At 36.3% G+C, this 72089-nt stretch overlaps 1 non-coding gene across 1 annotated transcript; it reads left to right on the top strand.

Moving 5' to 3' along the window:
- The first annotated feature begins 32988 nt into the window (after positions 1-32988).
- On the top strand, positions 32989-33091 carry LOC149217374 (U6 spliceosomal RNA). The gene has a single exon (XR_016251407.1). It is a non-coding gene; the product is annotated as a U6 spliceosomal RNA (small nuclear RNA).
- The last annotated feature ends 38998 nt before the right edge of the window (positions 33092-72089 follow it).

Raw genomic sequence — 72089 nt, 5'->3', positions numbered from 1 at the left:
AAATGTCTAGTGTGTTCCAGGTGGTCTAAGTCAAGTTTCTAATTCAAGTTTGAATTTTTAGCATTGTCATTATGTCAAATATGAATATGGAAAGTTACAGAAAGTTCTGAGCAATGGTCTAGAGGCTAGCCTGGAAAAGTGGCTTAGATATCGGGACTGGAGAAACTGAACTAAGGAAATTAGGCCATAAATGCATGGAAGAAGGCCTATGTGTGCAGTTAGAGATCTGTAACCAGACTCTTGAATTTTTGTGCATGTGTTTGGGGTGTTACATCAGTGAAAAGGGGGTCCAGCTCAGGGATTCACCACTTGGGGTGGTTTGCAGCCTTCTAAGTGGTCTGTGGTCTTTGAGGTGTGTCGATGACATTGTCGGTTTATCGGCCCCACTTCCATAATTGGAACTTGGAGGTAGGGTCATGTTATAGTAATACTTTGCTTCACATTTACCTAGAGGGCTTGTAAAAGGAGATAAATGTGAGGAGGGGAAGTTACGAATTTTCCAACTATGGAGGCATGTTGTAAATGGCAGATGATTCATCACTCGACACAACAAACTTTACCATTTTTTATTGCTTGGGGTATATGGATTGGCAGGAATAAGCTCATTTTTTAGGGTCACCCACTTAATATAGCTCACATTTGTGATAATATAGTTTCCTTACAGAGTGAATATGACTGGAAAATCAGAAAGTTAAAGCCTCACAAATCTTTAACAGGTGTTCCAAACCATATGTTTCTGACACAATTTTTTGATGGGGTTGCACAAGTTGGATGTTGTGGATGTGAGGTAGTTATTGTGACTTCACAAACTCACCAATATCAATTTCATTGGAGTTGTTGTTTTTACCAGCTAGAAAGAATAAAATCCCTTTAAAAATTCCCCAAAAGAGAAGTCTGAAGCATGTGATTTGAATTTCATTACACTAGGGACAAACTTTATGGCCACATTAGCTAGTGTTATGCAGTATAATATACATCTATGATTAAGCAATGATCCTGGATGGTGGAATATAAAGGTGATACTTTCAGATTCATATGTTGCTGGGGAAGGAAAACTTTTGCATAAATTGAATGAAGGTAAAAGTGTTGATTGTGCATATTCACATGCAATCAATGTCTCCAAGGATTTTTCTAAAGGATGGAGAGGAAGATCTCTCACAATAGATGGTGGCAACATTGTTTTTTTTTCCAAGGAAAAAAACCGAGCTTTTCTATTATAAAAATAAAAGAGCTACAAACCGATGAGTTAACATCCAGCAGTTTGGAGAACTGCCTGAACCTGGGAGGTAGAGAAACCGTCCTCTCCCATGCTGTCATCTAAGATGACTGAAATAACCAAAAGATACAAAACACACCAAGTTCAAAATAAACTCGGCCTGAACGCAGCCGCCCCAAAAAATATCAGAGGCTGTCAAAATCCCACCGGGCCTCCATAAAGGAAAACGACCCACGACATAAGCAGTATGAAAATCATAGAATTTTACCCAAGTTTCTCCAATACAGGAGCTATTAATGAAAAAAGTTTTAAAGATCATATACCAGAACCGCCAAAAACAATTTAAGACACAATTGTTTCTGACGCCTTCCCAGCTTGCTGCAAAAACATTAAGTATATGGGGCCAAATCCGTCTCACGGATCTGGTCCTGAATCTGTTCCTTTATCCTCCACGTACCCAAAGCCTGTTGTAAACCTGTCTTAGAATATTCGTCTGCTTCAACATTCCTGTCCCTGTATATGTGAGCAAGAGAGAAAACAGAGAAAGAAGATTTTAGATTTTGTATTTCTTCTAGCAGAGGCATCAATAAATAATTCCTGCATCTAAATTTCCCATTGACCCAATTCACAACATTAGATGAATCTCCAAAAATCTGAACTGTGAGGACTTGTCTATGGATAAGCCAACAGAGGAGCAGTTTTAAAGCTGATAATTCGGCAAAATTGTTTGTGCCCGTCCCTAACCCCACTGAGGCTTTTAGAGAGTGAGAAGCGCTAAGATGGATAATAATTCCTGCCCCAGTAATATTATTTTGTGCTGCCCCGTCGAAAAAAGCCCAGGGGATGCCATCTTTGATCTGAATTTCTGCCCTCTGGAGTGAGACTGATGGGGGCTCGGGTTCGGGGATGCTGGATAAGATAGCTGAGCTCTGTATTGCTATTGCTTCCGCTGGGATTGATTTTTCATTGAATATGCTGCGGTTTCTGGCTAACCAAATGCCCCAACAGAGGATAGGAGGAAGGTTCCTCAGATTCTTCTCTGGGTGATTGGACCACCAACCCTCCCATGCCGCATTGAGATCATCCCCTTCCCATCTGGCATTGATCTGTAGTAGCCTTTTCGTTGCGTCCCATACTTGAATTGTGAATGAGCATTCCACGAATAGATGATTAATGGTTTCTGAGGCTACTTTACATAAAGCACATCGGCTCGGTCCCTCCTTATAGCGAGCTATCAGGACATCCCAAGTAGGTATCTTCCTTTTGAGCGCACACCATAGGAAAAGTCTGGCTTTTTTGGGGCATTTCAGCTTGAAAAGGGGTTTGGCCCACCAAATAGGGGGATCCCAGCCCTTTCTGTTCATCAGGAAGTTATAGCCAGCCTTTGGGGAATATAAGCCTGTCTCCGCATGTGCCCAAACAAGTGTATCTGGACGGTCCTTTATTCTGACACTAGATCGCTTGAGCTCGTGGATGAAACTCTGCCATTCATTTCTCCATAAGTTGTCAATACCGAGCTCCTCTACAGATTTCCATTCCTGACCCCAAATGGACTGCAGCTCCATGTTTGCTATCTGGCTTAAACTGTGAATCCCCCTTGAATCTAAATGTGCAAGGAGACCCGGGGGAAGAGCATAAAGGTCACTGCATCCTACCCACGGATCCCTGCCTATCCGAATGCTTTCTCCATTCCCCACTTGCCAAGCAAGACCTTGTTCTATAATGTAGAAAGCCTCTGTAGTAGCCTTCCAGACTACTGAGCAGTTTCTTCCTTTTTTGTTTGGGCTCCGGATCCAATCATCAAGAGGAACTGGGTCAATATACTTCCTTTTTACCACTCTGGTCCACAGGTTTTCTGCTTCAATAATTCTCCATCCTGATTTTGCTGCCAGGGACTGACTAAATTCGACGAGTTGTTTGATGCCCCATCCCCCCCAGTCCTTTGGTCTGGCTATCTTGTCCCAAGCTACCCACGGAAGGACTGTGTCTTCTTTTGCACCCGACCACAGGAATCTGCTACAAATTTGCTTAATTTTATGAAGAACACCTTTTGGGATCCAGGTCAGAGCAGCCCAAAATACCGGGATGGCCTGAAGGACGGAGTTTATCAGAGTTAATCTGCCAGCCCTTGATAACCATTTGAAACTCCAATGAGATATCCTTTGTTCAATTTTTGCCACCAGCCAGTTCCAATCCTGCTTCCTATATGAAGTGGGTTTTAGCCAGAACCCCAGGTACTTGAAAGGCTGATCCAAACTGCATGTTTCAAAGGGCAAATAAGAAGTGATCAGGATCTCCTCCTGTCTGGAGAAAGCTTCCATTATAAGCTGCGACTTCCTGGGATTTATTTGCAACCCTGTAGCTTTCAGAAATATGTCAAGAATGTCTTTGAGCACTTTTAGTTCATTCCTATTTCCATTTGTAAATAACAGGATATCATCAACAAATAGGAGATGAGTAATGTAAAGATTTACAGCTACTTCCAAACCTGTTATCAAACCTGCTCTCTTTGCTTTTGAAATTAGTCGGCTGAGGCCTTCAGCAGCCAGAAGAAATAAGAGTGGAGAGAGAGGGCATCCTTGTCTCAGGCCTCGCTGGCTTTTGAAAAATTGAGAGGCAGCCCCATTTATCAATACAGCAAAACATACATTTGAAATACACCCCATTATCCAATTTATGAATTCCACCTTAAAGCCGAGGTGTGTCAATAGAAGCCTGAGGTATGACCAATTAATTCGGTCGTAAGCTTTGGATAGATCTAATTTCAGCACTGCCCCTTTCTTTTTTGCTTGTCTAATACTGTGGATGGTTTCCTGGGCCACCCCAATGGCCTCATGAATTTGACGACCATCCAGGAACCCAAATTGCTCATTTGAAATACAAACAGAAAGAATGGGCTTCAAACGCACCGCTATGACTTTTGCTATGATCTTGTAAATAGTATTGCATAAAGATATAGGTCTGAAGTCCTCAAAGGATTCCGGATCCTCCTTTTTCGGTATGAGCGCTATGAAGGTTGCATTGAAGGGCCCATAGATTTCTCCTTTCTTCCTTGACTCCTCCACCACATCTGTCAATTCATCGCCAATCTGCTCAAAAAAATGGAGAAACAATTCTATGGTCCAGCCGTCCGGGCCTGGGCTTTTATCTTTTGGCATTGATTTTATGACATGTTCCACCTCCTCCTTAGTCACTTCTCTGAATAGATTTTCTGCCTCCTCCTCCTCCACAAAACGTGGGAAAGCTTGAGCAGTACGAATGATTTCAGCTATTGATATCCCTCCTGGATCGGCAAAGAGAGATTGAAAATGGCTCTTCCCCAGGTTTGAGACTGCCTCAAATGAGGAGTGCTCCCTGCCTTCTGCATCCTTCAGTTTCCATATTGTATTAGCATTTTTCCTTCCCTTTGCATAATTGTGAAAGAATTTTGTGTTCTCATCCCCGGCTTTCAACCAAATTGCCCGACTTTTTAACCTCCATTCCTCTTCTCTGTCAAGAAGGATCTTTGCTCTTCTTTTTTCTAACTCCAAAATTCTTTCCTTCGACTCCTGAGTTATGTATGCATTAGCTTCAGGGTCTTCTAAAGCGCTTAGGGCTTCGTTGATACTGGCCATTTCCTCATATGACTTCCTCCTTCTCTCCGTGGCCCATTCAATGGTTTCCTTCTTTAACCTTTTTAGATTCTCCATGAAATGGGCTCCTTTGTTTTCTGGGATGGAAGTGCCCGGGTGCCTCCAAGTATTTCTGAACAGCTGAATATAAGACTCCTCCTGAAGCCAGGAAGAGTTGAACTTAAAAGGAGAAGCCGGTTTGGGAGGGGTCTTGGAGAATTCTAGGAATATAGGAAAATGATCCGAGTTCCCTCCTTCCCCCACCCATTGCCTGAAGAGGGGAATGTGGGAGGCCAGCGAGTCGTTTATGAGGAAACGATCCAGTCTTTTTGCAACTCTCTCCTCCCCTGTTCTTCTATTTCTCCAAGTCGGTTTTGCCTTAATTATATTGACATCAAGCAGATTGTGGTTCTGAAGAGTTGATAAGAAGAAATCAGCCAGAGGGTCTTCCCTTGCATTTGGACCCCAAGCTTCAGCAATCCCCAAGGAAAAATTTAGGTCCCCTCCAATTAAAAGTTTTTTGTTTTGGAGCAGGTCTTTCGAGAGGAGATCATTCCAATAGGATACTCGACCCTGACAAGGGCCATACACATTGATGACCAGAAAAGACTGCTCAAAATCCGGGGACTGAATCTCCAATCCAAGTGCATGGGATAAGCCCCAAGAATTTAGCACTTTTAACCTTCCCTTCTTGAAACCGATTGCAAGACCACCTGAATGTCCGGAGGCATCCAGAGCAGTGAAAACCCAGCCCGGAAACAGTGAGCAAAGGGTGTCTTCAACATCAGTGCTGTTTCCCAAAGTTTCCTGTAGAAAGACCAAATCTGGGTTGTGGCATGTAACTAAATCCTTCAACGCTAGTTTTTTGGGTTTACTAGCCAACCCCCTACAATTCCAAGAAAGGCAGATCATTTGATAACCATCTCAGGGGGTTTTGCTGCTCTAAGCGCCCCAGGGATTGACATTTGTTTACCATCCTCAACATCAAATTTTGCCTTAACTTGTGCTTTGGAAAAAAGAGATTTTCTTCCTCTGTTTTTTTTTTTGAGACTTTTCGACGACTCAGGACAGAGGCCTCCTACTGAGTCTAAAACAGGTTGATGACTTGCCGGTCTTTTGCCATGAGACCTGAGATTGTAATGACGAACAGGGGATGTAATAGTAGGGATCTGTACTGGATTGGAAGGGTCCTCACAGTTCAGATTTAGGGAGGGAAGGGCTTCAGAGAGAGATTCAATATTTTGAATGGGGTCTTCATGATTTTTAAGCATATTACAATCTGGAGACATTACATCTTTTACAGATTCAGAAAGAGAAGAGAGTTTTAGAGGAGAAGCCTGCATACCAGATGGATCATCCGCAGAGGGGTTGGCTGGACCATCCGGAAGTGGTTCCTTTGGAGACTGGACTTTATTATTGTGCGGAGGGATCTCTTCCTCCCGATGTATGTCCTCTTCTGCCGGGGCCTCCTGATTTGCTCTCTGATGTTCTGCTTCCGGTACTATATCCTCCATCGGCTCCACATTTTTCCTCCGTATGCCCTCCTTGTCCTCTTCTCTGCTTTTAAGCTTTCTTCTCCTCTTCCCCGTGGGGCAATCCCTTGCCAGGTGACCGTATTCTTGGCACCGAAAGCACCTGAAGGGAAAGAGTTCGTAATCCAACTTCTGTTCATACACAAATTCCTTATATTGTAATGTGACTGTTTTTGCAAGTCCTTCCAATGGATTTAACCTGACGAGAATCCTCGCCACCGCTCTTTCATATGTTTGCAAAAAAGATCTATCTGCGTCCAGGTAAGTTCCCAAGTGGTCTCCAATGGACTTAAAGACTGAGTCGACCCAGAGATAAGGAGGTAAATTAGGAGCTCTTACCCAGACGGGTTGATCGGTTACCTTCTCCTTTGATGCGTCAAACATGGGCGACCATCGTTTGAAGAAGACAGGTCGGTCTCCGAAAGCCCATAGACGTTCCTCGACCCATTCCATAGCCTTTTTGCAGTCGAATTTCACCATAAACCAGCCGTTCATCAGCGTAGCAGTCGAGAAATTGCTCGCTGGAGAATGAGACCACTGGCTCGCGGCCCACTGCTTTAGGAAATTGCCAGAAATATATCGACCCCTCACTCTGCCCACTAGAGTGCTCTCCGCCACATCCAGCGCCTCCTCGGCCTGAACGTCCATGCCTAAGACCAAATTTGTGACCTTTTTGGATTTCCACGATTTTGTTTTCTTCCGTTTTTCCCCTACCTTCGCTGCCTCTCTAGATGAAACTCGTTCCTCTGAGGAAGGGTTTGGAAATCTTGCATCCCCGAAATTTCCGCATCCATCTTTCTCAGCTCGTTGGTCCTGCTCAATTAGGGTTTCGACCAAACCCTCCACCGGGCTCCCGGCTTCATTCGAATACGGATGGATTCCTTCAGTTACCTTCCCTAAATCGGGATGGGAGTCCGAAACCCTCGGAGGGTTAGTATCCCCGATACCAGCCAAACCCTCTACTTCCTTTGACTGCAGCGGTTCGCTTGGAAACAAGGTTTTTTGAACCGCCGGCTGATTGCTTCCTTCCCCCAACTCTTTCCCTGCGCTCTGGACTCCTCCAACAGTCCTCCATACCCCTTTTAAAGTTGGAAAGTTTATAATGTCCTCCAAGCCTCCCGACGACGAGAAATTTTTTGACGGGGATATCGACTTATAGCTATGCACTTCGTCATTCTTGAATTTGGGCAGACCTGGCCATGCATGAAGGTTTGTCGTCTCCCAACCCCTTCCTCCGGCCCTGTTTGCTTCTATCGTGCCTCTGCCTCCAACTCCAATCCCACCTAGGAGCTCCAAGCTTTCATCCAACAATCCTGTTGCCGCGTTTGTATGCCAAATGCCTCCTCCCGTGAGCAGGGCGTTCGCCGGACTGGCCGAGTGACCAAAAAAATGTTCTATGTTTTCCGATGAAGCCTCCTTTCCCCAGACGGAAAGAATGTCTGCCGGGGTAGGGTCCAGATCAACCGACTCTCTAGGGTTTACCATAGTAAAAAACGGCGCCGTTTACCTTAATGTTCTCCTCAACCGTCACCGGATATGCACAGCGTAAAGAGCCTGATCTTTGAAACCTCCGAAAGCACAGGTAATGGTAACAATGCCGAAGAGGTTTCACCATATTGTAATCACCTTTTACGGAATGGTTCCAAAACCCGTTCCGCTAGAAACCCCAACACCGTTTGCAGGTTCCAGCTGGCGGCTTGCACGTCTGTCCTTCTCCCGCTGCTTTGTTGACTCTGCCAGCTACAACCCAAAGCCTGTACTTCTACTGCCATGTCTGCGACACCTGCATCACCTAGGCCTAGGGCCTAGGGTTTCCAGGTCGAGCCCTATTCCTTCCATCCGAGCCAGCCATCCTTATTCGGATTATGGTGGCAACATTGTTGACCTTAATAGATGGAGTGAATAAAAATCATCTCATTCTTATGAGAGCAGCAACAATGTGTGGGAATGGGGAATTTCTCTGATCCAATGGCGCCTTGCACATTTTTATAGCATGTGTTGTTTATGGTGAGTGTCTGTGCTATCATTTTGAGGTGAGCCACAAACTTCTAAAACTGGCATTAAAGAATTCTCAATTTTTCATTTCATCATTGGAAAAAACTGAAGCTATGGAGTGTGAGGTACAATTAGTTGATTCAGAGTTTGATAAAAAAAATTGAAATGATAGTTTTTGTCTTCAGTAACATCAATTTCATGTTGTCGATCCACAACATCCATTTAAAGTATTTGTATCGGGCAACAAAACAATGTTCGATAGAAACAATGTCAAAAGACATCGATATGCGAGTGAAATCTCGAATTTCTACACAAGATACTACCTTGTTGGACACATAAAATTTGTTATAATTGCTGGTGAGTCATTGAGCACCATGGAGGAATGGGTTTTGGAACGGTTTATAAATGTTAAAAAAGGGGCAACCAATCTATCCGAGGTAGTGAGCCTGTTTCATTGAGATAGCAGAGGGCGATCAATATGCAATGGAGTTACAAAAACAATTGCAATAGAATATTTTGTAGTACCCAGAAATCAATGGTTCACATGCTCGTATTTCAAATCAACAAAGACCCGACAGCACAAGCCACACGAGATTTAAGTTAAGGAGTTCCCCTGTGAATGGTTTGGCTAAATCCGCTCACTTACAAATCAATGAACCAGATTTATTATGAAGGAACTCTCCTCATCTCAAGAAACTGCCAGAGGTGGTCCCGTAGGTGGTTTTGGGTTTTAAGAAACCATGGACCTTTGCCATTATGAATTAAAAACGAAGCTGGGACCCACCTGTTACAGATCCATTTGGGCACATCAAATCCCAACATCCAGATCAGTGTTTTAGGGTTCATCAAACCCTAAATTCAGTTGCTTCATGCCCTAAACAATTCACCCCTTTGGATGCCTCCTTCCCAGACAGTTTCATGACTTGGAGACATCCAGAAATAGCCTCTACAGGGACCAATGTAGGTAAGCCCTTATGAAGGTGCACTGCAGAGCAATTAAGTCTAGTGCTAGGGTGCTCTGCAAAGCACTAAGGCTTCCTTTCACCTGCGTTGGGCTAGAATGAGCGAAATTCACATAGGGTTTGGGGAATATTCTTATCTTTTGGAGTCATCTAGAAGTTTCCCTCACTTATCAACTCCTATGAGATAGAAAATGGATGAGGAATGAGTTAAGGCGCATCCTATCCTCTCATCCCTTCCTCCATGGAACTAATTCTAAGTATGGAAAGCAATTCAATGCCACCATTAATAACAAAACCTCATTCATATTCCTATAAATTAACCACTCAGCTAAGAGATCAGGGGCTGGATTATGTTGAATTGTAAGGAGATAATGCTTCTATGAGATTTGGCTTTGAAGCAACTATTGTGATGCTACAAGTTTGTCATGCTTTTGATGTGATGTGGATGGGATCCAAGCTGGAGGAATGGATTTGAATCAGACACCAATGGTTGTAATTCATTATTCTATCTAATAAAGTGTTTGAACCTTTTTCCCATATGTTTGTATTGTTTCATAATGCTTATGTGTGTGAATTGTATCTGATTCCTTTCACTTATATTCAATAGATCATATGCTTTGATCAATTTTTTGTCTTCTGTTGTGTTTACAGGGTACTTCTCAAGTGGATTAAGTATAGGAAGGAGCGACAAAATCGATACAAAGGAGATGAGAGGAAAGCAGAACTACAGGTAGGCCTTTTATCTTCTCATCTTATCTATTGCTTATAGGAAAATTCTAAAACACTTTAAACTATTGTTCTAGATACAACTACTTATCTAGGGAATTAGTATTTATCTGTAGATGTTAAATTCTCCAAAACAAATTGGCGACTCCACTGGGGAACTATCACCTTTCCTAGTAACTTATTCACCTCCTAAGACATTCTTGTAGACCCTACTTGTGTTCATTGACTATATTTCAGCTCTTTTGCACTGAATTTTCATCAAAACTTGAGGTTAGATGACTCTTGAGTGGCCTCTCAGAAATCAGCATAGGCTTGGTCAGCGAACAATGCTCTGTAGAGCACCCTTGAGTGAGAGACAGTGCTTTTCAATGCAGTTAGGCCCTCTTTGACCTATGCTGATCAACCTTAGGTCAATTTCCCACCTTTGGAAAGTGTTTTTGCCAAATTTTCTCTGCTTGTTTGTTTGTTGATTGATTAATGAATGTTATGTCTCAGAGAACAAGTTTTTATCTCCTTTGCCAGCCCTACTTTGATTTGATTGATTAATGTTTCTTTAATGTTTTCTTTGTCATTATTAGTCTATATTCAAATTTAGAATATAGTTGATTAATCTTCGTTCGAAAGAAAGTCTCATAAAGTCTTATCTTCCTTCGAATTAGAACTGTCGTAAAAGTCTTCGTTCTTATGAAAGATTGGTTGATTGTATGTGCATATTTTCTTTTGTTCATATTCACGTTAAGGAAATCGAAAAGAAAAACTTGCATCGTTCATATTGTAGTTTGTGAATGATTGAAAGGAATATCTAGGGAAATTGCATCAGTTGTGCTCTTTTCTCTTTGTCAAAGATCTGATTGCTCTATCCCTACTAGATAAGGTTTTCATTGTTCAATTGAATAAGAATAATGCTTATCATATTAGTTGCATTTTAGGAATTGCAAACATACATCATGTGGTGAACCTTGAAAGGCAAATTCTAAAGAAGATCAACTTAAAATTTATCTCAATTTACCTAATGGAGCATTATCACCTAACGAAAAACATTTAGAGGTCTAGGCTAGAGATGTGTTCTGGTGTCGTAAAACAAAGCAAATGTCACTAACTTGTTGCAATACATCTTGAGTGTGATACCTCATTCCACGTATGTGAGTATATTGTAGCTCTTCCATGTACATTTGGGTATATAGGGTAGTGTTATAGTACGTAAAGTATATGGGAATGCTCTCACTGTGCGGTTTTGCATTAGACAACGTTTATACGGATTGAGCCTCCACGTACTTTCAGGTATATATGGGAGGAAAACACTAGGTTTCTATCCATCCTTATGTAACCGAGTCGGCCGCCTTGTACACTGTGATACACCGAACACAACATTCGGTGAGATTGCCTACCCGTACTTCTCGGTTCGCCCGGAGATGTTCTGCAGTTCACAGTTGCTTGGTAAACCTTTTGCCTAGATTATCCCTTTTTTGTTTTGTTATATTATTTTGATTAAAATAAAATTAATTTACCTTGAGTAACATCCTCCACGCTCACTCCTTAGTTGATCTTAGGTTGAAACATATGCCGACAAATCCGGAGTCCACCGATCAAGGAATTCCTTTTGATGGGAATCCTAGTCCTTTTCCTCCTTTTGGAAGTATTGGTGATCCTTATATGGATATATTGTCCCTTCCGGGATTTACCATTGGCTTGCCAGTATGGTTGTTTTCAACCTCCTTGGTTCAAAATTTCGTAATTTCTCTGTAATCGAGTAGTCCTCCAACTAGACAAAATCAACCTCCAGTTGATCTTAAAGTTGACCCTTTGCCTTCTTCCTCAGTTGTTTCTTCCTCCCCTTCTTCCTCTTCGCCTGGTGAAAGTATTGGTACTAGTAACCAGGTGGCTAAGAAGAAGAAGAAAGGGAAGAAGAACAAGAAGATGCAAATTCAACAAAGGGGCAAATGAGCAACCATTTCTTTGAATGCAACATCTGATGAGAAACCATCCATCAAGCCTCACAAAGTTCGATATCCATGAAAAATTTGTGCAGGAGACCATCTTCTTCGAAATTGTCCTGATATTCCTTAGATCTTAGAAGAATTGTCTTCTCGTTCACATCATCCTGTGTCATCAACTTCTAGAGATCATGTTGTTGACACACCATCAACTAGTGGTAGTAAAGTTCATGGAAAAAAGGGTAAAGTTAAGTTTCCCTGTAGGTTATGTGAAGGGAATCACCCCATTCACCTTTGTCCCTATCTGGATGAAGCCCAAAAAGTGTTGGATAACTGTTCTGCTTCACCGCAGCGACTTCCATCTGGTTACAGGAAAATCTCCCTTAATCCTTCAATAGTTGATGAATTAACTGACCAAAATAAACGATCGGTCAAACCCACTATCTCTGAAAGTGAATCCTATGAGTCTATACCCGGCCCAAATCAACAGGTTAAGGAAATAGTTGACTCGATTTCACCTTCAGCTAATCGTACTGTTCCTGTAGAGAGTGAGTATGATACCACTCAGGTTCTTTTTGTTTCTTCAGATTCTAATGAGCTTGGGGGTAGTCCTCCTATTCCATCAAGAAAAGAGGTTCCAATTCTCGTAACTCAAGGGGTTAATTCTCCGTTTCTACAGTACCCCCTCCAAGTAGTCTAGTCACTTCCTTTGATTGGAATTGACTGGCAGGATTCTGTCTTCCTTCTCATGTGCATTTCTAGATCATAGTACAATTTTTTAATATGATTGTATCTGGAACTATTATAGATGAAGGTGCATCTATGCGTATCCTTTCCTAAACTACTTGGAAAGTGCTCGGTTCGCCGCCGCTTGTGCCTATTACCCAAAATCTGTTAGCTTTTAACAAAGAAACCAGTCAACCATTAGGGATCCTCCCTCAATTACCTATTACTTTGGGAGGAAAAATCATTTATCTGAATGTGATGGTAGTCCAAGCCCCTTTAGATTACAATTTACTTCTAGGGTGCGATTATGTTTATGACATGGGAGATATTGTTTGCACACTCTTTCGAGTGATTTGTTTCCAGCATGAAGGCGGAATTGTCACCATTGACCAGATTTCATTTCCTGGTCCAAATATGGCTTCCAGTCAACTATCTTCCCTAGATGGTCCTTTTGTACCAATGGTATCATCCCCACCATGGGTTAATTATGTGGCAACCCGTTCCATACCTACATCAACTGACGATCAATTTAGTGATGTTGTACATCATGTACTGGGGGCATTGGAACTAGATCTCTCCTTCATAGCCTCTTATGAGTTGTGATCCAAAGACATGAGGATAGTTCTTTGACTGTGTCAACCTCATTAAAAATGAAATAGCTCCCATGAGGATAGTTCCTTGTCTTGTGTCAACCTCGTTAAAAAATGAAACAATGTGTAAGAGGACAATTCTTTATCTTGTGTCAACCTCTTTTAAAAAATGAAACCAAGGAGAATTCACGAGTTCATGGACAGGAGAATTCACGAGTTCACGGCGTAGGAGAACAGGAATCCATGACTATCAAAGGAAGAGTGGTTAGACTACTACCTGTACACAGAGATCCATGAAATCTCTGCACCGTGAACTCATGAATTCTGGAGTGAAAGTGTCATGTTCAAGAGTGACCTGCTACCATAAAGTGGGTTTCCCCTTTTCCCATTTTCCCCAATCATTGTTGACCAGTACCTCTTTATTTTTATCAAGCTTGAGGAGGATAACATATGCTTGTTGTATAATTTCACCCTTCGGGCGAATCCATCCCTATTTGATGTTTTAACCAGTCTAGCGAAGGTGAAACTCGATCTTGTCTAGATGGACAATTTTGTCGCTATTTGATGTTTTAATGAGTTTAACAACAAATATAACTCTGTCCTTTTCATGTTTAGAGAGTTTGAAAAGGGAAAAAAAGAAAATTCCACAAGTTCTTTTTCGTAAATTAATCTCTCAAGCCCAAAAAAGCGTAAAATAATAGAAGAGAGATATCGTTTCCAATCCGTTAACGAGCTGGAAAGGACAAGTGCTTGGCAATCTTTTCATGCTTAGAGAGTCTGAAAAGAGCTTAAATAGGACTCCACTTTGAGGAATGAGTGGTGTCTAGGATAGCAACTGGTTCTGGTGATGTTGGAACTTCTCAAAACATGTTGATTTATGTGAAGAGGCTGGCTAATAAGACCACTCATTGCAACTGTTCCTCAAAAAGGGTAAAACAACCAAGTGAAAGCGTATGATCGACCAAAGGGATGGTGGCGATGGGATGAAAACAACCAAGGATCATCTGATGAAAGAGGCTGATAGAATGGAAATCACGAGGGTTAAAAATGGAAATGGGTTCATTTTTACACAAGCTTGAACCATAGGGAACTATGCTTGGATTCAGTTTCATGTTTACACAAGCTTGAAATGAAAAAATATGCTTGGATTCAGTTTCATTTTTACACAAGCTTAAAACAAAAAACTATGCTTGAATTTAGTTTCATTTTTACACAAGCTTAAAATGAAAAACTATGCTTGAGATTGGTTTACATGCCCCCAACATGATGAAAGGGAGAGTCTCCTATAACCAGATGGAAGTCACTGTGGTGAAGCAGGATGGTTATCCAACACCTTTTTGGCTTCGTCTAGATAGGGACAAAGGTGAATGGGGTGATTCCCTTCACATAACCTACAAGGAGACTTAACTTTACCACTAGGTGCATGGCCCCCAAGCTTCATTACATTCACCTAAGTAGACTACTCGTGGCTATTAGGTGGATGGAATGAAGGTTCTTTTACGAGATCAAGTGAAAGACTTGACTGGGATTTTACGAGATCTAATCAAAGAATCGAATTGGAACTTTGCTCCAGGGGACCTTGTTTCATTTTTTAACAAGCTTGACACAACACAAGGAATTATGCTCATGGACCTGTTTCATTTTTTAACCAGTTTGACATAGTAAAAGAACTATCCTCATATTCCTTGTTTCATTTTTTAACGAGCTTGACACAAGACAAGAAACTATGCTCATACTCCTTGGTTTCATTTTTTAAAAGAGGTTGACACAAGACAAGGAACTATCTTCATACTCCTTGGTTTCATTTCTTTAAAGAGGTTGACACAAGATAAAGAACTATCCTCTTACACTTTGTTTCATTTTTTAACGAGGTTGACACAAGACAAGGAACTATCCTCATGGGAGCTGTTTCATTTTTTAATGAGGTTGACACAGTCAAAGAACTATCCTCATGTCTTTGGATCACAACTCATAAGAGGTCATGAAGGAGAGATCTAGTTTCAATGCCCCCAGTACATGATGTACAACATCACTGAATTGATCGTTAGTTGATGTAGGTATGGAACGGGTTGCCACATAATTAACCCATGGTGGGGACGATACCATTGGTACAAAAGGACCATCTAGGGAATATAGTTGGCTGGAAGCCATATTTGGACCGGGAAATGAAATCTGCTCAATGGTGACAATTCTGCCTTCATGCGAGAAACAAATCACTCGAAAGAGTGTGGAAACAATAGCTCCCATGTCATAAATATAGTCGTGCCCTAGAAGTAAATTGTAATCTAAAGGGGAAACACCATCAAATAGTGGTAGTAAAGTTCATGGAAAAAATGGTAAAGTTAAGTTTCCCTCTAGGTTATGTGAAGGGAATCACCCCATTCACCTTTGTCCCTCTCTGGATGAAGCCAAAAAAGTGTTGGACTTCCATCTGGTTACAGGAAAATCTCCTTAATCCTTCAATAGTTGGTGAATTAACTAACCAAAATCAATGATCGGTCAAACCCACTATCTCTAAAAGTGAATCCTATGAGTCTATACCTGGCCCAAATCAATAGGTCAAGCAAATAGTTGACTCGATTTCACCTTCAACTAATCGTACCATTCCTGTAGAGAGTGAGTATGATACCACTCGGGTTCTTTTTGTTTCTTCAGATTATAATGAGCTTGGTGGTAGTCCTCCTATTCCATCAAGAAAAGAGGCTCCAGTTCTCATAACTCAAGGGATTAATTCTCCCGTTTCTACAGTACCCCCTCCAAGTAGTCTAGTCACTTCCTTTGATTGGAATCGACTGGCAGGATTCCGTCTTCCTTCTTATGTGCATTTCCAGATCATAGTACAATTTTTTAATATGATTGTATCTGGCACTATTATAGATGAAGGTGCATCTATGCATATTCGTTCCTCAACTGCTTGGCAAGTGCTTGGTTCACCGCCGCTTGTACCTATTACCCAGAATCTGTTGGCTTTTAACAAAGGAGCCAGTTAACCATTAGGGATCCTCCCTGAGTTACCTATTACTTTGGGAGGAAAAATAATTTATCTGAATGTGATGGTAGTCCAAGCCCCTTTAGATTACAATTTACTTCTAGGGCATGACTATGTTTATGACATGGGAGCTATTGTTTCCACACTCTTTCAAGTGATTTGTTTCCTGCATGAAGGCGGAATTGTCACCATTGACCAGATTTCATTTCCCGGTCCAAATATGGCTTCCAGTCAACTATCTTCCCTAGATGGTCCTTTTTTACCAATGGTATCATCCCCACCATGGGTTAATTATGTGGCAACCCATTCCATACCTACATCAACTGACGATCAATTCAGTGATGTTGTACATCATGTAATTGGGGCATTGGAACTAGATCTCTCCTTCATGACCTCTTATGAGTTGTGATCCAAAGACATGAGGATAGTTCTTTGACTGTGTCAACCTCATTAAAAAATGAAATGACTCCCATGAGGATAGTTCCTTGTCTTGTGTCAACCTTGTTAAAAAATGAAACAAAGTGTAAGAGGATAGTTAATATCTTGTGTCAACCTCTTTTATAAAGTGAAACTAAGGAGAATTCACGAGTTCACAGACAGGATAATTCACGAGTTCACGACGTAGGAGAACAGGAATCCATGACTATCAAAGGAAGAGTGGTTAGACTACTACCTGTACATAGAGATCCATGGAATCTTATTCGCATATTTCCCTACTAAGCTGTATGAGTGGATCGCGAAGCTAGCAGATAGCCAAGGAAGATGGAAACTCGACAATCCTATTGTGTGGACCCCAGAGTTGGTGTGCAGGTTGGAAGCATCAGAGGATAAGATCACGCGCGCTGTTGATCACTGGCTCAATCAGATTATAGGAGGATTCATTACTGAGTTCACAGTAGATATTTCAGTCAGCTATAGCGAGGAAGAGTGACGCTTTCTCAAAGGACCACGAGGTAAGTACGTAAAGTCTCTGAATACTTGGATTAAAATGATATTATGTGAAAAGGGGGTTATGCAATTACCTTGATGTTTGGAGCTACGTGAAGTGGAAAAACCTATAGAAATGAAGGAAGCAAGGGACCAAACTATAGCCCTTTGATTTCACCTCCATGAGGGGACGAGGAAGAGCTCGCAAAGGTCTCACTGTGAAGTGCGATCCATTTGATAAGGCAAAGGATTCTGCGCATACCACCCCCACCCACACTACCACTAGTTTCACCCCTTTCAACTCCATCTTCACCCGTACCAGCTTCGCCACCACCGCGAGTCAATATGGAAATCGCAATAAAATTTCCTGTGTTCAAGGGAGTAGGAAATGAAGATCCATACCATTTTTGGTTCGTGATAAGATCCATATGGGAAGCGCAAGGAGTTACAGATGATAATATAAAGAAAGTGACGCTGGTTAGTTCTCTGCAAGATCATTGGATTCAAAGAGATCACAATGCTACCAGGCGAGACCCCTTGGGAGCTGGATCAAATACTGAAGTGTACGATTTGTGAAGCTAATATGACTTTGACGGATGGAAAACACCACGAATGGTTTGTAGCATTGTTAACGCCACATTTGAGGAACGCGCTGTCGCAACAGAGGTTAACAACTCAGGCAGAGCCTTGGAAATTGCGATGAGGCTGCATGAAACCCCGATGTGGGATCTTAACTTGGGAGTTCAACAGATCCACGCGCAAGTTGAAAAACTTATGCCTTGAGATGCAGAATCTAAAACAGGACAGGACAACCCGACCAGAAGTGCGCGAAGAGGTATGGTGCGTAAAATGCAAGGGTTAGGGTCATGATAAGGACCACTGTCCTGTGCTCACGAATTACCTCACGGGAGGAGGACTAATTCCGTTAAGGCTGGAAGCACAAGTAGGACCTAGCGCGACACCTAATTTGTGGTGCGCGATTTGTCAAATAGGAGGAAAGCATGTTACAGACAACTACCATTTGTTATAGAAGCACACAAAGAATTCGCAACAGTTGTTCTGTAATTTTTGTAGATCGGTTGGACACGATGAGCGCACTTGTAGAAGCTATGAGATGATGATGGATAGAACTCCCACCTATAGAGTTCAAGCTGAAATGTGGCCCCTAGACCAGAACACAGGAGTGGCGCAAACAAGATTTCAGGGGCGCGGACGAGGCTAAGGTGGAGGAGGACCTGGAAGAGGTCACAAACAACTGATATGCTACAATTGCAGAGGGCCAAGACATTATGCTCGTGATTGTATGAATCCAATGCACCCATCATGTCTGTATTGTACCTTGTTTGATCATGAGACAAAGGATTGTCCTACACTGATAACTAGGATATGTGACAAGGGAGTGCTACTGCCTCCCCCGACTCAGAACCTGCAGATGATGAGGTCTGAGCCACGCGAGGAAGATCCAAATGTGAAAATTGTGCTCTGAAGTGGAATTGTGATGGAAGAGGATAAAGGAAAACAACCTAAAGATAGTACTTGGGTTCGCAAGGCTCCGAAAAAAGAAGCAGAGTTTGATTTGGAGCGCGCTAAGGAAACCTTCATGGAAGCTAAGAAGAGCTTCGCTGATGCCTCCACTTCAGGAAGCAAAGATAGATCGGAGCTGGAAATGGACCCATCTATGCTTACGACATTCCTGGAAACATGCATGAAGCTACTGTGTGACAGTAAGGCTGTAAAAGGATTGCAGGAACTCATTAACAGATGTGTTGGGACTGCGCCAAGAGAACAGCATGTAGTTTGGAAGATTGAAAAACACAAGACTAGGACAGGGAGAGAAATGAGGCTAACTACGCAGATTGGAGAATATGAGATGGGCCAAGTAATTCTGGATTTAAGATCGGACGCAAACGTTCTACCGAAGTAGACATGGGAGCTCATGGGGAGCCCTACGCTGCAGTGGTCTCCTATTCAGCTACGAATGGCAAACCAACAGAAGATATTACCCATGGGGCGATTGCAGGGAATCATTGTGGATATTGAGGGAGTGAGCGTGCTAGCAGTGTTTGAAGTGATATAGATTTTTGATGAAAAAAATCCCTATCCCGCACTCTAGGAATTGATTGGGCCACTAACATGAATGGGCTGATTAATCTGAAGAAGCAAAAGATGATTTTTGAGAAGAAGTCTTTGCCCATAGTTATACCCTTGGACCCTACTAAGGGATTGCACTACACAGAGCCAGTGTGCGACTATGAAAGTGACAATGATTTGGACTGCATCTACAAGATAACTACACGAGAGAAATACTAGGTAAATCCCACCACAGATGGACGCATCTCATGGGAGCGCAAAAGCTCCTAGACGTCAGATTCTGATGAGGAGATAGAGCAATGGAAAAACCATTACACAAGGTAACCATGCTGAACTGTAATATGATGACAAGATCACTATGCTGCGTATCGACAGAAGTGAGGGATCTACCTACTTATGATGGGTTAAGTGATACTTTCCTAGATAGGTTTGAAAGGGAGGTGCCGGAAAAGCAACGTTTCCAGGCCTTGAATTGGGTACTGCGTGCTATGCCCACAAGGTGGTGGGGTGCGCACAGAGGGAGCTTTGAGGACTGGCGCGAATACAGGAGGATGATGCGCACATGGTTTGAGAAACCTATAATGTGATTGGCAGATAAATACAATGGACGGGATGGTCTGCGCATGCATCTGTTCAGGTGGGTACAGGCATATGGTAGACAACCTGCGCAGATACACATGGATTGTGCGTTGGGAAATACGGTCAATAAGCATGTGTTGAGGGGGAAAATGTGTGAACGATTCCTCAAGTTAGAATGAAAGACTGTGGAAATAACGAGCACGCAGAAGGTTATCCATGTGGAAGCATTTAACGAGGTGTGTGAAGCACTGAACAAGGTATGTAGTGCGCAGCGAAGTGATTGGGACCTGTGCGTACCAGCAATTTTATGGGCTTATAGGACAATGTGCAAGAAACTAATGGGATAAGCACCTTCTAGGCTTGCCTATGGAACAAACACTGTAATTCCGATGGAGTATATCATGCCTAGTCCACGCATAGCAGCGCTCGTGGATATGACGGATCACGGAACCTTGGAAGAAGGAATCGCGTAGTTGGAAGAACTCGAAGAAGAACGATTGGGACCTCATGAAGAGATTCAGCAGGGTGATCTTGGACTCCAAGCACTCATGAATGAAAGAGTTCGATTGAGGGAGAAAAGCACCATGGCAGAAGAAGAAGTCAAGAAGCTTCAGGAAGAAATAAGGAAGGACTTTCTTGATAAGAAAATTATGGTGATAAAACAGGATGCGCACGATTCTGTTGACAAATTTAGGAGCTACCACTGAGAATTGATCAGTGTGATGCCTTGGATCAATACGTATGTTACTAAAGGGATCACTGATGGTGGCACGATGCTGATGGTAAAGTGCGAAATGCAGATAGTAAAGTTAAAAGGCTGACTTTTCCTAGGAAAAGTAAGTGATGGTTGGTTGAAGCCATACACGAGTGGCCTGGCTATCTGACTAGCCCATCGAAGCACAGTGTTAGTGCTCCAGGTAGCTGAAAGGAGGCATGGGACTACAAACAGATGCAGGGAATGCAGGAGAAGATACAAGGAAGTAGTTCAGATACAACAATCTTTGAACAACGCGTGTAGGAGATACAACAGACAGCTGCTCAGTGCGCTGCCGATCTTACAGCAGTTTGGGCAGAGTTGGGAGGTCTCCGCGTGAAGATCTCCACCTCGACAGAGTGACTCAAGGGCGAGTCATGATGTTTGTGTTGAGGGCGTATTGGGCATGGGATCCCCCAAGGCAAGTTTTGGGGCTTAAAGCCCATATTTTAACCAAATCTGATGTAAAGACTCTGCGTTTTGTGGGCACGGAGTGCAAAGATTGTAAATGAGTCATAGGGTTGTCCGCCCTCATTTTTGTAATGTAATGTCAACTTTAGAAACCTACCCATGGTCTGCGAACAATGGGATTGTATAAATAGAGCGAAGCTCTAAGTTGTAAAGAAGAGAATCAATGGAGAAAATAGATGGAGAATTGAGTCTTATCTAAGTGTAGAGTCGAGTCTTTGGGTCATAGAGTAGGAGAAGGCTCTACAGCTGAGTGTGCAGAGGCCTAGTAGTCCTCAGCTGAGTGCAGCTGAGTGTGCAGAGGCCTAGTAGTCCTCAGCTGAGTGCGTGGACCCTTGTAGCTGAGTGCGCAGAGTGAGTGGAGTCTGTAACATTTGGAGAAGTAAGAAAGAGAAGTTTTACATCATTTTTGTTTATCTTTTTCCTGTTTTTTGCATTGAATGTATCGGATATAAATTGAATTTCTATTGTTTATATGATGCATGAACTTATATGAATGTGTTGATAAAGTGAATATAAGATTAAGTATCTGTTTACGTGAAGATAACTAACTGTTATAAGAAGATAAGTAAGATCCGCGATATAACTTGGGGAAGTAGCGCAGATCACTGCTAGGGCAACGCAAAATTACCTCAGCCCTTAGTTAGGGCTGCGCGAAGGCGATTATAATAGATCGTGAAGGTCTAGCAGGTCAAAACATCATGCGAAGTGACCTGCGCGAAGGTATTCATAGTTGGACTAAACTGACCCCCCAGAAATCTCAAGGGTGCGAAAACTTGGTTCCAGCATCCCCCCATACTACTTCAGGTGAGACCTCAGTCCACGCTTTGTGGGCTGTTGCCAAAAGGGCCAGTAGTTCAGGGATTTTTTTGGCTAATTAACTTCGAACCTGGGTCAGGCCCCATCAAGCCAACATGGATGCAGCGCAGCACAAGGAAGCAATGCTGAAGGCGCCACTGAAGCCCTAACTGGATGAGGCTTATGTGGTTACAGTTTCTATTGAAGGAAAGCTTGCGACTATAAAAGCAACTCAGCAAAAGCTTCAGACCGACAGTTTAGGAGCAGTGACCAAGCAGATGGTTGAAGAAGCAAAGCAGGCGGCCGCACAGTGCATTGCCGAGGTTGCGGTCATACAGGTTGAGCTAGGAGGTCTTCGCGCTAAGATCTCCACACCCACAGAGTGACTCGAGGGCGAGTCACGATGTTTGTGTTAGGGGCCTATTGGGAATGGGATCCCCCAAGGACAGTTTTGGGGCTAAAAGCCCATGTTTTGGGTCAAATTTTGTAATAAAGTTGTAAAGTCTCTACATTTTGTGGTCGTGGAGCGCAAAGGTGTCATGAGTCATAAAGGGTTGTCCGCCCTTATTTTGTAAAGTGTAAAGTCAGCTGTAAATATCTACCCATGGTCTGCGTACCATGGGATTGTATAAAAAGAGCTAAGTAAGTAAGCTCTAAGTAGCTTTAGAATTAATAAGTCTTAAGCGATAAGGAGGAAGTCTTTAGAGAAGTCTAATTTTCGGGTCGTAGCATAGGTAGAGGCTCTGCAGCTGAGTGCGCAGAGACCTAGGGTGGAAGTCTGCAGCTGAGTGCACAAACCCTTGCAGCCGTGTGCGCAAGGCAGATAGAGTCTGTAATCATCTGAAGATATCAATAAAGAGAAACATTCTACAAATTTTGTGTTTTTGTTTTCTGTTAATGCATCTTGTCATATTGTGTATGAATTTCATTTACAATGCTTATGTGATACGTGAATGTATGTAATTACGTTGGTTAATTAAACGCAAGGATATTTGTTTATGTGGCGCTAACCATGATCGTTTAATAAGTAAGACACTTAAGGTAATTTGGGAATCTACATAATACACTGCCCTAGCAATGCGAAATAACTTGAACCGAAGGTTAGGGCTGCGCAAAGGTCAATCGTAGCCCTTCGCGGAGGTACCTAAGGGCAGAATAAAGGGATAGACAGACAGAGCCTTAGAACTTAACGACCTGCGCGGAAGCAAGAACAGAAGGAATAAACCAACATCATGACCATCTCAGGGTGCGGAAACTTGGTTCTATCATCCCCCCATACTGCTTCGGGTGAGAATTCGGTCTACGCTCCGCGGGCTGATGCTGAAAGGGCCAGTATTGTAGGGATTTGTTTGGCTAACTAACGTTGATTCTGGGTCAGGCCCCACGCAACCAACAAAGCCCGACCACATGTAATAGAACCCCTCACACTACGATGGCCTATAGTTGGGGCACATATATGGGATGCCTCAGCATATTCCATATAATACATATAAACTAATCGAAGAAAAAAAAGTTGACAAAAAAACCATTTCTAAACTCAAGCAAAATAATCTAGCCTGAAGTCCTAAACTTTAGAGTCCAATTTTTTATAATTTATCAACCAAAGTATTGAGTTCCCTGTAAACAAAATTGAAAGAAGTGATCAAACATACCTTCACACTTTTCTCATTTCTAAATAATGAATTTTATTCATAGCACATAAATATGTAAATATTATGTAAAAAATCGAAATAAACCTATTTACAAAACTAATAAAATTTCATGCCAACCAAATACTTCAATAGACTTTAACTTCTTAATGTTTGACTTTCACACATGACATGTACTAGGTGAAAGCACATGAAGACAATGTTTCTTGCACAACACACTATATAGTGAAACAATATGGTACATTTTTTTTTAACGGTAAAGAGTGGAAGGATTATATTAATCCATGCCCGTACGCGGCCAAAAACAAGGAGAGTTACAAATTGTTTACAATGCCATCCTTGGGAAGCAATATTTTTACACTGTTCATCCAAACCCAATTCTTTTCCAAAATTACAAAAAACCACATATCTAATTTATTATAACTATATACCCTACATAACTTATTCAAAAGAAAAATACATTTATGTTTCTTCATCAAAAAAAAAACACAGAGGGGTGACTAGTCCTCCATTGCAGTTGGATAATTGAGGATAGAGAGTTATTTTCTTCCAGTTTGATTTAGAGTTCTTCAATTTGCATTCTCAGAGCATCAACTTCATCCTCTAATTGACGAATCTTTAGGTTATTTTCCATATGCCTCTCCTGCATTTCATATGCCTCCTTCTGCTGCGTATGAAGAATTTTTTTCATAACTGCCAACCCCTCCCTAAGTTCAACATGTTCCTTGACATAGAGACCACAATGTGGAGATGGGAAATCAAGTTGTGGAGGGCTCCTCTCCCGTTCCTTCACCGAGCACTCTATCATTCTACCCAAACGAGGGTGACGAGGGCCCCAAGAACCCGAAAATGAGGCCATCTCATGGGAATGAATAATTACCTCCATGAAAATAATTGATGTACACTGATAGGAATGATTACCGTAACAGAAAGGATAAACACAGATCCCAACGTAGACCAAAAAAAAAGGATGAACATAGAGCCTCTCAATTTCCTCACTCTTATCAAATGTACCAATGCCCCCCTCTGCAAACACTAGCTCACACTCCCGAGAGTGACTTCCCTCAAATCTCACTACTATGACAAACCCCTAGATACCCAGAATTCCCAGACCCTACCATAGGGTCCTTGAGCTAATTACCACCAGGACTGAGACAAACCCACTCTTTTGGTAGAAGATCAAACCGTTATTCCTCCTTATATATAAATTTCTGAGCCTTAGCCAAATGCAGAAGTGTGGGACTATGCGCTTACCTCTTGCATCCCAATGATCCTCCATAATGTTCCTGATTGTTGAAATAACTTCTACCTTATCTAAATTCATCGTCCCCCACGTGAATTGTCTGCACCATCCAGGATGGATTAAATTCCAACCTTGTTCTAAGGGAATTCACATGTTTTATTATTGAATGTGTATACTATGGAGCTTGATTTGAGAAGTGAGTACCAAAGCTCTCACACTTAAGCACAAGCCAACTCCAAGTGTTACAACGTTCTGAGGATAGCAGGTGCACAAAAAATCAAAATGAATGTCATGTTGAGGAGAGCCACCACGAGGTGGGGAGGGGGGGCGTGAGATGAAAGGGAAGATGTGACAGTGGAGGGGAGGATAGGAGGGAGGGTGAAGATGTAGGTTTTAACCTCGTATAGAAATTACCTACATATGAATTCTAAAAACAGAAAATAAACAATAGTGATAACATAACACATAAAACAAATATACACAAAGATTTTCCCCAGGATCCCAGAACCAGGACTACCAGATTGATTTTTCATTATGTTTCTTTAAATGTTACAATACATATATATACATGCCAAAGCATTCAATACCATGGACCAAAAAACATCGCGCCCAAAACCATGTGTGAAAACCATGGGTCCAAAAAAAATAACATTTCCTTGGACCCCGTAGAGGGGGGCTAATCGCCCCCCTCAAACCCATATGATCCCCCGACTACGCAACAAAGGGGGGGATAGTCATGGAAAGAATATAACACAACCCAATGGAAGAGGGATGACTAGCTAAGGTGGCCTAGGCATCCTGGAGAGGCGGGTGATGTGGCGGAGGAGGTGGAAGAGGGGGGAGGGTGAAGAGACAAGAGTGAAGGAAGAGGGGGATTTCATGAGGGGACCATGAGGGAGCCATGTGGGATATGAAAAGAATTATAAACCACTTGATCTCCCTATTTTCCATCTTATTATTTTGATTTTAATGCAGGAATAAAAAATAACTATCAAGTTTTGGATTTTCATATAAGCATTTAGGGGATAGGAAAATGTCCCACTACACCGTTCACTTCGCTTCTTTCTTCTTTCATATTGCAGGGAAAGTTTACTTGCTTTTCAGCTTCCTTATTTTGTCCTATTAGGATGTGAAAAAACTTTAATTGTCCAAAGTGAGGTAACATTCGCTGGGCTCTCCCGAGGATTTGATTCAACTTATTTTTCTGAGCTATTGATTTGTGGTTCATATGCTTTATGATCAGAAGGGAGTCCCCTAGGATATTCATATCCATGATTTCTTTTTTCTGATCTTGATTATTTGTCTTCTTTCTCAATCCTCGGGCATACCTATCTTCTATGATTCCTTCGGGATTAATGATAATCCCCCCCCCTCTTGCCACCCGAGGATTTCTTTTCGAAGATCCATCAAATTGGAGAATCCACTTATTCAAATTTCACATCCAATCCACAAGCCCTTCAAGAGATAGTCTAAGGATCCAAGAAGGGCATGGGGGGGATATTTTGAGGAGGAAAAGGAGGTCAGGGGCCATACCCAAGGAGAGATCCATTCATATTCTTCATGATCCAAAGGGAGTTCCATAATCGGTCTATGAAATTCCATACAAGACGAAAGGGCTTTAAGAGTTCTGATTCTAGTTGTCAAGCAAGTCGTGTTGAAGATCACTTTATTCCTTGATAACCATATTTTCCAGCAAACGTACTTGGGAAGATAAATCCATAGCTCATTGAATATGCTTTTGGTGTGAAGGTATCCTGCATAAAATTTGGGCCAAGAGCTAAAGAACTGAAGGAGATCAAATGACCATCTTGTTCTAAGGAAAAGCGTACCAAGGGCCACCGACCAAACTTCTTTTGAAAACTGACATTGGAGGAAGAGATGAGGGATGATTTCCTCAAAAAATTTGCATAGGGGACATCTGGAGGGCCCAATGAAACCTCTTTTCTGTAGGTTCTCTATCGTGAAGATTTTTTTATGAGCTAACAACCAGCAGAAGAAGTTTACCTTGGGGATGACATTTGATTTCCAAATTTTATTCCATATTGAGGACTTTGGAGGGATTTGGGAATTGAAAAGAATATGAGAGTATCCTTCTTTGACCATGAAAATGGATTTTTTCCATCCCCACCTGCCAACCATTGTTTGCACAATGGGGGCACATCCACTTAGATTTTTAATTAGGAGTTCTCTTGATGGGAGCATATTTGTTGTGATAGTTTCTAATTTCCATCCCTTACATAGTCCTGAATAATCCCAATATGATATTTGATCCAAATGGACCACCCCATTCTACATCATGTGATTGCTAAGAGGGTTGAGATAGGGATCTGAACACAGAGGTTGTAGTCCCAAGTTCGAGTCTGACCAACTACTAGTCGAGTCTCCTTTACCCAAAATTTAACATAAATTATTGAATATGATGTCCGAGGATGTTCTCATGAGTTTCCAGACTGGAGAACCCTGAGTCACCTCCATTCACACCTCTCTATTGTTATGCTAGTTTATATACTTTTTTCTCATTACTTGCACCTGCCATTGATTAGGCTTCATGGTCAAGACAATAGCGAGATCTCTTATTCCTAGCCCTCCATGCTATTTTTGCGCTCTAATATTTTTCCAATTTCCAAAATGGACTTTTTTTATTTTCTATCTTTCCTCCCTCCGAGAGAAAATTTGTAATATAAATCCTGAGTTAATGCAGAACATAATTAGGAGCTTGGAGAGCAGAGAATTGATACAGTGGGATAACCGATAGCACTGATTTCACAAGAATAGTCCTCCCTGCGTTATTAAGCTAGATTCCTCCCCAATTCACGGTTTTGGATCTAATTTTGTCCAAGACTTTTTTCCAAGAATAGGGAGAAGCCATTTTTAGGAAGATAGGGACTCATAAGTAGTTAAAGTCTTTCTAGTCCCTAACTAATATGAATCCCATGATTTCTTCTATTTTTTTTCTTTTTGAAGGGAGATATTCCGACTATATATATGGATTTTTTTGTCATTTATGGCTTCTCCCGAGGCACTAAGGAACTAGTCAAGATTCCATTTGAATCTCTAGAGATCACAATAGAGGCCCCTCCAAGAAAAAATGTATCATCCACAAACTGTCCTTGGTTAATACTTCTGATTCCTTCTTTATCTTTGATCCCAGGGAGGAGGTGAGAGTCTTGATCATTCTCCAATCTTCCACTCTGCGTGTCTACCATCATTATATAGAGAAAAGGGGAGAGAGAGCAGCCTTGGTGCAGTCCCCTGGGGGATTTAAAGAATCCAACCACTCAGCCATTAACCAAAGGAGCGATCCAAGGAGAAGCAATACAGACAACAGTCCACCTTATAAAGGTTTCATCGAACCCCATTTTTTTATAACTTTCAACAAGAAACTATGCCTGAATTTTTCTAATGCATTTTCCACGTCCAATTTTATTATTATTCCTTGATCACCTCTTCTCTGGCTCAATTCAATGGCCTCCTGGAGAAATATAATATTATAAAAAATTTGCCTCCCCATAACAAACCCCCCTTAGTTGGTTGAGATCAATAGGGGTAGGAGAGGATTGAGCCTAGAGGCATGAAACTTCGAGAAGATCTTATAAGAGACATTGAATGTGAGATAGGATGGAATCTAGAGAAGGAGGAGGGATTTTACTCCTTAGGGATTAATGCTAGAAGGAGCTGTTAATTCCCCTGCCCATAATAAAACTCTTGAAGAAGTATCCAACCATTCGACAAAGGTCTTTCCTTATCACCTCCCATAAATTTTGATAGAAGCAGGCCGAGAACCCGTCTAGACTAGGGGCCTTGTATAGGGAGAAGGAGAAAACAATAGACTTAATCTCATCTGGTGATGGGGCAAAGAGAAAAGACATGTTCAATTTCGACGAAACCATTGAAGGGATACACTCCAGGAGGAAATATTCAATCTCAACATCTCTTAGATCGTCCACTGCAATTTTCTTTATTTCCTCAAAATTCTTTAGAGTCTTCCCCTCATAATTGATATGAGATATGTTATTTTTGGTCTCCCTAAACTTTTCTTGCTTATGGAAGAACTTTTTGTTTCTATCCCTTAGAAAGAGCCAATTTTTTCTCCATTTTAATCTCCAATACTCTTCTTCTCTTCTAAGGTTAGTGTGAACGACCTTGAAGGTTTCGAATTCTATTTGGAAGTCTGATATGCTTACCTCAGTAGTTTCCATTTTCCCCTGCAATGAGGCTAAGTTTCCTCCATTTCCCTTATGTCATATTTCCTTCAAGGTTTATTTTCTTTTACCCATTTTTTAATGTCTCCTTTTAAGCTTTTGATTTTTATTCCCAGATGGTGATTGGGATGCCCTCAACCCACTCTGACCAAGAGAGGGATACCAATTTGAGAAACCCTAGACAGTCGAACCATAAAGGGGAGAACCGAAAGGGGATAGGACCAAGGTTGAGGGACGGGGAAATGAGGAGGATGATCGGGCAATGGTCCAAGCCACACCACAAAATAATAAAGGATTTTAGGCAAATATTTAAGATAAGGAGGCTATCAAAGGCTAGAAAACAGTCAAGCTTAGTAGTAATATGGCCCGAGCCTGTACCTTTATTATTCCAAGTGTAGATAAATTTCAGAGGGTTGACATCAAATAGGTTTAGGTTAAGAATAAGGTCCTCCATATTCTCTTGGAAGGCATCCCTAACTGTTGAGCCTCCCCTTTTCTCATTTTTACCCATTGTGGTATTAAAATCCCTTCCCAAAATGTAGTTTCGACCGTACTCAATAATTTTTAACTCAGTCAATGATTTCTAGCAATCATGTTCCTCTCGAAAATGAGAAAACGTATATACATTAATCACAATGAACTTCTAATGCATCTCTAAAATTTTAAATGTAGTTGCAATCCAATGGGTGGTTTTTATCGTGCTTGCCAGTTGTAATTTTGTAGGATTCCACATCATGCATAGGCCTCCAGAAGCTCCTCTCAAGCTTACTACTACCAGATTGTTGTGACCCCAAATTTTGGAGTGTAGTGAGTGAAGGTCTCACTCACCCAAATTCATCTCCTGAAGGAGAGTGACTGCTAGTCTTTCCTTTTGAATTAGAGATTTCACTTCCAATATTCTTTTCCTAGATCCTATTCCCCTTCAATTCTAGGAGGTTATATTCAAAATTTACTTCTTTGTTGATGTCGCCCCCTTCACAGGGCCCACTATACTTCCTTTCTTTCCTCCTTTGTTCCCCAAGCCAACAAGCTGGCCAGGTATTTTGTGTTGGAATCCCAAATCTTTGTCATTTTCCCTTTTTTTTCTGCCTTAATTCTTTGTTTGATTTCCTTCATGATATTCTAACCTTTCTATCCATTTCCTTGGCTCTTGTGCCTTCTGATTTCTCGTATGATGAGCTCACTATTATTATTGTTCCTGGGGCTTCCTTAAAGGATAATAATCCTTCTTCTTTGTCTTCTTTATCTGAAGAGACTTCTATGCTTCTACGATATTCCAAACTAGAGGTTATTTCTTTTTTATTTTTCACGACCGAGGAGAGAATGGTGGCCTTAAGGGCATTAATCCCAGGGTTTATTTATGGGGGACGAGCATCCATCCTCATGAACCGAAGCCATAACTACATACCTATTTTCTTCTTCTTTCCCTTCACCACCATCCAAGGGAGCGCCCAAAGGAGGGGCAGGTGCATTATGGCTTAGACCAACATTCTTGGGGTGGACTTGGGATTTGATGTTGGCCCATTATTCTACTTTGAGTTCCCATTTTTTATTTTTACTTGTTTCCAATGCTCATTTGTTTCTTCTGGTTGATTTTGTGAAGTCTTGATGTTTTGGGCATCTTTTGAAAAGTGCCTGTATTCATGACAATGTTTACATTTGAATGGAAGCTGATCGTAGTCTACTTCCTACATATGAGTCTAACTACCCATACATAGATTTATTGCTGCTGGGAGACATTTTTCTAGGTATACTTCCATACAAATCCTTACACAGGAGAATAGATCATCCTTAGGCTCAGAACAATCTATACACTTTCCAAGGGAGTTCCCAATCAACTTAAAGGTTGCATCATTCTAGAAGTGAAGAGGAAGGTATGCCAATTTCACCCAGATAGGCACCGAAGAGGGAATGTCACATTTCGGGTTGAAGCTTGGACTCCACCGATCCAAATATGGCCCCTGAACTCCCATGAAGTATGGGCCGCTTCTGAACACTAAATATTTGTGCAATCTATTCTCAAAGTAGAAGTTGAAGAAGCACTTACCACAGAAAGAATATGTAACCTCATCCTTGATGAGACACTTCTAGTTCTTCTCAATCCAAGATTTTTCTGTCCACGGAGACGACCAAAGGCCCATGAACTGGCTAATAAGACCCTTGTCTGCAAGCTGCAAAGCTAGAGAGCGGGCTTGAGTGACACTAATCTCCACCTTAGGGATTTTATGTGCTTTTTTCATGAATCATGATGGACATTGCTTCTGAAACTTAGGGCAAAGGACACCATGTAATTAAAAGTTGTTATTTCATCAAACAAGGAACCATCTTGGGCTGACACTGCCATCGGGGCATCGACCAAAATAGCCAGACCCACCAAGACAGGTCGGAGCAGTGGGGAAGAGGGGTGAGAGGAAAGGGGATAGGAGGCCAACAATGTGGGGCCAAGAGAATAGACACAAGTTGAACTAGAGGTATGGAGGCCCTCAACACGAGGCCGAGAGCACAAGCTTAGGCAAAACCAGAGGAACTAGTAGCCATTCACACTCTCATTCTCACCCCAAACAATATGGTACAAACTAGAAAAGATTCTAAATGCATTTGTTCACTAGACCAAGTGCACTTTTCATGATGGATTTAATGTATGTACCAATGATGCATTATTGAAACATAAACTTATATATAGTTATATGTTTATATATATATATATATATATATATATATATATATATATATATATATATATCTGTGTGTGTACATGTTATGTTTTAAATAATTATGCTACGTTAAATGTTATAGTTATAATTATATTATATTATAGTTATGCCCAATACTTGTTACACTATGTTATGTTATGTTATGTTGGTTTTGTGATTTTCTAATTTTTTTAAAGAGTTATTTTGTGGTTTTGGTAGTTTTTGTATGATTGTTTTTTATGTTATTTTAAATTAATTAGTTTTCATGATTTTTACACATAATTGGTTTTTTTAATTAATTTGTTTAATTGTGTAAGGTAAAAAAAATAAAAATAGAATACCTACCTTTGTAACATTCAAGATCCAAATAAATAAATGTTTTCAAATATAAATTAACTTAAATACATTCAAACTATAATTTAATATGATTTAAAATAATTCTATTTTTTACTATTTTATGTTGCCAAAATTCTTTTCATTTTCTTTTCCACAATTTTTTAATATTATATAGGAAATTAAAATAAATTAATATTAATATTAATTTATATAGAAAAATCTAGCAACTAATGTTGGGATGGATTCCTTAAAACTCTCGAAGTAATCCACCCAGAGATTCATGATATTTGTAAAGTTAAGGATCCCTTAAAACTCTTGAGATTCATAATAATTGTAAACTTTGCAGAGATTCTCATTCCACGGAACTTGTTTTTTTAGATTGTCCTGCTAAAAACTCCTCTTACGCTGGGTAGTATTTTACCCTGTACCTCATTACTGTTTGATATAACACCTAGATGACATATAGGATGACATTTTCCTTATTGATTATAACATTAGGGATTTTGGATTTTGGGCAGAACTCATGAATAAGAAGTCAAGATTTTCATTTTTGCATTTTACAATGGTAAATAAAAAGTATTCAAAGACGTTTTAATTATTTTTTCTTTTAAGTATTGAAATATTTTACTAAGATTAATATTATAAAATACATATTTTAATACGAAAATATATTAGTACTAGTATACATATTTTAATACGAAAATATATTAGTTAGTATAGATATTAAAAAAAAAATTAATAAACTACCAAATCATTTTTTTTTAAATGCTTTAGATTTCTAGTCATGAAAGATTGTCTTATAGAAGCTTTGAGCTTAATGGTTTGCTTATTAACTAGTCTCCCAAGCATTCATTTGATGAATAGACAGAATGAAGTGCCCTGAGTTTGTACACATGGACCACTTGGGAAGCAGTTCCCTGAATTTATTATTTAGTAGTGTAGATAACTCATATCTTAACGAAGTTATGTCTCTTCAGAGACATCCGATAAAATTGGAACGATATAGAGAAGATTAGCATGGCCCCTGCGCAAGAATGACATGCACCAATCAAGAAATAGTCCAAATTTTTAATCGTACTGAAAAAAAACTCATATCTTAAGAAAGGAATTGCTGTTTCACCATCGCAGTGCTGTAATATTTAAAGAAATTCATATGGAGCTTGAGAGCGAGGTCTCTGCTACCTTATTATCGAGTAATGTAATGTACGTGCCAATTTTAGCCTGCTATAATCTTCGTACTTTTCAATTTTACGCTAACAATGCTATAATCTTTGTACTTCTCAATTTTTTAAAGTTGTGACTCACTATTAGGTTAATTATAATTATGGATTTAGGTGTGTTTATAGTGATCAAATTTTTTGATATGCAAATATTTTTTTGAGTATAAAATTTGAAAAAAAAAATTATACCTGGAGAAATTTGATCCTTTTGATATTTTGAAAATTTTCTTGACACTTTGATTATATAAAATACACATTTTAAACTTGCAATTCCAACAAATTATTGTTGAAAACAAAACTATACCAAAATGTTGAATAGTAAGCCTAAATATTATAACAATGATAATTTTTTTTAATCACTTTATATGACATATACATTTGTTTTTTTAACAATAGTAATATGTAGATAGTTAAAATTAGAATATTTTATTTATAAACTACAATATCCATATTAAAACATTTACGGTTTTCTAGATATGTGTTATTGATAAACCATGCTATTGGTTCATGATATTATAACAAAGTCTATTTACCAATTAAGAATCTCCATAATAAAGTGGGGATGAAATTGCGTAATCAAGAATCTTGTTGAATGTTCCTTTTAAATGTATTTCTGTTAAATTTATATATTATTTTTTAAAATAATAACAATTTAAAATAAAGTTATAATTTAGTTAATTTTTATTATATTTTTAATATTAGTAATGTGAGATGTATCATACGATAATTGTATTGATTCTTATCATGAATTGATGTCTATTGGCATTTATCAATTATTTAATTTATATGAGTGCGCTACTTAAATTGAAAAGAAAATAAAAGAGTATAAGTGCTTTTGAGATAAATCACAACCTTTTATCCTAGCTACCACTAAAAATATTCAGTGGATATTTCATAAAGGTTAAATCTCTACCATACACCTATTAATTATGAATAATTAAACTAAAATTATGAAAGGCTTATAGCATTTACCAACAATTTAATTTATATGGGTGCACTAGTTAAATGGAAAAGAAAAAATAGCATAACTACCTTTGAGATAACTCACGACCTTTTATCTTAGTTACTACTAAAAATATTCAGCGGATATTTCATAAAAGTTAAATCTCTACCATCCACCTATTAATTATGAATAATTAAATTAAATTATGAAATGCTTATTACATACTAGCACAACCATGTAAATTAAATGGCCCAATAGACATCAAAACGCTTACTTCATGATATCTCACATCCCAAAGATATAAAAAAATCATCAAATTTAACTAAATTATATCTTTATTCTAAATTATTTATTATTATTATTAATTATATATATTTTTAAAAAACATGTAACAAAATTCTTAATCATGGAGATTCACCCCCACTTTACCATGGAGATTCTTAACATATAAATAAGCTTTGTTACAATATCATTGGCCAATACCATGACATCTGATACTACATGCCAAAAAAAACCACAACTCATGTTCATATGACATTTTTTAATTAATTAATTTAATTAAAGTGTATAATTACTTTTGAAATAAATCTCAAACTTTATTTGTGACTACTACTAATATTCTAGAATGTTCTATGGAGGTTAAATATCTACCATTTACCTAATAATTATTGATAATTACTTAAACTTTTGGAAGTCCTATCTCAAAATAGGGACTCGCTATCGACTTAACTAAATTGGTCTATGAGACCTTTTGTTTGTGAGACAAGGGATCTATTTTTGCATATCAATTTTACTATTAAAATTTAAGTATCGTTCTCTTGTGGACTATTGGATATATACTGAATGTTAGCTGAGATTACTCCAATGTGTTATCAATTCACCATGGTACACATACACGAAGGTGTACGCACTCCACCCCTCTAGATTTAAACATATAACATTTTACAAGGAAACACATACTTTTTAACGATTTAGGATGTAATCTACATGTTATTATGGAAGATTGTGACTATAATTTTTATATGCGAGGGAAAAAAACTTCATTTTAATAAATAAAATAAAATAATAATAATTTATTTTTCTTATTTATAAAAATATAAATTAAATAATAAAGTTAATAAAAAATTTAAATGCAATTTATTAAATTTGAATGAAATTAAGTGTTGAAAAAATTAAGACATTATATGCTTATAAATCCTTGCAAATTAATGTGCATATATAATTTGAATAAATTGATACATATGAGTTGTAGATTAGTTGGCTTTTGCAGGCTTTAGATCTATTAGGTTTTAGGTTTACATCTCATCGAAAGGATTTGAGGATGAGAGCCAATTGTGCAGCAATTACATTGTCTCGCAAGACATCCTCCTATTTAGCAAATCACTTTTCCATCTGACATTGGGTTAGCCTTTGCCTTATCATGACCTAACCTTGAAACAATAATATTAATAACTAGCAAAACCATATTAAAAGTGGTTGATATACATCCATTAGTGCCATTTTTTACCTTAGAAAAAATAATGTAGTTAAGCAATGTATATCAACCACTTTTAATGTGATTGTGCTAGTTGGCAGTCGATTAGCATGCATGGGGAGGATTAATAGGCCATGGTTGACAATGGTCAAATATGTATAATTTATGGTTGTTGAGGTTTTATTATGGTCAACATATGGTTGACTATGGGGTGACTATGGTTGTCCATGCCTAACTATGATTGACTATGAAAGGTTATGATTAACAATGGTGGACCATGTTGAATATGCTTGCACATGATCAAACCTTTTCTACCATGGTTGGCCATGTTAAATATTGTCAACTATGGATGTAGATGTTTGATTATGATGATCATGGTAGAGCATGGTCAACCATATTTTTCCATGGTTGACTATGGATAACCATGGTTGTCCATGGTCGATTATGGTGACTATGGTTGACTATGGTAAACTATGAAATAATATGATTGTCCATGAAATATTGAAAGATTAACCATGGTAAAACATTAATGATTATTAGTGGCCATTGTCGACTATGGCTGAGATTAGTTGACTATGTTTACATATGTTCAAGTTATGGTTGGCCTGGGTTTATTATGGTCAACATATAGTTGACCATGGTTGTCTATGTTTAACTATAATTTACCATGAAAAATTATGATTGGCCATGTTGCAAATGGTAGATCATGGTTGACAATGTTTGACAATGTCTAACCATGGTTGACAATAGTTTGATTATGGCTTCCCATGGTTTAACCATGTTGACCATGGTGGATTATGTTTAAATTATTTTTTTGCCCACGTTTAACTATAGTAGACCATGAATGATTATGATTGACCATTATTTTTTATGGTAGAGCATGGTTGACTATCTTGAATATGAATGACTATGGTTGATAATGGTTTCACCATGGTTGCCTATGGTTGACCATGTGAAATATGAGCAACCATGGTTGACCATGAATGTCCATGTTTGAACATGTTGACCATAGTTGACTATGTTTCACCATGGTTTACCATGGTTGTCCATGGTTGGCTATAATTTACCTTTATAGTTTATGGTTGACAATCATTATCCATGTTGACTATGGGTGGCCATGGATGATCATGGTAGATCATAGATATTACAACCATGGTCAGCTATGTTTGAGACTCTTACCCATGGGTTACCGTTTTTAACCATAGTGACCATGGTTGACCATGGTTGGACTATGTTCGTCATAGTGTAACATTGGGTTATGTTTGACTCATTATGTTTTCATACATTGTTGACCATAGTTGGATAGCGAAGACCATTGTTTGACCATGTTCACCATGGTTGACATCACATATTCTTCATCACATAATGATGCTAGGTTATGGTTATCAGATTGAAACATTGGGTATTGTTTGTCATATTGCAACATAAGGTTATTCATAACATTTTGCCAGTAAGTTATATTCGTCACATTTTGACTATAAATTATGGACATGACATTGCATCATCAATTTTTCTTCATCACAATGCAACATAATTTTGTGTTACTCACATTGTGACATTAACTTTTGTTCATTGCATTTCAACTCTGATTTTTGTTTGTCATAATCCAATTTTAGTTTTTCCTTCTTTACATAGCTCTTATGATTTGTTGTTTGTCACATTGTGATGTTGAATTTTTTTATTGCATTTTGACATCAATGTTTTGTTTGTCACATTATGACATCGATTTTTATTTGTCACAATGCAACATCAATTTTTGTTCTTTATTATGTGACGTTGATTTATGTTCATGAAATTTCATTGTTGATTTTTATTCATCACATTTCAACACCAATTTTTGTTTGTCACAACATGACATTGAATTTTGTTTATGACACTGAAACAACATTTTTTATTTGTTACATTGATTTTTGTTTATCCTAATGCAACATCAACTTTTGTTCATCACATTGTGGCATCAAATTTTGTTTATCACATTGCAATGTCTATTAGTGTTCTTCAGATTGTGTTGTCAATTTTTGTGTTTCTATTTCTATTTGTCACATTGCAACATCCATTTTGTTCAAATTTTGTTACTCATTGTTTTTTTTGGTTAAGAGGTAGAGGAAATGGGTTCCTTCAAACATATGTTTGTACAGAGTTAATTTAATGAAAAAGGAGTTCACACATTTAATGTATTAAGTTATTGTTTCTGTGCAAGTGTAATTGAGGAGTTGTAGTTTTGTGTGTGAATCGAGAATTGATATGAGTTTCAATCTTTGTGCATAACTGGAGATAATGATACATTAAAAGTAAATATATTAGGAAGGGAAGATGCGACCTGTGTTGGAAAGAGATCGTCAAATAGGTGATTATTGTTCGTGTAATTACTGCTCAGGTGGTATTATTTATGAATTTAATGTGTTGCAAATCAACGTTGTGATAGATTATTTCATAGCTTGATGAAAGGAATTTTACATTGAATGATTCGTGATTTTGTCTGAACTGGGTGGTCTTTGCATGTTAAATAAGACCAGAATTGATTTTATGTCGGCCGTATTGACATAGACAAGCAGTCGATCTTTATAATAACGAATGATCTCGTTGCAGTATATTTTTTCCATTGAATGTGAATGTGCTTTCTTAAATAAAGTTTGCCTGTTCTTTGGACTAAAGTGATCCGAGCTAGTGTGCATAGGTTCTATAAGCCTGCGTTATCTTATTTGGACTGGATCATGATTTGGTTTTTTTTTTATTGTATTAGTTGTTTTATAATTGCATTACAATGAATTTGAGAACGAATTTTAAATTTCACATAACGTGGAGAAAATTCCCACAAATCGCTGAGTTTGCAAACAAGTTATTAGTGGATTGTCAAAGGAAAGGCATGTTGATTCTTAACAAGTTAGACATTGAGCAAGTTATAGAAGTGGAGCATGAGGATAAGCGATCTGGATTGACAAAGTCAAAGTGGTCCAAATATTATACAGAGTGTGGTAAAAGTCTTGGAGTTGGAAATTACTGGAATATGAGGTTTGGCTTGTTGATGTGAGCATTTTAGGTGTCATCACTTTGTATTTATTATGATATATCCTTGTAAATCAAAACATATCCCTATATTTTCATGTCATTATTTGGTCATGAGTGACTATCGAGTCAAGAGTCCCACTTGAGTAGCCTCTTGCATGTGGCAAGGAGGAAATGGTAGTGGCAAAAGTGTTTATACAACAGCTTGGATGAAATATGTGCAGTCCCTAGTACATCTTCGGGAGGATCATATTTGGTGACAAAAAATATTGATGTTGGAATGATTGGTTGTTGATCAGAGGTTTTTCAAGCGAGTCATAGAATGTTGGTCCAATCTTCAGATTGTTACCCTTTTCCATTGATGTCAAAGGGGGAGAGAGAAAGAGGCAGATGATATGGTGTTTGTAGGAGGTTGCCATCAATGCCAAAGGGGGAGCATGTTGGCATGATGGAAGGTTTGTTTGTTGGAATTGATTTCAACCTACTTATGGTGGCTCTCATGATGTTGATGTTTTGTGGTCTACTATAGATGAGTCATCATTGTATTGATGCAGAAGTACTTGGCCAACTAGGTTCTCATGATCCATGCTAAGATGTTTGGTCATCTAGGCTTTCTTGATCTTGATTGATGTAGAGATGTTAGTGCCTTATGTTAGTTCCCTTAATTCTTGTAGAGGAGTTCTAGAGATTTGGGCAGGGTTTGAAGATATTGTAGAAGGTCTAGCATGCCTTGGAGATGCTTGTGATTAAGGTTTTGGAAAAAAAGGGGATAAATTCATAGTAACACATATAATAGAATGGAAACATGCATTAGTAACTCAGGTTTTGCATTAGTAACTCAAGTATTACAGTGATATGTTTTCAGTTGATGTTGTATTTGGGGTCCATTTAAAAAAATTCTAAAATGTTTCCCTAGAGGGGTTGAGGAGGTTGTGGCCTCTGTTTAGTGGTGTCTAAACAAGGTAGGGGTGGTATCTCCTTCCAGTAGAGGCTGGAGAACTTTCTTAGGGAGTAGAAGGCTTCCTTCTGGTGGTGGCTAGAAAACTAGTGAAGGTGGTGGCTTTCAGCAGGTGGTGGCCTACATAGTTTATGGGGTTTGGGGCTTCCTAGATAGTGTGGTGAGCATATTGTAGAAGGGTTTGTGGATCCTAGATGGTAGAGTCCAGCTTAATGATGTAAATAATATTGATTGAATAATTAATAAAAGAACAGTAGCAGAGCAGTAGCAACACGGTAGTTTTTCCCATTTGGGTTTTCCACCTAACATCCAATGTCCCTATGTGTTGTGATTTGATTTGTGTCTTATTGTGCATGATTTATCTATGTCTCTTATGTGATGATTCTTGATGAGGTTGAATGTTCATATTTACTGCTTATATGTTGGTTTATTGATTGTTTAGTATGTTGGCAAAAAGTTATTAAAGTTGTGTAGTTTTTATCACTATTGATTCACCCCCCTCTTAGTAGTGACCTGGTTTCTAACATATTGATGGTTAAAAGTATTGTTAAATGTTTTTTTAAATGTATATATGTTTAACTTGTATATTGATTCTTTTTATAGCTAATAATAATAATCATAATAATTTAAAGTAAAATTATAATTTAGTTAATTTTTAATATTTCATAAAAAAATAATATTATTAGATCATACCCTAAAATAAATTTAACTATTCATGCAGTTGGAATTCTCCCACTTTTTGTTTTATTTCCACACAGGGGGTCATAGGAGTGCATAGTCATTGGTCTAGGAATGTAACTCCCATTATTTCTCTACACCAAGAAAACTTCTCAGTACTCACAGAGTTTGTCAATGCATCTATAACATTCTTCAAAGTTTCCACCTTTACTAGCAACACCTTTTTGTCTTCAACCATATCCCTCACAAAGTGGTATTGAACATCAATGTTCTTTGTCTTCGAATGGTAAGAAGGGTTCTTTTCTAAGAAAATTACACTTTCGTTGTCACAGTCTATTCTTATAGCTCGTTGTACCAACCCCATACCTGAACACAATATTTGTAACCAAACAGCTTCCTTGCTTGCTTGAGTGCTTTCCATGTATTCAACCTTTGTAGTTGAAAGTTCCACTACAGATTGTCTCTTGCTAATCCAAACGATTGCTCCTATAAATAGGTTAAACACATATCCACTTGTAAATATTCTCTGATCCAGATCTTCAGCCCAATCTATGTCAACAAATCCATGTATGTCCAAAACTCTATCCAATCTTGGTCTTCCTTGATAGCATAAACCATACTCACTAATGCCATGCAAATACCTGAAAACCTACTCCATTGTTATCCAATGCCCCTTCCCTAGTTTTGACGTAAACCTACTTAATACTCTCACTGCATGCATGATTTGTGGTCTGGTACAGACCTTTACATACATCAAGATATCGACTACACTTAAATATGGAACACGGGACATGTCCTCTTCCTCTTCCTATGTCTTGGGACACTGTATATAACTTTGCACCTACATGAATAGGAACCTTAAACAGTTTACTATCCTACATATTAAACCTCTACAATATTGTCTCGGCATACTTCCTCTAGTTTAAGCAGAGCTTCCTCTTTGCCCGATATCATTTCATTTCCATGCCCAAAATATAGTTTGCAACACCAAAATATTTCATGCCGAAGTTAGAGGACAATTGGGTCTTCAAATCATCGATAATTTCTTTATCATTTCAAATCAGCAACATATCATCCACATATAAAACCAAATAAATAACATGGTCGCCAATTAATTTAAAATACACACAATGATCCACTTTTCTCCTTGTGAAGCCAAGTCCCCATATATATGTATCAATTTTTTATACCACACCCTTGGTGACTACTTTAACCCATACAAAGAATTTTTTAACATGTGTATCAGTTCTTTCTTACCCTTCACTACAAATCCTTCTGGTTTCTTCGTGTAGATCTCTTCTTCTATCCCCATGAAGAAATGTTGTCTTCAAATCCATCTATTCTACCTCAAAATCAAAAGCAACAACAAAAAATAAAATTAATCTAATAGAAGCTAACTTGGAATCAGGAGAAAAAATATCACCAAAATGAATTCATGACACATGTGAATAACCTTTTTCTACCAACCAAGCTTTGTATTTCTCCACCTTGCATTTTGCATTAATCTTCTTCTTAAACACCCATTTTATACCAATGGGTTTCCTTCCAGTTGGAAACTCCACTAGATCCCAAGCCTCATTTTTTCCAGGGATGCCATTTCGTCAACCATGGAATTTTCCCAAAGTTTTCCATCCTCTGAATGCACTTCCTCCTTGACAGTTATGGGATCATCATAAGTAATAGATAAAGAAAAATTTGAATAGAAAGAAGATGGACTATACCTCTCTAGTTTACTTCTCTCTCAAACTAATCTCCTCAAAACCAGAGAGTGTGTTTCCTCCTCTTCTGATTCATGTTATTTTGTACAGTCTAATTCTTCCTCCTTCAGCTCAAACTCTATCCTCTCTAGTTCCTTTTTCTTTGGAAGGACTTAATGTTTATTAACAATTTCACTTCTCTAAGTATCACATCTCAACTATACAGAAACTTCATTGTTTCTTGGTTCTAAAGCTTGTAACCTTTTAAACCATCAGTATACCCAAAAAAGATGCACCTTTCAAATTTATGATCCAACTTTGTTCTTTTCTCATTTGGAAAATGTACATATGGATCGCAGCCAAATACCCTAAGATGTGAGAGAGAGGGTTTCTTACTAGTCCATACCCCATGTGGAGTACTATCCTCCAACACTTATGAAGGTGATCTATTAAATAGGTAACATGTAGTATCCACTGCATTTTCTTATAATTCCTTCCCTAATTCAAAACCACTTAGCATGCTTCTTGCCTTTTCCATCAATGTCTTGTTCATTATTTCTGTAACTCCATTTTGCAGAGGTGTGTATGGAATAGTCTCCTGTCATGCTATAACATACTTCTTACATAAATATTCAAATTCCTTCTTGTATAACTCTCCACTATTATCTGTCCTCAACACCTTATGTAGAATTTTCACTATAGATCACTTAATATATGTAATGTCCTAAAGCATAATACTAGATCTACTTCTACCATAAACTTTGTGGAAGCTTAACCAGATATGAGCATCATCAACCAAGAACAAATATAACTGAGAATGAGAAGTAATCAACCATAACACAGAAGATATAACACTGGGGAAAGCACCAGCCTAAAACCCCAACTCTGTATTATCATACAAGTGGAAATCTTGTTCAAGTTACAAAAAGAATCAGCTCAAAAGCTATCTTGCTCTCTCTGTAATCAAACAATACAACTCACAAACTGAATAGACATAGAATATATCTTCCTCAAGCCCTCCAAGCCTCCTATTTCCTTGCGTAGTTTTGATTGGGGTCCAATGATGTCACATGTGTGAATTGGCCTCATCACACTCACTGTAACCTCTGATCCAACTGCGCAATCCTCAAGGAATAATATTCCTTCTGCATGCAAGGAATATTCACAATGGAATATTCTTGCAACTGATAGTACACTGTCCCTCCATCTGATCTCAACTGGGTCTCTGACTGAACTAACATGCATGAGTTATCCATGAGTGAATACTCAGTTATCTGAAATACAGTAGTTACATGCATGCAAGCATTAACTAACTGAACTCTCATTAATTTAACAAACTGTTAAATTAATCTAACTGGACTTGACTCAGTTAACTGAGCCAACTAATTACAACTCAATATTACAACTCACTCTTATCTCTTTAACTGATGGATAAATCCCTCAATCAAAGGAGAAACTGTTGCATGTACTCACATAGACTTCATGTTCATAATTCCTTAACTAATTAACTCAAGATGAATTAATTAATCAATTTACAAATAGCTGTTAATATCAAATTCGAATTTTACTTCCTATGTTTAGTCCAGGGACTGACTAAATTAAGAAGGGATCCCGAAAAGCTATTTTTAGAAAAGCTATTTTTAGCACTTTCACTTTTCACCCATTGTTGCTATGATCCACAATGGCTGAACTTCTATTTATAGCAGGGCTATTTATAGCAGTGCTATTTTTAGCATTTTCTATTTTTAGCATTTCTTGTTGCACTTTTCAACACCTTAATCTTCTTCTCTATCTAATTTTCCACCAGAGCCTTAAATTCTATAAACTTGTCAAAGACTTTAGATTTCTTCCTAAGGAAATATATGCATGTATTCCTTGAGAATTAATATATAAATTATACATAGTACATAGGCTTACCCAGTGATGGAACTGACACATATCCAAACACATCACTGTGCACAAGCTCTAGTATCCCTTTCCTCTTCTTAGCACCAAAGTGGAAACTCATGTGAATTTTCTTCCCATATACACAATGTTCACATAAATCAAAATCCAGAGAGAGATTATACATACCTTCTAGCATGCCATTACCATGTGGTATTCAAAGGCCCTTCTCTCTAATGCTTCCCATTATTTGATGCCACAACATAGTCTTTTCACCAAAGACTACAAGATGTTTTTCCCCACTTTTAGGAATCACAAAACTATTGCACTTATCAATGACAGTACTTCCCAACAACTTGTATAGAGTTCTGATCTTAACTCTCCTCATCAATAATAGTGCTTGTCGAACCATCTTGCAGGTATCATTATTAAACATTATTTTTACACCTGCATTATCCATTTTTCTTATAGAAATTAGATTTCTAGAGAATGTAGGAATGTGTAGAACACCATGAAGTGTTCTAATCCTTCCACCTTGTAACTTTAGCTTGACTTTTCCATGTCCTATGATTCTGGTCTTCCTTTCATCCCCTAGGAAGACATCACCAGCATCATATTTCTCGTACTTGTAGAACCACTCCCTATGGGGAGTCATCTGAAAGGATGCACTTGGTTCAATCAACCATCCCTCATGATATATGTGTGTACTTAAAGAAGAAGCCAATTACACGACCCCACCTTCATCTAAGGTAGTTTTCACCTCTGCATAAAGAACATTTTCATATCACTTTCCTTTCTTAGGAGTTTTAGATCTACAATCCTTTTTGTAATGCCCTTATTTTCAACATTTCCAGCGTACCTTTACATCTTGTCCTGGAGATTTAGATCTCCCTCAAGAATTAGATCTCCCACTTGAGGACTTATTTCTATTTCTAACTTGGGATTGTCCTCTTACAGACAAGGCATCTCCATTTTAACTCCCCATATTTTTTTGTCTCATCTCCTCTGACAACAAGGATGAGACTATTTCATCAAACTTCAAGGTAATTTTTTGCTACCTATTGCAACAACCAAACTATCCCATGAGTCTGGTAGAGAACACAATAGACTGTTGCACTTATCTTCATTTGAAATTTTAATATCAACATATAACACCTGACTTACCACAATATTGAAGCCATTTAAATTCTCTATCACCGAGTCTCCGTCCTTCATCCTTAGGTTATACAACTTCTCCATAGGAAAAATTTGTTCACCAAGGACTTAGATTGATACAAAGTCCCTAATTTGTCCCACAAACCTTTGTTGGAAATTCCCTGATACATTCAATAATATTGAATCTGAGAGACACAAATGTATTGTGCTATTTTCCTTTCGTCTAACTTTGTCCAATCTTTTTTCAACATTCTTGTTGGTGTTCTACCTAGATCTACAAAAATCCATTGATCTCTATCCACCAATAGATCCTCCATCTTGAGCTTCAACAACTCAAAAATTTGTCCATTGAATTTCTCGATCTCTATCTTTCCATTGTTCTCCATCTCATTTCATAACAAGAATCAATCCTATGGATCTCCCAATGTAACAGAGTCTACCACAAGCCTAAGCAACAAATCCCTCATCCGCAAAGGCATCCCCTTGAAGCCAAAACAACTCTGATACCAAATGTAAGTTTTAGCCTTGTACAAAAATTACTTGCAAACAAATTCTTAAAAATAAAATATATACAATAGCGAGAACATAAAAATATACACAAATATTTTCTCCTAGAACCAAAAACTAGGAAAACCATATTGATTTGTCATTATATTCCTTTCAATGTTACAATGCATTATATACATGTTGAGGCATTCATAAACCCTAGTCCATTAACCCTCGATTATAACATAATCATAGTTCCCTTGACCAAATCTACAAAATACCATGGGAAAAATCATCATGCCCAGAAACCATGCAAAACCATGGGTAGGTCCACCCACCATCCTTGGGTCCACATGCAAAAAAAATATTATTATTTTATTTATAAAAATAAAAAATAAATAATAAAAATAATCAATAATTTAAATGTAATTTATTAAATTTGAATGAAATTAAGTGTCGAAAAAAATTAAGTCCTTATCTGCTTATAAATTTGCAAATTAATGTTCATATATAGTTTGAGTAAATTGATACATATGAGGAGTAGATTAGTTTGTTTGTTTGGCCTTTAATTCTATTAGGTTTTAGGTTCAGATCTCATGGGAAGGAGTTGAGGATGAGAGCCGATCGTTTAATGATTACATTGTCTCAAAAGGCATCCTCCTATTGAGAAAATCACTTTTCTATCTCACATTGAGGCTAGCCTTGGTCTAAGCACAACCTAACCTTGAAATAATAATATTGATAACTATCACAACCATATCAAAAGTTGTTGATATACACCGGTTAGTATCATTTTTCACCTTAGAAAAAGTAATGGTGTTAATCAATGTATATCAACCACTTTTAATGTGGTTGTGCTAGTTGACAATCGATCAGTCTGCCTGGGGAGGATTAATAGGACAAGGTTGACTTTGGTTGAAAATGATTAAATATGTATAGATTATGGTTTTCGATACTTTATTATGGTCAACATATGGTTGACTATAGGGTGATTTTGGTTGCCCATGCTTAACTATGACTAACTATGAAAGGTTATGATTGAAAATGGTGGACCATGTTGAATGTGCTTGCACATGGTCAAACCTTTTTTTACCATCGATGACCATGTCAAATATGGTAAACCATGGATGTACATGTTTGATTGTGATGATCATGGTGGAACATGGTCAACCATGTTTGTCCATGGTCAACTATGAATGACCATGGTTGTCCATGATCGACTATGGTGTTATGGTTGACTATGGTCAACTATGAAATATTATGATTGTACATGAAAGCTTGAAATATTAACCATGGTAAACCATGAAAAATTATGAGTGGCCATAGTTGACTATGGTTTAGATTAATTGACTATGGTTACATATGTTCAAGTTATGGTTGGTAAAGGTTTATTATGGTCAACATCTAGTTGACCATAGTTGACCGTGAGTTGACCACGGTTGTCTATTTTTAGCTATAATTAACCATGAAAAATTATGATTGGCCATGGTTGAACATGGTTGACCATATCACAAATGGTAGACCATGGTTAAAAATGTTTGACAATGTTGACAATGACTAACCATGGTTGACAATTGTTTGATTATAGTTGCCCATGGTTTAACCATGTTGACCATGATCCAAAATTTTTTACCATGGTTGACCATTGGTTTCCATGGTTGACACATGTTTAACATGGTGGATCATGTTTAACTTTTTTTTTGGTCCAATTTTAACTATAACTGACCATGAATGATTATCATTGGCCATTGGTTTTTATGGTAGAGCATGGTTAACCATATGGATGATGGATACTATGGTTGAGAATGGTTTGACCATGGTTTCCCATTGTTTGAGGATGTTGACCATGGTTTCCCATGGTTGACCATGTGAAATATGAGCAAGCATGGTTGACCATGAATATCCATGTTTGAACATATTGACCATGGTGGACCATGGTTTACTATGCTTCACCATGGTTTACAATGGTTGTCCGTAGTTGGCTATTGTTGACTTTTATAATTTATGGTTTACTATCATTGTTCATGTTGACTATGGGTGGCCATGGATGACCATTGTAGATCACAAATATTACAACCATGGTTAGTTATGTTCGACATTATTAACCATGGGTGACCATGGTTGACCATGTTTGGACTATGTTCATTACAGTGTAACATTGGGTTATGTTTGACTCATTATGTTGTTGGACATTGTTGATCATAGTTGGTCAGCGAAGACTGTCATTTGATGATGTTCACTATGGTTGACATCACATATTCTTTGTTAGATAATGATGTCAGGTTATGGTTGGCACATTGCAACATTGGGTATTGTTTGTCACATTGCAACATAAGGTTATATTCATCACATTTTTCCAGTAAGTTATATTCGTCGCATTTCGACTATAAATTATGGACATGACATTGCAACATATTTTTTTGTTAGTCACATTCTGATGTTAACTTTTTTTCATTTCATTTCAACTTTGATTTTTGTCTTTAATAATCCAATATCATTTTTTCCTTATTTACATAGTTTTGATGATTGTTGTTTGTCACACTGTCACATTGATTTTTTTTTTCACATTGCAACATCAATTTTTTTCTTCAATATGTGACATTGATTTATGTTCATGAAATTGTATTTTCGATTTTTATTCATCACATTGCAACGTCAATTTTTGTTCGTCACAACATGACATTGAATTTTGTTTATGACATTTTGATGTCAATTTTTGTTTGACACTGCAACAATAATTTTTGTTTGTCATAATGCAACATCAATTTTGTTCATCACATTGTGGCATCAAATTTTGTTTCTCACATTGCAATGTCCATTAGTGTTCTTTAGAGTGTGATGTCAATTTTTGCATGTCTATTTCTATTTGTCACGATGCGACATCCAATTTTGTTCAAATTTTGTTAGCCATTCATTTTTACATGAGAACTACTTTCTTCCACGTGTCTTAAGCCTAACCCATTATTTATTTTTTCTACAATGGATTTAGGCTTTGCAATACTTGAGTGTTTATCTATTTTTTCTCCTCTTGCGATCTTATTAATATTTCATTGTCACAAAGCAAGATTGAGAATATTCCAATGAAGAGTTATGTTCATCACAAAGTGACAATGGTAAAGGGTTATGTTAGATGGTGACACATAGTGACATTTATCTTAGTAGGATTTTCTAAGTCACTATGTTCATCAATGTTCATATTGAAATGTCACATTCCTCGGGAGTTCTATTAATTTGTAAAGTTGATCAATTTTTATTTTATATAGCGATATTTATCATGATTAACTTATGTTTACATATTCTTTCTCAATTACATTATTTTAACTATTAATTAAATTTATTGAACTTTAGATATTAATTAAATTTACTAAATTATTTAGCTTCATTAATTTTATCAAAATTTAAATTATAAATTATAAAATTTTATTAATTTATTATATTTAAATGATTATTAATCTTTATAAATGTATTAAATCCCATTGATTTCAATAAACATGAATTGAATTGAAATTTATTAATTTAATGTTAAATTTGTTCAAACTTGATTAAATGAATTTTAAACTTTGAAACATTTGTTTTGATAGACTTTTCTCAAATCGTTATGTTTACTAATCATTATTTCACACTATCATTTTTATTGTATCGAGATGCACTATCCAACCCAGTATGGGTGATCCAGATGGATGTTGATGGCCACCCTCCTATTCCACTTGGACCCCCACCACTATCTCTTTCAACTTTTCAGTTTCCTTAATTGTAGCACAATTTACTATTTTTGGTAGTTTTTCGGGTCCTGAACTTCCAGAGCCATTTTGAGGCCCTAAACGACGTTTTTTAGGAAACCAAGGCCATTTAAGTGTTTGGCATAGAATTGGCTGGTCAGAAGTTTTATTCCTCGGATAGATCTTTCTAACAAGGTATTTTGTGCCTTAAACGAAGATCGTATGCCAAAGTTACGACATTGGGAAAGTTGATGTACAAATTTACCCAAACGGGGCCCATAGTTTTGGCATCATCTCCTAGGGTTAGGTTTTTGGATTTTAGGGTTTTCAATTGTTTCTAAATAATAAATGGGCCTCCAGGCATCATTATAAAACAGTTTAGAGACATGTAGCTTCCACATCTCTTCTCAGAGATAAGCTACCATCACCCGAGCTAGTCTTATTTCCATTCTGTTTGTAAGCATATTTCAATATTTGATATTAATGAAATGAAGTGTTTTTTTTCCAGAATCTTTGTATTTATGGCTATATCTGTAATTTGTTGCGCTCCTACTTAAATTCGGATCAGTGGTATCAGAGCGGTCTGCTCTTTCTCTATTTTTCTTTCGATGTCCCCAACGAGGTCGGGATATAATGAGTTAGGGCTTGAACTGGTCGAACCTTTGCAAGACTAGCCTCACAAATCCTGATGGTCTCCCATGGTGAAAGAAAAGAAAGACAAGGGGGCAGGAGATATTATCAAAATCTTGCTCGAAGAAGCCCTCGAGCGACAAAGGTACGTAATGAATTTTCCTAGATCCTTCAGTGGCTACCCAAAGGCGACGCATCTACTCCTAGCAGCTACTCTGGAAGCACCACACCCTTTAAGGTACAAGTTAACTTTGACATTCCCATATTTGAGGTCCAGATAGATGCGGACGTCGTAGATAAATGGTTAAATCTTCTAGAAGGATATTTTTATGTTCATGATTTTTCCAGTCGGGAAAAGATTACTTTTTCTCTTCTCAAAGTTGTCGCCCACATCAAGGACTGGTGGGAAACCTACTGCGAGTAGGAGGATTAAAGTACGCCCTCACTATTTTCGGCCGCACCCACTTGGGATTCATTCTGGGATGCCATCAAGGAGCAGTACTATCATGTCGGGAGCTATGAGGATAAATACATAAAGTGGACCACACTGCGACAGGGAAAGGACCAAGACATGTTGGAGTTTACTAATGTTTTCCATACCCTTCGCATGAAGTTGGGTATTAAGGATTTTGATAAACATTTGGTACTCAAACACTGCAGTTGCCTACACATGTACATGCAGGATGAGATGGAGTTCCTGGAAATCTCCTCACTCAACACGACGTAACGATATGTTGTCAAGATCAAGCATAAGTTTAAACAAAAGAAGCGAGACTTTGGATCTGCGAATCCAAAGAAAGGGAAAGGTTCCCCCAAACCAGAGAACAAAGGACAAAGCCAAGGCAGGGTGACCCAAGGCAACCCGCTAAAGCCGCAAGCAAAGAATAATACCATGAAGAGAAAGAAGGACACTGGAAAGTGGTGTGAGTTCCATAAATGCTCCACTCACAACACAAGTGAATGTCAGGCCAAGTAGTCACTGGTGGCCAAGCTAAGGCTTCTCAGTCTGACGCATGTTCCATCTCTAAGTCAGAACCTGATAAGGGGGATGACAAAGGGAAGTAGATCATAGATGTGGATCCCAGTACCACTGTGGCCACCACCAAAATCCAGAAGATTGAGTCTGAAGATCCAGAAGAGGGGGAGTTCCTATTCCACTCACAAATGTGGGTGAAGGGTTATCCACTGCAATTCATTGTCAATAGTGGGAGCCAAAAGAACCTCATTTCAGCAGAGGTCGTGAAGCGGCTAGGCCTACTAACTACAACACATCCGCAATCGTATACCATCGGGTGGATTCAGGAAGGATGAGATCTCCACATCAGTTAATAGTGTTGCCTTCCATACAACATCAAGCCCTTCACATATGAGGTATTATGTGATGTTTCTCCTCTTTAAGTTTGTGATGTATTGTTAGGACAACCATACTTATGGAAGTGACATGTTGTATATGGGTCGAGACCTTGCTCTGTTATTATTTCTTTGGGTACTAAGTTATACAGGATACCATAGGTAGCCCCACCTAACACCATCTCTTTGGTATTTTCTAAGGAATGCAGTAAGATCATCTCCCAGACTAGGAAATTTGTTTTCTTTTTTATTTACTCTCAAAGTAAGTGGAAGAGCATAGACACATCCATGGCACTCGAGAAGGGTTCCTCCATGCAGCAGAAGTAGGTGGAGACGGCCGCGGAAGAGTACAAGGACATCTTCTCCTCACCCACAGGGGTACCCTTGCACTGTTAGGTCAAGCATTTGTTCGACCTAACTCCCAGAGCACCTCTACCCAGTGGGCCGATATATCCCCACTCCATTATATAAAATCCAAGTACAAGGAGTGACATGATCAACACCGAGTGCCACACAAGTTTCAAGTGGGTGACAAAGTTTGGTTTCATTTGCAGAAAGAACACCTTACCAGAGCCCATCAGAGGATAAGACCACTCTGATATGGTCCTTACACCATTACCAAGGATGTGGGAGATAATGCTTTTAAGCTCAGCATTCCTCCATTCATTGGCCTACACCTAGTGTTCAATGTGGACCACCTTAGACCATACTTCCCACCATTGTTGGACACATCAGACATTACAGAACATCTCACACCAACATAGTTAAACCCAAACTACATGGAACATACCACAACTGATCGGATTATGGACACCCAGGTAAAAAAACTCGCTAGAAAAATATTCAACTATACGGGGTTGTCAAATCTGGCCAACTCCTGTACCAAGGCAAGCGGCTCGCTAGGGACCAAGTTCAGCGGAAGTTTCCTGATCTCATGGAGGCACTCAACGCAATGGGGACCATTGTTTCCTGAGAGGGGAGGAATGATCTAAGTGGATGTTGGTGGCCACCCACCTATTCCACTTGGACCCCCACCATTGTCTCTTTCATTTTTTCAGTTTCCTTAATTGTAGCACAATTTACTACTTTTGGCAGATTTTCAGGTCCTAAATTTCTGAAGCTGTTTTGAGGCCCTAAACAATGTTTTTTAGGAAAACAGGGGCCATCAAAGGGTGTGGGCTATTGTTGGCCGGTCGGAAGTTGTAGTCCTCAACTATATCTTTCTAACGAGGTATTGTGAGCGTCAAGCAGAGATCGTATGCCAAAGTTACGACCCCGGGAAAGTTGATGTACCAATTTACCCAAACGAGGTCCATAGTTTTGGCATTTCATCTCCTAAGGTTAGGTTTTTGGATGTTTAGGGTTTTCCATTATTTTTAAATAATAAATGGGCCTCTAAGCCTCATTGTAGCACAGTTCAGAGGCATGTAGCTACCACATCTCTTCTTAGAGATAAGCTACCATCGCCCGAGCTAGTCTTATTTCCATTATATTTGTAAGCATATTTCAGTATTTTATATTAATGAAATGAAGTTTTATTTCTACTGCATCTTTGTATTTATGGTTATATTTGTAATTTGTTGTGTTCCTGCTTAAATTCGGATCAATGGGAGAGATGTTGTAATGAATGTCTAACATTTTGAGTAAGTTAATTACATAAAAATAAAAATTAAATTAAATTTAAAAAAAATAAAAATAAGACATTAAGATAATGTAATGTAAACATTTTGACTGGGTCAAAATAAACTAACAAAATAAAAATAACCGTATAAAAAATAATAATAATAAAAATGGCCCACGGTATTGGCCCATGGTATTGGGAACCCATGGTATTCATGTGGAATATAAATTAAAGGGGGGAATTGAACCTACTTAGATCCATCTTAACTCTCAAAGCTACCAAGTGTCGAGAGGGATTAAATCTCTTAATATGCAAACCTCTTTTAGATTGAAATGATATTTGATCCCTCTATGAGCTTGGTAGATCCAAAGTTTGGTCATATTTCACTTATTTTTTCACACTAATCATTATTTCACACTATCATGTTTTTATCGTGTAAGATTCTTTTTAAATTATTTTTGAGTAAAATATTCTTGAATGAGTATTCATTTTAATTAGTCCGTAAGGAAATGTTATATTCCTCATTAATTATGTCACAGGGTGACTTTCATGAAGAATTGGGAAATATCTTAAGCTAACAAAAAATGATAATATGATAGTATGAAAACATATAGGAAAACTTAAAACATTAAAGAATAGAAGGATAAAATGTTCTATTTCATCTTCATAATTTAATAAGTTAAAAATTAATCCCGTGCAATACAAAAATATTTTACGATCTCTAATGAAAAGAAGCACAAAAACATTTCATTAGAAATTAATGAAAAGAAGCACAAAAACATTTCATTAGAAATAAAGGTTTTACTTAATGTGAACATTTCTATATAAAATTAAAGAAATATTATATAAAAAAGTATAATAAAAATATATATATATTTTTTTTTATATTTATTATTTTATAAATTAATTGAGCTTAATTTTGGTGGTTGGGTGGAATTATTGTAATCTTTTTTATCCAGGTTGAAGTCTTAAAGTTTGACATGTTGTAATATTGGAATAGTGTAAATATGTTGTGCGTGAATTTATAATGTTGGTTAGACAGGGATTAACAATTTTTTTCTTGCTTTTGAGCTGAGAGAGAGATTGATTTCTTTCTCGGGACCCATCAACCTCTCTTATTTTCAAGCTGAGAAAAAAGCTGATTTCTTTTTCTAGACCTAAGAAACCTCTCTCTTTACTATGTGCTGAGAAAAAAGTCAATTTCATTCACTGAACAATACCTATTACCCAAAACATTTTTGAGAAAAAAAATCTATTGTCATAAATATCATATTTCACTTGAAAAATTAAAATAATACAATAACAATATTTATAACCTATTTTTACAAATATAAAATTAAATATTACAAATATTTTAATATATTTAATATTAGAAGAATAAATATTTGAATTCTCATAATAAATATTTGAATGAAATATAAATAATAATGCAATTTTTCTTTTTCCATTTTACACTATTTTTCATAGTTTCTGTTTAATAGGTTAAAATAAAAACTATTTTTTTTGTTTAAAAATATTTATATTTTTAATAGGGTTGTCTTAACACAATCACATTAAAGTGATTGATATATTTTAAGCAGTATTATTTTTAGTGATATATTTTGACGAGTGTTATTTTTAGGTTGATGATTAGGTTGATTTTTATATTTTTAGTTCAATGAATATGTTTATTTTTTAATATTATATTTAAAATTTTAATTTAATTATGAATAATTATTAGGTAGATAATAAAGATATAACCACCGTAAAATAATTTAGAATATTTTTAGCAGTAATCATAAATAAAAGAATGACATTTAGCTGAAAAGTAGATATGTCATTTTTTCTCTTTTAATTAAATTAATTAATTTAAAAAATGACATATAAACAAGTGTTATATAAAATTAATTATGATTTTTTTTATTGATAAGTCATGTTATTATAATAATGCTTAATTATAGATTAATAATCTCTAAAATAAAATGAGAGTGCATATCCATGATTATATATATATATATATATATATATATATATATAATTTTAATTGAAATAAAATTACAACTTAATTAATTTTTATGAAAAAAAATTCTAGCAGTTTTAAATGTGTTATGAAATAAATGTTTTAACCCTTTTATTATGAATAAATTATGAATGTAATGTGAATAATACAATGAATTATAAAGAGTTGGAGGGTAAAAGGACGCTAAGGTACTATAAATAGGTGATCAATCCCACCCTCGATAATCAAAATTATCTCTCTATGTTGACTAGCACCAAGAAGAAAATGAACGTCGCTAAGATTAGAACTAACTCTCATGAGCTTCGAAGTGAGACCAGGCGGTGGTCTACTCCTAAGACTCCCTGAGACGATAGAATTTGTCAGATTTGTGATACTAGGAAGGTGGAAGATGAAAAAAAACTTCCTTTTAGACCGTCTGACTCTTGCACGCATCTGCTCTTAATTCCCTATCATCAGCCACACCTCCAATCTTCTTGACTTACTAAGCCAGTCCAACTATAGAGATCTTGGAATGCTTCTTTCCCTACTCTTTGATCACAGAAACAAGATTTTGAGGAATGAAGATTAATCTCTCTTTTCGTAAGGTCCGATAGACCACGTTGGTCTTAGTGGACATTAATCATCATCATCATCATCATTAATATAATAGAAAAAAAAACATATGTTTTAATATATATAATTTAATAATATTAATAATAATATTTTTTTATAAAAATACAAATTAAATAAATCATGAATCATGAATTTAAAAGCATTTTATTGAAAAAAAACATATGTTTTAATAAATATAATTTAATAATATTAATAATAATATTTTTATATAAGAATACAAATTAAATAATAAAATGATTCATGAATTTAAAAGCATTTTATTGAATTGCAATGAGATTAAGTTTTTTTAAATATTTTTTTCCATATTTAATATATTTTTTTCATAATTAATATTTATATAATTTAAATAAATTGATATTTATGAGATATAGATTAGTTGGTGTATGTAAATTTTAATTAGATTGATACCTCTATGGAATATTTTAGAATATTTTAATAGTTATAAATTAAAAGTTAAAATTTATTCTAAAAATAGTTATGTTTTTTATATTTTTTCTATTAAATTGATTAATTTATTTTAAAAAATGGGGTCATATAAAAACATATCATATGAAATGGGTTATGTTTTTTTGAGACATGTGGCATTGATAAACTAAAGTATTGTAGTAAGAAACTCCATAGTAAAGTGGAAATGAATCTTCAGGGTTAAAAGTATTTTTAGATGTTTTTTTAAATGTATATATGTTTAACTTATATATTGATTCTTTTAATAATAATAATAGTAATAATTTAAAATAAAATTATAATTTAGTTATTTTTTAATATTTCATAAAAGAAAATATTATTAGATCATACTTTAAAAATAAATTTAATTAGTCCCTAGAATTTGTTAGAGATGGTTTGAAGATTGTTTGAACAAAATATTTACAACCATTACTTCATTTCTTCAAGTTACTCAAACATTAAACTGTAAAGTTATAATGAATTTGTATTCAATTTCATATTGAAACTAGTGCAACCATATAAATTAAAGGCTTGTAACACCATCAACAAACATCAATCAATGATGAGCATTAAGAAGCTTACTTATGTTGCTAAAATTTTAAAAATCATAGAAGTAATTAAATTACAACTTTTTAAAAAATTATTATTACTATTATTATTGTTTTTTTTTTCTCGTTAAAACTAATCTATTATATACATGAACAGAAAACAGTTACATCATTTCAAGACAGAAAGAACCAGATGCCTGTAATGGCAGCTTGGAACAGCTGAGACTGCAATGTCCGAGGACTTTACCAGACCAAAAATAAACCAGCCCTCGCAGGGGCGCCAGCAGAACATCAGAATAATCCCGCGCAGGGGAAAACAGACACTTCCCAACCATAGAAAAAGATCCCGGTACCCAAGACCCAAACATAGACAGTATGCCATCATAACATAAACATAAAGACCAAAACATAACCAAAACAGCGAGAGAGGCCGAGAGTCCTAACAGATGTGCCGCAGAGACCTGGAACGAAGGTGCCACTATTCGTCCGGTTCCTCCTCAACCACCCGGCACCACCCGTATTCCTCCACCTCCACTGCAGTGGGAGCGGTTTCCATGTTGATGTCTTCGCCTTTGTTGATCATCGCCTCCTGAGCTAGAGGGTGATTTGAGACATTCTCTGGTTCTGCCACAGGCATCTTCATGACTTTCTCTGAGCCGTCAGCAGGCTGCTTCCCCCGACTGTCTTGAGTATCGCTGCCATCCGGGGAGTCTTTGATGAAGAGAACCGACACATGGGCACTGATCTGGGGGCAGTTCAAAGAACTACTGAAATTGAAAATGGCAGAGCCGAAGGCGGGCGAGGAGGCAGAATCAGGAGCGCTTGAGTCTAGGAATTGGCTTGACTGAAGGGGGTTGGCTTCAAGGGTTCGATGGAAATTGCAATGGCAGCAATGGGGATAGGTAACATCTGCAGGAGGGCACGAAGACCCTCCACGAGAGGTGCCTCGACGGCTGAGCATTCGCTGTCGGGGCCTAACCATAATTGCAGGGTCCCAATGAATAATGCGCAACGCGAAATTGAGTATCAAACCAGCCCGAGAATACCACAAACAGACAGTGAATTGGCCCATACGGAAAGACAGCCGCTTGGAGCTGCTCGCAGCTCCAGAGGTTGCATAAAAATACCCTGAGGAAGAACCATCAACAGACCATGAACCGGCGCATTGAGATCCAACCCACCACTGCTTTTAACATAACTGCCTCCACCTCGAAACCCGTCCGCCATTACTGCAACCTCCATGCAAGCCGAGGAGCCAGACAGAGCATTTAAGCGCTTCTGGATAATATCAAACAGTTCATTCCCGCGCGGCCGAAGACAGGCCTGCGCCCATGTGTTTCCCTTGTGACGGTGCATGGCTGGCATGTGGCCGCATTTAAACATGCGTCCCGTCCGAGCTATCACCCGCATCCGGGGATTACTATTATTATTGTTAATTATAAAAAGAACGAATATATAAAATAAACATATATACATTTAAAAAGGAAAAACATGTGAAAGATTCTTAACCATCAAGATTCAAACTCACTTTATTATGGAGATTTTTAATGTGTAAATAGACTTTGTTACAATACCATGACTTATCAATACCAAATTGCCCAAAACGCCATAATTAATTTCATATAACACTTGTTCATGACATGTTATTTAGTTAATAAATTTAATTCAAAGGTGAGAAAGGGCATAATAACTTTGGAGATAAATCTCAATATTTGATTTGTGAATATTATTGAGAATATTTTAGAATATTCCATGGAGGGTTAAATCTCTACTATTCACCTAATAATTATTGATAATTAAATTAAAATTTTGTAAGCCCTATTCCAAAATTTTGTAATCATATATATACTAAAAGAATTGATTTTTATTACGATGATAAGTGTGTCTATTTTAGAATAGGGCTTTCAAAATTTTAATTTAATTACACATTGATATAAATCAAATGATGGGTAGATGCAGATAAGTATCAATCCACGATAAATATAAAAAAATTACAAAAAAATAATATATGAGTTAAACATATATATGTTTAAAAAGACGTGCAATAAGATTCTTAATCATGGAGATTCACTCCACTATACTATATAAATTAGTAACTAAAAAATAGGATTTGTTACAATGCGATAAGCCAATACTATGGTTTGTAATTACCATATGCCCAAAAAACCCATAACTTATTTGAGAGTGAAAATAATTTTTATAATTTTTATTTTAATTTAATTTTATAATTTTTTTAATTAAAATGAATAGTAAAAAAAAACACAATTATTTTTTCAATAAATCTCAATTCTTTGCCTTAACTACTATGAAAAAACAATGTAAACTATCAAACGGCAACTATAAACTCAAAATGAGAACTCTAGCAAAAAAACCCTAAAAAGACATGAAAAGATAGGCCGAAAACAAAAAGTGTTGATGCTGGAATAACATTTTTTATTTTTTTTGGGGTAAATTTTCAACATTTTTCAAAAATGACAGTAAAAGGCAACAAAATTCAATTTTTTTGTGTAAAAATCACCCTGAAAACAAAAAGTGTTGATGTTGGAATAACGTCTTTTTTTTCTAGGTAAGTTTTCAACATTTTTTAGCAATGGCGTTAAGGATAAAATATCATGGTTTCGAAAAACCTTAAAATTCCAATGATTTTCAAGCATGACATTAAAGATAAAATATCACGTCTCTGAAAAGCCTTAAAATTCCAACAATTTTCAGCTATGGTGTTAAAGATAAAATACTTATCAGTGTTTTCAACCATAACATTACAGATAAAATATCATGATTAAGGAAAACCTTAAAATTTTGACATTTTTTCAACCATGCAATTAAAACCAAAGATTGTGACTACGAAAAACCTCAAGTTTTGGACATATTTCTACCATGACATTATGGAAAAAATTTATGACTAAAAAAATCTTAAAAATGAACACATGAATGAAAGAATCATTATACCAAGAATAATTTTTTTTTTAAATGCTAAAAGTATAATGATTTTAAAATCTTAGCCTAAGAAAATTTGACACATTGTAGCAAAATTTAAAAAATCAACCATCAAATTGACACACAGTGTAGGCAAACTCGGCCCATTGTAATGAAAACTTAAAGGCCAACCATGAAATTGACACAATGTAGAGGCAAACTCAATTCATTATAACGAAAAACTTTAAAATCAATTATCAAATTGACACATAATGAGATCGGGTTGCTAGTCAAGAATCGACACGGACCGACACATAATGAGATCGGGTTGTTAGTCAGGAATTGACACGGACCCTGCAGAGAGAAAAAAAAAAAAATATTTAAAAATAATAACAAGTAAATAAAAATATATATTAGAACATAAAAAAAATAAAAAACATTACTAAAAAAAATTTAAACATTGGAAAAAATAAAAACCAAAAGTAAAACGAAAAACACAAAAATCTTTAAAAAATAATAAATATATATTAAAACATAAAAAATAAAATAAAAAATGTGAGCCAAAAAACAAATATAAAAAATATATGTAAAAAACAGGACAAAGAAACCAAAATTAACTTATAGAAGATAAAAATTTAAAATTAAATAAATTAAATAAATAAATATTAAAAAAATAGAAAATCAGAATCGTTTTCTAGAAAACATGATTTAAGAAAAAAATAAAAAATTTCATGCGGTCTTGGATAGACAGTGATCGGGTGCTTTGTTAAAGCACTCCTTGATTTGAAGTCACCGGTTCAATTCCCCACCCCGATTGGAGATGATATATTGGACATGGTGAAGATGTAGTCCAGATAAGCTTACAAAAAATAATAATAATAATAATACAAACAAAATAGACAACGAATAAATAATACATGATTAGAAAAAAGAAAAAAAAACAAATAGAATTTAAAAACATTAAAAGAAATAAATAATATATTAAAATAAAATTAAAAACATTAAAATTGAATTAGAAAAATACATTAAAATAAAAAAAAAAAACATATTTAAAACAATTAAAATTAAACAATTAAAAAAAAACTTTTGAAAAAAATTAAAAACCGTGGCACCATGGGCCTGGGCGGGGTGGAGTTGCAAGCAGCACCCCCAGGGCCGTGGCACATGGGCTAAGTCTAATTCCTGGAATCAGACTTGGCCCACCTAAGGGTCGTTGGTCACGGACCTAGGTGAGGCCTGAGTTACGTGCCATCGGCCACGGTTTTTCTTTTCCTTTTTTTTTTTTTTAATTTTACTTTTTAATTGTTTTTTATGTGTTTTTTTAATGTTTTCAATTTTTTTTAATGGCTTTTTTAAAAAAAAAAAATAATGTTTTTTTTGTAATTAAAAAAAAATAAAATTGTTTTAATGTTTTATTATTATTATTATTATTTAATTGTATTATTATTATTATTTTTTTTTTTAATTATATGTTTTATTTTATTTTTTTAACTTTTTGTTCTTACTTAAAATTTTATCTAAATCATTTTTTTTGAAAAAAATAAAATAAAATCAAATGCCATTATATTTAGATATAAAATTCATAAAAAAAATTCATAAAATTTGTTATTTTCCAACTTTTAATTCAAAAATTTTCATAAAATCCTCTTATTTATCATGTCATTTTTAGCGAAAAGGTCCTGAAATATGTATTTTATTTAATTATATTTATATACAAAATGTGTATCTTTTTTGCCAATGTTTGAATTTGTTATTTTTTAGTGACAATTATTTTATGAGTATTGAAGTATTAATTAATGATATATAAATATATAAAAATCATAACCTCAAAATATTAATGTTTATTTTTTTTAACTTTGCAAAAAATTAAAAAAATTCATTATAAAAAACATTGTAAAGAAAAACAAATAACACATGTTTGGAAAACCCTTAAAAAACAAACGCCTTAGGATGAAAAACAAGAAAATGAATAAGACAACTTGAAACATGATTAAATAATCAACATTTTAAAAAAATTGTGCATACTTACAACATAAGAAAATTTGAAGTGTCAAAAATATGCCATAAAAAAAAGGTTGATGTTTTCCAAAATTTGCATGAAAATCACCAACATTTAAAAAAAATATCCAATTAATACATTAGAAAATTTAAAGTGTCAAAAATAAGTCCTTTAAAAGAAGGGGTTGATCTGCATCAACACTTTTCAAAATCAGCATGAAAATCACTAAATTTTAAAAAAATGTTCATACATGATACATAAGAAAATTTGAAGTGTCAAAATTATGCTCCAAAAAAAAGTGTATTCTGAATTAGGAGTTTTCAAAATCGAATGTTTTTTTGCTAACTCAAAAAATGGGTACTTAGTATAGTTTATGTTTGATAGTTTACATTGGTAAAATATTCCATGAATATTTTATATAGATTAAATTTCTATCATCCATCTATTAATTATTAATGAAATCATATAAACAATGAGAAAATCAATCAAGTAATGCAAGGACATTTCAATGACATCAAAGTTGGTACATCCACTTCATGATGCCTCATGGGAAAAATGAAAAAATGTGATGCCAAATGACATCTTGCATACTACATCCACCTCCATGATGGCTCATGGGAAGAAGGACAGAAACTGATGCCAAATGACAAAGTAGGTAGAAACAAGCACCAGACGCTAGTGACCTTTAAGGCTCTCCGGTAGGGTAGGGATTTCAAATCTCAATCGCCCATTAAATCTGGTAGTTTACACAACTCTAATACCTATTCTAATCATGTTAACAAAATATGTTGATAGTTACAGACAAATTTTGGCTATATTTGATGGGAAAATCACCCCATGAAAGGAAATTTTCCCATCAAATTCCATCGCTGCTCTCCGATGATGAGTTTTGAAAAATCTCACAAGTTGTATTGGTAATGAGTGAGGATACCTCGGTGGAGCTTGGATCAATGATGCATGTGATGATGAATGTCGAACAAGCTGACGAGTAATAATAAGTGAGGATACCACAACGAAGGTTGGATCAATGATGCACGTGCGTAATGGGCATTCCTATATCGTATTTCAAAATATGCAATCCACATAAATTGGGGCATCCTTAATTCGATTATGGATTCCTTGAATATTATGGGAATCTGCAATCAACTTGAGCTCAGGGCATAAAGTAAATGCAAAATGACTTCACTGATCCTACCCCTTTTCTTCCCATTTCTAGTTTTTCTTTATGTTTAGTGGTTGGCAGACATAGTCTATCTCTGTCTTATATCCACATGTTGTTGTAAACATATATTTCTCGGGGCCCTCAAGATCTGGTATGTTATCTTGGTGCATCTTTCGCCCACTATCCTCAGTCAACCACACCACTTTTGTAGCCATTATCTAGTTGTAAGGTGGTGGGTCTTAGGTGGGTGAGCAACACATAATGAAGTATTTTCTTGGAGCATGCAGTTGCTATAAAATTTCTTGGGGCATTTATTGACCATGAGTAAGCCAAAAATGCTAAAATCGAGTTGCAGAGGAATGGTTAGGAGTGGAAAAGACCACACCCCATCTTCAAGGTGGGCCTCTCCTTGTCTTCAAATCACTAGCACATAGAGGACAACCATTAAGACAAAAATGATTTCAATAGATTTTAGTTAAAAATACTTAGGCCATGTTTGAAGATTTGGTAAATTCAATAAAACTGAGGCACCAACAAGCTTCTTCAGAGTAAAATTTCAAAATTGGTTTGAGTATTTAGGCTTCATATTACAAGATACCAAGGTTTTCTGAGCCATCAATATTATTGACATGGTAAGGCTCTGATAGACATTATCTATAAAAATCAAAGGCAATTTGCACTCCCTGAATTAAGAAAAACAATAAAATATGTAAAGGCTAATTGAAAATTTAAAACTTTTGAAAATCAATTTTATATAAGTAATTATCAATTGTAAATTAGATATTAACATAGTTATAACATAATATATTAATACCAACTCATATATATTAGTTATAGATATTAACGTAGTCATAACATAATATATTCATACCAACCCATATATATTAGTTATAACATTGTGCAACTTGTAAAATGTATAATAAATATATATTATATACTATGTTAATAATAATCATATATAATATTAAAGTACATAATGTTGTTAAAAAATTTAGTAAAAAAAATATTTGAAATAATTTTTATCTTTTTTCATTAGTTGTAAGTTTTCTTTCTTTTTTACTTTAATTTTTTTTTTTCAATTTAATTTTGCAAGAAAGCTTCAATTTTTTCAACAATAAAATGATGCAAAAGTAAAATTTTAATATATCACACAAATAAAAAAAATATTTTCCTAATATATTACTTAACAAATATGTAAATATTTATGATTGAAGTATAACTAATACAAAATTAACCATAAATTGATTGTTTTCTTTTCAGTACGAAAAAAACCCAAATATTATATTAAAAACAAGTCAGGCATCGAATACATATTTTACATATAATTGGCAAAAGCCAACATCTAAACCTTGTAACAAAAATATAAGCACTGTAACAACTAGCCTCAAAAACGGTTACATTAGTAGTATGCTAAAAAGGAGCCAGGGAAAAGATGACAAAGCAAAAGGAGTATGTCAGAATTCAAAAGATATCCAAAGATATAGCAAAATCATGGCGATAGTAAGATAGTACCCAATAGATAGGAGAGAGACCTAAACTCTCGTTTGCAAAGTGCAACAAGCCAGAGAGAACTAGAAGAAGCAAGTTACGTACTAGGGAGGAGGAAATCCACAATCTGGTAAGTAGTATCCCTTAGAGAAATATCCATTTTCCACTTACCAGATTGAATTAGAATTCCTTTCTTTGATACACTGTCTGCTTGAGTATTTTGTGAGCTCTCAACATGTTGAATAGACCAGTCCATTTTCCTTTCCCAGTAATAGTCGATTCTGTTCATCCATCCAGCCAGCTGGGTGTTTTTAATGGGATATTTGCTAATGACATGATCAATGATGATTTTTGAGTCCCCATATATTAAAGATGAACCAAAACAATAATAATCCAATAAAAATGAAAACCAAAAACTTCTTCTTTCTTAGGCCGCTCTCAACTTACCACCTATAACCTACTTTTTACTGATCATATTTTTATTATTCCATCATTCCATGACATGTTGTCTAGGTTCTGTTTTTTTTGTTGTAAATTCATCATAATTTTTCTATTGATAACCAAAAAACACTTTTACAACTAATCAATGCTTACAATTCCATAAAGCATTCAGTATACCATATGTCCCTCTCTTAGTTAATTCCTGCACCTATAAACCAGAGGGATATATAACAGTGTAAGGCTTACTCTTGAAGAGTAGCCATTCAAAAAACTACAACCCCCTAACAACCATATACCTCAACGAAATAACTGTAAACTAAAAGATGATATCCAAAGAAAACTAAGAAAACGAGATTGTCCATATCCAAAATTACAAAGAAGACCAGATTTATAGACCAATGGAGACAAAAGTAAACTAAAAGACTACTTGGAAAAACTATTATAGAAATCTTAGTCCAATATTATCACTAAGGATGTTGATGAGTTCATTTGAGGAGTTTGTTGAGCTGGTGCATTGATGACCCCTAGTAACTCTTTCTTCTCATTAGATTTAGTATCAGCATTAGAGATAATGTAGCGTTCAATGTTGGACAATCTAGCTACAATTTCATCTAGGTTGTATCTGATGTCTCGAAGGATACACTTAATGTCTTCTTGTCCTTCAAAGAGTTTATAATTGTCAATTTGTTTATCTCTTATCACCAAACTGAGTAAGGTTTCCATTTGCCTGTGATGAGTAATGGAGTGGAGGAAGTGGAAATGTCTCCTATGATAGTTCCCTAGATCATGGACCCATTTGAGACTGCTCCCTCCAATGTATGTATCCAAGAAATAAGCTTGACCCCCAAATTATTTTTATTCTAGCTGGAGAATTTCTTTTCGAACTTCCAAAGGTGTTTCATCAAAGAATTTAGCTATGGATTCCCATCCAAATAGTCTTCTATGACACGAGGATGAGGGCCTCGAGGAGCTTCCCCTGTGACTAGAATTTCATAAGCGTGGTTCCATTAAAGTGTGAAACTTGTAGTAAAAGAATTGATTGTTGTTGACAAGACAATGTTGTGTAGGGTGGCTATAAATGAGACACTACGACCATAGGCGAATGTGACTAGCAGAACAAGATTGTAAGAGTTGGGCTAGAGAAATTACAAGTGTGAGATGAAAATACACCCTTTTAAAACCATATTGTAAAGGTACCACAGTACCATATTCCCCTCACCAAGACTAGACAGTGAAAAAAATATATTGGTTGGGTCTAAATTGTCAGGGGTTGTTGAAGGTACAACTGCGACGAGTTCGAAGGAAGGGCCAGACTCCGAGTCGTGAATAAATAATATGAAGAACATTGACCTAACAAGAGGATGGTCATCCAATTATGAGACTTTTGTTGATAGGGGGGGAACAAATTGGAAGGTACTCCTTCAAACTGCATTTCATGTACCACCCAAACTGAGAATTAATGAGTTAAAACAAATAGCAAGTGGAGTTAAGCTACATAACCCTAACTGTAATAACCCAACATCATTGATGTAAGAAAAAACAACTTCCAAAAAATATCTATTCGAGCGGCATTGTTTATCATAAGGAAAACTTAAATGCAAAATTAAAACAACATGCCATACCATATAAACACAAACCCCAGACCTGATTTCTTTGAGAATGGAGAACTGACCAGGAACACCACCTCTGTAATGTCACTTCCAAGCCTTAACATAAATTCCCTTGTACCAACTGCGCTTGAAAAATTGTCCCCATTACAACAGTGAGGATGTTGTTGCTAGAGATTTCTTACATCCCTCGCTTTGCCACCCTGCAACCCTCACCATGCAAATATATTGATTCACAGACATGGGGGGCAAGTCTCTTGATATCCAGATGTGGTTTGGACAACAACTGTGAAGAATTGGGAGGCTAAGAGCCATTATTTTCTCATTAATGAGAACTCATAGCTTGTTAGTGTGACGCCCCGGGATCTCCAATCTAACTTGAGAAAATAGACCCATGATCGAAGCAAAACAAAGGCACGAGGGCTTTACTAAAAAAACAATACCATATCACGTGAATTCATATTAGGGCATAAAAAATGAGGAAAAAATGGAATAATATATTGAGCATATAATAGCAGAGCAAAGGGCTTTATATGTTGTACAGAAATATGTGTATTATAAGGTATTTCTTATACAATATATTAGCCACACTGAGGCAAAAAACAAGTGGGCTGGAGAAATATAGGTTCACGAGTATTGTGGGAGTATTGAAAGTAGGAGGGAGAAAGAAAAAACTATGGTAATATTAGGTCCATAATAGCCTATATTCAAACCTGTGGCCCTAGTATTGACATGTAATTCATGGTAATGTTAAATTATTAAAGTAAAAGTGGCATTGTCCTTTATCTTTTATTTTCATCATTTTACTTAAATTTTTAACATTACCTTGAAATGACTTGGGATGTTTGAGAGTGGTTCCGAACTTATTAGATTTCATATGGAGAAAGTAGAATTTTAGATCTCACTCAAAATCCAGCATACTTATTAGTTTTTCAAGATTTCAGGATTGGGGGAATTGCAATGTTTCCGTTGGATTTTGTCATGTACTAGGATATGGAACTCATATTTAATCAAGAGAACCAAGCCTCTATGTACCTTGATGTTAGTGACATTAGTTGTCAAGCTCATCTATCATGACCCTACTAAAAATGTACATGTCACTCAAAAAAAGTCTTGACTTGACATGCTACATTTTTTCTATCTTATGTTATTTCTTAGAGGGTGATATTAATGGAAAAGATCCCAAGATAGGCAATGATTTTGATGATATGTAGGTATTTGTTGTAGCATGATTTTTTTGGATTCTAGAGGCCATCCAGAGCCTATTTGTTGATGTATTTTCGGTTAAGAGATGGATTACACTCGATGTTATTTTGGTTATGTGCACCCTTACATGCTATATAAATGAGAACTTGTAATTTGTGGACCTGTGGTTGATGAATATTATAACTACTAAATGAATGATGTTATATGGTTTAATCCATGTTTTTATGTTTTTTGTCACAAATTCATCATTCTACAAGATTTTGTTGACATATATGCATCAAAATATATAAAAATATATATTATATAAAATTCACTCCCAAAATTTCTCCCAACCTAGGAACTTTTGAAAATGTCACTCCTCGCTCTTGCATCCACTTCCACTTCTTGCTTCTACTTTCACTTCCCACTTCTGCTCCTACTCCCAAGCAACCTTGATCTAGAACAAACATGCATCACATTACTAATACCTCTATGATCTATGTTTAATGTGTGTGTTAATATTTTTTACCTGTTGCTAAGCTAGTGATCCTCCCAATGATGGGGAAATAGAGAAGACAACATATATGGCACCTTCACCCTTTCCTTACATTAGTGATGAACAAGTTGAATGAAAGTGAAGGAGATACTGATACCGACTATTGCTTGGTAGAGGGAACATGCATGCCACAAGAGATAGTGAAATAGACTATTGTTTGGAAGAGGGCATGTATGTCACACCTTCATTTAATTCCAGTTTAGATGTTGTTTCAAATTTAGCAATTTCAGTTTTTGACAAAGTTATTCTATTATTAGAGTTTTTCTTTTGTTATTTTTAGCATACATGATCTATTCTTACTAAGCGGATGTAGATCCTTAGTCAATTAGAATACTTGTGCATGAGAAATTCCCATTTTAAGTAGAGGACACAGATCTCAAGGAAGGGATGCATGCTTGCATGCTCCAGTTCATCTTTTGATGGAGACACACATACTTGTCACTCTTACCTTGCAACTATGGTGCACTATGTGATCGTGTTAGGGTTGTGATTTGACAAAGTCCAATTAGATAAGATTTTGCATGTGTCCATATTCATTGTACTTCCTCCCCTCTTCCTAATCTATAAGCGAGATGAAAGGTGTGCCATTGTGTTGGTTATCGAGGTTTTGTTTTGAACTGTTGTAGTGTATATTTTTCAGTATTCAATAGAAGATAGATGTAATTGAGAGTTCAAATCTATGTATTTTCCATTCAAATTTTCCACAGTATGTATTTGTAAATAAACCAATTTATGTATGCCTCTTTTTTATTGAAACTTTCAAGTTTTTAGCTACCTAGTATTTAGGTTATTATTTCCAGGTGTAGAATTTGTTTACCATTGTTAATGAAAATAAAGGGATATAAATATAAATGAATATAAAAAATGTTAATGAAAAAATGGATACCTACAATATCTAGTGAAAGTAGGGGATTTTTAAATTGGGTTCGTATTGGTAGGGGGTTAAATAAGGTGATTTTTAGAGGTATTTTCCAATATGTAGTCAAATTAAGAGTATTATTTAATATGCCACAAACACATGTGCTATGTTAGAGGTTCATTGAGTGAATCCCCCTGTGAACAAAGGTAGTAGAGTAGAAAGAATGATACCACAGCAGGGCAAATCGATAGTGGGATGTGCAATTAAGGCACATCATGGTTGAGCTTGAATTACCTTCGAGCGGCCTGTGGAGTTGCCACGCTTCCGTTGTCATCCGTCAAGTGTAACCCCTTGCATTGCGTTCAAGGTCCACCAAATGTTTGACCATCTAGGGAAGGTGCATGCGCATGATGACTGCTCTCTTCCCGGAGAAGGGTGTCGATGGGGTTGTTTACCGAAATCGAAGAAAAGGTGGCCAAATTTTGTTGTCGTTGTAAGTTATTAGAGAGTTGGGGTTCTCGCGAGAGATCACCCTTCATGGATCTAGGTTTTGTTAATTTCTATTTTGTTTCAAACTAAAGTTTTTATGTTACCTTTTTATGACAGTTTCAATAATATGCATATTAATGTTTAAAACAATGTGAAAAAGTTAATAAACTTTTGAATAAAATATTTTTTTTTATAAACTTAATATCATTAAATTTATATATATTTCAAATTTGTATATAATTTTGTAATATATTAATATAAACTTAAAATAATTTAAAAATAATAATATTTTTTTTATTATTATGAACAATATTATTATTAATATTTAAATCTCAAATCATTTTAATATTATTAAATTTTAATATTTTAACATATTTAATAAATCCAAAATTAAATATATCATGATCAAATCTTTGAGATTCAAAAAGAGTTATTAAAAGCTGCAATATCTATAGATGTCAACTTTGATTAGAGCATATAATTTTATTTTATTTAAAAATAATTTGATTTCTTATAACCATTTAAAAAAAATAAATTTCAAAGAACAGAAAATGAAGTCCACATCTCATCAAATGTTATCTCCTGATCATGGTGGTTGTCTTGTTACAATCTACGGATACTGCAATGCCTGCACATATCAGGAGCCACGTGTCCATGGGTAGGAGGGCAATAGGGAGATTCACAAGAAACCAGGGGCAAACGGAAATTGTACAAAATTTGGAATATAAAACATACAACTTTACCCACCTATCTCCCCAATTTAATAATGATGTATAGATAAGAAAAGTTTGGTGGTCATGAGCACCTGGCCCCACACTTACACTTAGTTGTTATTGAGAATATAAATTTAGTTGTTATTGAGAATGTTTTAAATTGGTAATTTTTGTTACTATATATATTATGAGTGGTGTGTTTAATGGTTAAGATTATGTGTTTTTTATAAATTTAAAATTAGAAATGTAGAGTGTATATGTTTTCGTAGATTTACTAGTCAAATCATTGTGTCAAAATAAATCCGATATCCCACCATCAAAAAAATCTCATACACCAATATAATATCTATCTAACTTTAATAATAATCTTGAAATTAAATAATAATAATAATCCCAAATATCACTCGAAATATATGCCATGCAATCAGCTTAACCTAGGCGATGAGTGGGCAGTTGGAATTTGCGACCGGAAGGACGCTTTGCCTGAGTGGGGCCCCCAATTATTTATGTGAAATTAGTTGAGTTGTAATTGTCATATCCTCCTCTCCCAATTACCAAAGAGATTCTATTATTTTAGGAGCAATAGATTTTATGGTGCGTTCGTCAAAAAGAAACGCTAAAGATATATCCAATGTTTGACTATTTGGGTCTACCATATTATTTTGATAACGGAAAAGCAGCATGGTCCATCTTTGTGAGCGGGTAGACCCCATGTTTTCGATATTTAATGATACCATATGGATGGAAAGGGGAATATGATGTAAGGCTCTAAGTTTATATCAACTTAAATATATTATGCTTCAGCCCTGAGGTTAATAGCATTGATGGAAATAGTGGGTTGTGGTTTATTTTATAGGATTTTCATTTTTTTTTAAAATAAAAAAATTGTATAAATGATTTAGATTAATATTTTTCGTGGTATATATAATTTAAAAAATAAAATTAAGGGTTTCTAAATTATTTGTTCATTTCGAATTTTATGTTGTGTGTTTGTCATTTTTAATTTGTCTTAACATTATAAATTTTCATTATTACATAAATTAAATGACACATAAATATTTTAATGGTTATTCGTGTTTATCAACCATTTAATTTATATGATTATGTTAGTTTAAATATATACACAATCAATCATCTATATGTTTGAAATTATATTAAGTTATGACAATAATGATTATGATTTATTAAAATTAGCTTTAATTTATTTTGTTTGTGAAATATTAATTATTATTTATCATTTAAATATACAAAATTAATAATATTTGTGTTAAAAATAGTAGACACTTTTATAATTACTCATTTCACACATACACACATATGTATTTCAAGGAAAGAAATCAACCTCTTTATCAGCTAGAGGGCTAGAGTGATGTTGTTGGTAAGAAATCAACCTCCCTCTCAGCCAGAGGGCTAGAGTGAGGTTGTTGGCACCAAGCCAACCCACAAGTGTACTCATTGAAAAGTTCACAAGGCTCGAAGTCAATACAACAATATTCATAGGCACAAATCCATTACAACCATAGGAATTATAGCTCATCATGTCACTACCAGGGATTTGAACTTGGGTTGGGAAGAACGCACACACACACACACACACATTTTGAAGATGTATTAATTCTTTTTTATATGTAAGAGCATGATATTACTATTTATGTGTGGAATTAACATTTTATTTATTATTAGAAAAATACCAATTGTAGTGTTTTGGTTTGCCACTCAAGAAACCAAATTAGTAAGAAAACCTTTAAATTTTTATATTTTTGAGTTTGGAAATCAAAATGAAAGTCCAAAACTGAAAAATTTATGATCCATAATTGGATGTTTTCTAACTAGCTGTTCATACTAAAATAAAAAGATAAAACCAAGAACAAAATTTGAAATAACAATAATGTAACATGGAGCTAGGACGAATCTAAAGGCTTCACCTCAATTGGTTGCTTGCCTTGTTGATGGGAGCTTCTTGGATTTGCTGAGAGGCCCAAATAGTCCTTGATCATCTACAAACAATGGTTTAGGGCTTTCATATAAAGCTAGAGCTCATTTAGCATTAACATAATTTACTCCTTAATCTCATTCGTATCTAACAACACTTTTTCTAACAAAGTCTCCATATGCTAGTATAAATATATTGTATGCATGTATTGGTTGTGCCTACCTCTGGTATGACTCATGTTGGGTATCCATTAGGTCACCTTTGCCATGATATCCATGTCTAACAAACAACCTCTT

This window comes from Pinus tabuliformis, chromosome 1_1, assembly GCF_031772625.1.
Source record: "Pinus tabuliformis cultivar Carrire ecotype Pingquan chromosome 1_1, CPIR1, whole genome shotgun sequence".
Taxonomy (NCBI): Eukaryota; Viridiplantae; Streptophyta; class Pinopsida; order Pinales; family Pinaceae; genus Pinus; species Pinus tabuliformis.
Note: the sequence above shows the minus strand (reverse complement) of the source record. Positions and strands in the feature narration are given on the sequence as shown.